The sequence below is a fragment of the Polistes canadensis genome, unplaced genomic scaffold (genome assembly GCF_001313835.1).
Source record: "Polistes canadensis isolate GaletaPanama2010 unplaced genomic scaffold, ASM131383v1 scaffold_293, whole genome shotgun sequence".
Taxonomy (NCBI): domain Eukaryota; kingdom Metazoa; phylum Arthropoda; class Insecta; order Hymenoptera; family Vespidae; genus Polistes; species Polistes canadensis.
Genome location: NW_014569840.1, coordinates 1 through 67,394, shown reverse-complemented (window position 1 = coordinate 67,394; position 67,394 = coordinate 1). Strand labels below are relative to the sequence as shown.

At 35.0% G+C, this 67,394-nt stretch overlaps 12 protein-coding genes across 20 annotated transcripts; 6 read left to right on the top strand and 6 right to left on the bottom strand.

Moving 5' to 3' along the window:
- Positions 1-2,656: 2,656 nt before the first annotated feature.
- LOC106791233 (sodium channel protein Nach-like) lies at positions 2,657-5,734 on the top strand. The gene is made up of 10 exons (XM_014756733.1): positions 2,657-3,387; positions 3,462-3,668; positions 3,732-3,897; positions 3,973-4,124; positions 4,209-4,320; positions 4,412-4,721; positions 4,801-4,855; positions 4,929-5,036; positions 5,129-5,310; positions 5,394-5,734. The coding sequence occupies exons 1-10, from the start codon at positions 3,230-3,232 to the stop codon at positions 5,561-5,563; spliced, it is 1,620 nt and encodes a 539-aa protein (XP_014612219.1). The 5' UTR covers positions 2,657-3,229; the 3' UTR covers positions 5,564-5,734.
- Positions 5,735-5,764: 30 nt separating this feature from the next.
- Positions 5,765-8,156, bottom strand: LOC106791240 (caspase-8-like). The gene is made up of 6 exons (XM_014756743.1): positions 7,456-8,156; positions 7,101-7,357; positions 6,670-6,862; positions 6,445-6,570; positions 6,227-6,370; positions 5,765-6,129 (listed from the first exon to the last, which is right to left on the bottom strand). Exons 1-6 carry the CDS (start codon positions 8,009-8,011, stop codon positions 5,927-5,929), a joined length of 1,479 nt encoding a protein of 492 aa, XP_014612229.1. The 5' UTR covers positions 8,012-8,156; the 3' UTR covers positions 5,765-5,926.
- A 139-nt stretch (positions 8,157-8,295) lies between these two features.
- LOC106791238 (digestive cysteine proteinase 1) lies at positions 8,296-11,551 on the top strand. Of its 2 annotated transcripts, XM_014756739.1 has the most exons (13): positions 8,296-8,362; positions 8,459-8,588; positions 8,680-8,761; positions 8,846-8,998; positions 9,179-9,351; positions 9,437-9,541; positions 9,614-9,773; positions 9,870-10,062; positions 10,150-10,367; positions 10,426-10,526; positions 10,595-10,726; positions 10,805-10,994; positions 11,108-11,551. In XM_014756739.1, exons 3-13 carry the CDS (start codon positions 8,722-8,724, stop codon positions 11,290-11,292), a joined length of 1,650 nt encoding a protein of 549 aa, XP_014612225.1. In that variant the 5' UTR covers positions 8,296-8,362; positions 8,459-8,588; positions 8,680-8,721; the 3' UTR covers positions 11,293-11,551. The 2 variants fall into 2 exon arrangements, with proteins under 2 accessions (XP_014612225.1, XP_014612224.1); XM_014756738.1 differs by having other exon boundaries at positions 8,360-8,588.
- Positions 11,552-12,695: 1,144 nt separating this feature from the next.
- LOC106791239 (eyes absent homolog 4) lies at positions 12,696-19,705 on the bottom strand. 2 transcript variants are annotated; one of them, XM_014756742.1, is made up of 9 exons: positions 18,906-19,705; positions 16,152-16,273; positions 15,750-15,915; positions 15,301-15,484; positions 15,075-15,210; positions 14,892-14,978; positions 14,419-14,684; positions 13,837-14,293; positions 12,696-13,740 (listed from the first exon to the last, which is right to left on the bottom strand). In XM_014756742.1, the coding sequence occupies exons 2-9, from the start codon at positions 16,261-16,263 to the stop codon at positions 13,559-13,561; spliced, it is 1,590 nt and encodes a 529-aa protein (XP_014612228.1). In that variant the 5' UTR covers positions 16,264-16,273; positions 18,906-19,705; the 3' UTR covers positions 12,696-13,558. The 2 variants fall into 2 exon arrangements, with proteins under 2 accessions (XP_014612228.1, XP_014612227.1); XM_014756741.1 differs by having other exon boundaries at positions 18,929-19,705.
- A 4,840-nt stretch (positions 19,706-24,545) lies between these two features.
- On the bottom strand, positions 24,546-27,091 carry LOC106791243 (nuclear transcription factor Y subunit gamma). 2 transcript variants are annotated; one of them, XM_014756752.1, is made up of 5 exons: positions 26,700-27,091; positions 26,332-26,464; positions 25,777-26,244; positions 25,453-25,676; positions 24,546-25,387 (listed from the first exon to the last, which is right to left on the bottom strand). In XM_014756752.1, the coding sequence occupies exons 1-4, from the start codon at positions 26,720-26,722 to the stop codon at positions 25,488-25,490; spliced, it is 813 nt and encodes a 270-aa protein (XP_014612238.1). In that variant the 5' UTR covers positions 26,723-27,091; the 3' UTR covers positions 24,546-25,387; positions 25,453-25,487. The 2 variants fall into 2 exon arrangements, with proteins under 2 accessions (XP_014612238.1, XP_014612237.1); XM_014756751.1 differs by having other exon boundaries at positions 25,503-25,676.
- A 788-nt stretch (positions 27,092-27,879) lies between these two features.
- LOC106791242 (intraflagellar transport protein 52 homolog) lies at positions 27,880-29,863 on the bottom strand. Its single transcript, XM_014756749.1, has 6 exons — positions 29,457-29,863; positions 29,163-29,380; positions 28,973-29,081; positions 28,603-28,885; positions 28,281-28,529; positions 27,880-28,195 (listed from the first exon to the last, which is right to left on the bottom strand). Exons 1-6 carry the CDS (start codon positions 29,594-29,596, stop codon positions 27,911-27,913), a joined length of 1,284 nt encoding a protein of 427 aa, XP_014612235.1. The 5' UTR covers positions 29,597-29,863; the 3' UTR covers positions 27,880-27,910.
- A 113-nt stretch (positions 29,864-29,976) lies between these two features.
- On the top strand, positions 29,977-32,488 carry LOC106791244 (TATA-box-binding protein-like). The gene is made up of 5 exons (XM_014756753.1): positions 29,977-30,404; positions 30,481-30,593; positions 30,675-30,918; positions 31,009-31,207; positions 31,279-32,488. The coding sequence occupies exons 1-5, from the start codon at positions 30,306-30,308 to the stop codon at positions 31,350-31,352; spliced, it is 729 nt and encodes a 242-aa protein (XP_014612239.1). The 5' UTR covers positions 29,977-30,305; the 3' UTR covers positions 31,353-32,488.
- LOC106791245 lies at positions 31,994-34,127 on the bottom strand. The gene is made up of 5 exons (XM_014756755.1): positions 33,947-34,127; positions 33,659-33,779; positions 33,187-33,568; positions 32,856-33,034; positions 31,994-32,797 (listed from the first exon to the last, which is right to left on the bottom strand). The coding sequence occupies exons 2-5, from the start codon at positions 33,731-33,733 to the stop codon at positions 32,726-32,728; spliced, it is 708 nt and encodes a 235-aa protein (XP_014612241.1). The 5' UTR covers positions 33,734-33,779; positions 33,947-34,127; the 3' UTR covers positions 31,994-32,725.
- A 276-nt stretch (positions 34,128-34,403) lies between these two features.
- Positions 34,404-38,951, top strand: LOC106791241. 5 transcript variants are annotated; one of them, XM_014756744.1, is made up of 3 exons: positions 34,404-35,345; positions 35,633-35,947; positions 36,129-38,951. In XM_014756744.1, the coding sequence occupies exons 2-3, from the start codon at positions 35,757-35,759 to the stop codon at positions 38,494-38,496; spliced, it is 2,559 nt and encodes an 852-aa protein (XP_014612230.1). In that variant the 5' UTR covers positions 34,404-35,345; positions 35,633-35,756; the 3' UTR covers positions 38,497-38,951. The 5 variants fall into 5 exon arrangements, with proteins under 5 accessions (XP_014612230.1, XP_014612234.1, XP_014612233.1 ...); XM_014756748.1 differs by lacking the exon at positions 34,404-35,345 and having other exon boundaries at positions 35,892-35,947; positions 36,355-38,951; XM_014756747.1 differs by lacking the exon at positions 34,404-35,345 and having other exon boundaries at positions 35,913-35,947; positions 36,071-38,951.
- Positions 38,952-39,802: 851 nt separating this feature from the next.
- LOC106791261 (vesicular glutamate transporter 1) lies at positions 39,803-46,743 on the top strand. The gene is made up of 9 exons (XM_014756779.1): positions 39,803-39,927; positions 41,610-41,756; positions 41,909-42,135; positions 42,215-42,528; positions 42,648-42,822; positions 42,933-43,225; positions 43,445-43,825; positions 43,962-44,171; positions 44,259-46,743. Exons 2-9 carry the CDS (start codon positions 41,683-41,685, stop codon positions 44,520-44,522), a joined length of 1,938 nt encoding a protein of 645 aa, XP_014612265.1. The 5' UTR covers positions 39,803-39,927; positions 41,610-41,682; the 3' UTR covers positions 44,523-46,743.
- Positions 46,744-52,343: 5,600 nt separating this feature from the next.
- On the top strand, positions 52,344-56,243 carry LOC106791237 (pancreatic lipase-related protein 2-like). The gene is made up of 7 exons (XM_014756737.1): positions 52,344-52,716; positions 53,399-53,510; positions 53,952-54,100; positions 54,190-54,444; positions 54,894-55,085; positions 55,232-55,400; positions 55,492-56,243. Exons 1-7 carry the CDS (start codon positions 52,650-52,652, stop codon positions 55,604-55,606), a joined length of 1,059 nt encoding a protein of 352 aa, XP_014612223.1. The 5' UTR covers positions 52,344-52,649; the 3' UTR covers positions 55,607-56,243.
- A 5,108-nt stretch (positions 56,244-61,351) lies between these two features.
- On the bottom strand, positions 61,352-66,645 carry LOC106791235 (synaptotagmin 1-like). Of its 2 annotated transcripts, none has more exons than XM_014756736.1 (10): positions 66,235-66,645; positions 63,850-63,998; positions 63,615-63,740; positions 62,979-63,124; positions 62,798-62,890; positions 62,481-62,675; positions 62,219-62,395; positions 61,811-62,062; positions 61,509-61,729; positions 61,352-61,366 (listed from the first exon to the last, which is right to left on the bottom strand). In XM_014756736.1, the coding sequence occupies exons 2-9, from the start codon at positions 63,992-63,994 to the stop codon at positions 61,535-61,537; spliced, it is 1,329 nt and encodes a 442-aa protein (XP_014612222.1). In that variant the 5' UTR covers positions 63,995-63,998; positions 66,235-66,645; the 3' UTR covers positions 61,352-61,366; positions 61,509-61,534. The 2 variants fall into 2 exon arrangements, with proteins under 2 accessions (XP_014612222.1, XP_014612221.1); XM_014756735.1 differs by having other exon boundaries at positions 62,798-62,896; positions 66,235-66,644.
- Between the last annotated feature and the right edge of the window lie 749 nt (positions 66,646-67,394).

Genomic DNA, 67,394 nt, shown 5'->3' with positions numbered 1-67,394 from the left:
AGGCTGACCATACGTTTGCCCTAACTACTTTCTCTTCTTTTTAACATACCTCCGAAACAAGCAAGCAAGCAAGCAAGCAAGCAGACACAAATTTTGTAAAGAAAGTCAAAAGGGATAGATCGAAATGCGCGTTCATTCTTTTTCGCAACCCTCTCTCGAGTTCTCCTTCTTCTTCTTCTTTTACCCCAATCACTATAAATACAAGCGTATCAGAATAGCGAAAAACTATCTTAGGGACGATAAAACCGTGGAAACCTTTCTCCGTAGGAGTAAACTTTCGATTCGGTTCGCGTCACTGGGCCAGCTTGAAAGTTACGATTAAAAGCATCGGAGGACCGCCCAGACCGTGTTTCGAATTCAAGGTTGCGCGAATTGCGAAGGAAAGGAAAGGAAAGAAGAAAGAACGTTTCTTTAGTTTTTCTTTTGATTGTCGTTGGAATCGAAGAAAAATCTAGAGGATACCCAATCCAGGAGGGGGATAAGTTATCGTAAATACTCGCGAACGAGTTTTAGACAAACTTCCGTTGGAGGAAAAACTCGTAGAAATACGCGATACGTTCTCGTAAATATCATCCTAACGAGGGATTCGAAAGCGGAGCTAGACCGAGTCCTATTTTCTTTCTTTCTTTCTTTCTCTTTTAGTCATCGGTAATATTTAGTCATTTATTGGAAAATATCGGTACCGATCGAAGATACCGAAAGAAACAGGACACGAGAACGATCGCTCGGAGCCCCTTCGATTAGGTATACCTCAACGATAAAACCTCCTTTGCGTGGATTAGTTCGCTCAATCAGGAAATATACTCGGAGCCCCCATAAAATCTCTCCCCGCGTGCAAACCCCTATATGCTCCGTATGTACTTCCCTTCTACTATGTGCTTCCCTTATTTTACGAATCGAATCTAACGGCGACGTGCACATGCCAAAGGATAAGACGAACCTTCTGAAAAGGAAAAACCTTTCTCGAGAGGAAAACTAAATAAAATAAGAACGATGGGGTATTATACGAAATATATTTATATGTTTTTTGCGCAACCCACATAACATATCGATAATTGAATAATTATCGAGCGTTTATAAGAAATATTATTATAGAAAACTAAGATGTAAGCATGTATAAATAAAAGGCCCGGAGCCGATGGGCTGAGAGTTAAAGATAGATCTAAACGTTTTTTCTTGAGAACGAAAAGAACGGCGGGTGTATTTTAAAGTCCGTCGACTCAATGTGCCGCGAAATACGTCGTCCCCATAATGCAATCCCCGTCATGCAATCCCCATCGCCCTCGTAATACAGATGCTATATAGATGGATACAAATCCCCGGGAAACTCTTCATATAGGTATACTATCTATAAGCTCCTCTTTCTTTCTTTTTTTTTGTTTGGCCCATCTTCTTCTTGAAAACCCGTGAAACTCTTCCTACGGGGTAGCTTTAAACAATTCCATCGAGCCCTCGCGGCTCAATTTTTTCCCAAACTTTGACAAATTGGCAGCCGCGCGTCGTTGTCCTAGTTCCGACGATAAGAACTTTTCGCCTTTTTCGATCCTGACTAAAGAAAAATAAAACAATAGAAGACGAGAACCTAGTCGAATGAACCTAGTCGAATAAACCTAGTCGAATGCTTGAAACATGGAAACGGAGAAAGTTTAACGAGCGTAAGCTCTAAACCAACCGTGCCGTAGAAGTCAATTCGATAGCAGTTAACGAATTGTTGGGGATGAATAGAAGGGGTTTGCGGTTAGCACGAGGGGCTGACAGGGTGAACGCATAATACATTGTTACCCCATCCACCGGCCTCGGTACGACCCAGCGATCAGTAATTTTCCCTATACGAGAAGGCTGGATGAACTATCTCATAATTAAAATGACCCCACTATACTCGCGTTTAAAGACTGAACTGCGAGAGGTTTCTAAAGCAACTTTTACACGAGTTTAAACTATTTTCTTAGAAATAAACGAAGCCCTCTATTTCTCTAGGATACTTAAATAATACAAGAGATACTATTTTTTAGTTAATCCTCTTATTAACTAAACACATTTAGCAATGATTTACAGTCGATTCGAATTTGTCTCCATTAACTTCTCTTCTTCTTCTTCTTCTTTTTCATCTTTTTCTTCCCCCGCGTCGCGTGCTTCCTTTAAGTGTCTCTGAGAATCGTTAGGGTGGCTGATATCAAATACCAGTCTCGCCAGTTTTTCGCCCCTTTCCAGTATTACAACCCCGGTGCGCCGATTTAAAAGCTCGTCGCCTAACGAAAGTTCCTCGGCTCGTTGAATTCGTGCCGCACCGATATCGCCCTAATATTCGATTATATAGATATGCTTTACGCACTCAGGCAAAAATAAATAAAAAAGAAAAACAAGACAAATATATACTGTATTACCCATTAAAAGTTTGTCTCGACATCGGTATACCCTAGGTCGCGCGTCTATTATAGAAGCCAATTCGCGAGGTACATTAGCATCGGGGCCCTTTAGTAAGTAGTCAGGGTAATGACGTGTGCTCGAGCACACGGTTCACGGTGTTTAACACTTTATCTATCTCCTCCAAGTTATTAATGACACTCGCTGAGTCAGACACGCCAGAACGGTGAGAAGCGGCATCTTCAAAGTTTAATATCCGAACAACCGAGTCACTCGGCCGACAGTCCTCGAGTCAACGAGAGACCCTAAGGGAAAGGGAATCTACGAAACTGAAGATGGGATACATTTCGACTTTCAATATTGGTTGCCTTCCTTGCGAGAACATTCTCATTTTGAACGAACTACCACTACTCCTCGAAAAATCGCTTAGTCCGATGGCAAACGCGTATCAAGGAGATCGTACCTATTCTTGTTCTTGCATTTGGTATTCTCATGCACGCGTTAATTGCAATAAACACGAGAGAAAAAAAGTATTATCTAATGCCAAGGTCGGCAAAAGGAAGGAAAGAAGGCGACGACGCGCTCTAGGACACGCGCGTGTTTTTCTTCCGATCGATGCCACCCTTACTTACCATTTGCATATCGAATATAATCGGTTAGGTTAAATTTATCGCGTCGACGAGGAGAATCGATGAAAAACATCGAATGAATATTTAATATCGTACGACGAGCTGGCTGACTGTCGTACGCACGACATTCTCCTTTAAATACCGTTCCGTTTACATCGACTTTTCGTTTAACGGAAGAAAACCAAATAATAACTTTTAACAACGAATAATTATTATTCGATTCGCGGACTAAAAACATGAAAAGGTTACGAAAGAAGAACGAGAAAAGAGATTCATCCGAATCGAAGAAAATATTCTGGATCGTTTTGAGGAATCAGGCACGAGAATTTTGTCTCGCGACAGGGCTTCACGGATACAAGTATGTCGCACAATCGCAGCGTTCCAAAATCGAACGGTAGGTAGTGTTTTGTTTTTCAAGACAATGCAACGATTACATTCGTATTCATAAATATAGATATTTTTGTTTAGAATTATTTGGGCCATCGTTTTGTTCGCCTCATTCTGTTGTGCAATTGTCCTGATGAAAATCGCTTGGGATTATTATGCATCTCACCCAACGCTCACGGTGATAGAAACTACTCATCGAGGTATATGGAATTATCCGTTTCCTGCTGTAACGATTTGCAATATCAATCGAATATCGTTGAATTTGACGAGAAGCTTGGTCGATATGTTGTGAGTATCCGCTACTTAGGACATACCTATGTGTTAATTCTTCCAACTTGCATTTACTCGTAGGAATCATCCGTCCAATATATCCAAGGAGTTTTTGGTTCAGGAATTCCGACTACTCTTAGAATTACTCGATCCTGGTGTGTTCGAGCAGGATGTCGCGGAAAATCTTACTCGTTTACAAAACATCCTTGATGATAATCGATTAACGATACCGGAAGTAATGGAAAAGGTTATTCGAATATTCGATGACTCTAAAGATTGTTTTGACAAAAATTAATATCCGACGAAAAAATCAAATTTCCAGGTTACGAGGAACTGTAGCGATCTATTAAAATTGTGCAAGTGGAACGACGACTCGTTCGATTGCAACAAATTCTTTATTAGGAGCTTAACCAGAGACGGTCTCTGCTGCAGCTTCAATTATGTATCTTCCTACCATACGAAAAATTCTATCGAGTATGAAAATATCTACAGACATTTTTTTTCGATCCCTTTTTTTTATTGTTGTTTTATTTAATCATAATTATTCTCTTATCGAAGTCTTCAACCGAGAAGAATACCAGCTTGCGGTTATCAAACTGGTCTCGCCGTATCGGTGAATCCTGATCCGAATGATTATTTGGCTACCTTTCTTGGATCTTTCGGTGTAAAGGTAAATGAAAATAAATCAGCTAAAGGCTTTTCGATTAAATTAATCATTATTTAATGAAACATTTGAATTCACCGATAAAACTTGTCAAAAGGTTTTAGTTCATTATCCATACGATTATCCGGACCACAATGCTAACGATAAATTGATCGATTTGAATAAACAAGCTTTCCTCAGTATTGCACCCGAAGAAACTTACGCAACGTTGGACGTTAAAGATCTCGCTATTTCCACGCGAAATTGCGTTTTCAGCGATGAAGGGGATAGGATACTTAATAATAAAAACATCGAGTACAGAAGATTAACGTCAGAAAAATATTCTTATGTAAACTGTATGGCGGAATGTCGTGCCAATACCATCAAGAAAAAGTGCGATTGCATTCCTTATTATTTTCCACCGAGTGGTAAGTATGCCCTTGCATTTCACAAACTAAATTACAAATTTCTTTGAAACATCCTTATTCTTCTCTTACACTCTTACAGAAGTCAGAGTTTGTAATTTGAAAGACGTCAAATGTTTATCGATACACAGATGTAAGTAATAATTAAAACAAAATTTCTCTCATTTATTTATCGAACAAATAGAATTGGCAAATGGTTCTCTATCGCAGCTTGGTACGATACGTCCTGGCCTGGAAAAAACATCGACGTGGAGCAAGTAAATCTGGAAAAAAACTTAAACGAGATAGACAAGAGACCCTGCGGATGTGTTCCCGATTGTACATTGTTTCGATATCCAATTGACGTTTCCCAAGGGATTCTGGATGATAACATTTCTTTCGATGGATTTCATTTCCTAAAAAAAACCAAGTAACGAACTTTCACCGAGTCGATCAAATCAACGTTTCGTATTATTCTCCCTCCCATCGTGTTATTATATTTTTAGGAAATACAAAGGATTCCAAAATCAAAGTATAATCCATGTATTCTTTAGCGATTTGGTAGCCATTCAGTATCGTCGAAGCGTTCATTATAATTGGCGTAATTTGTTCGGTAAGTCGAAAAATCCATTGCATCGATAAAATTAATAATGAATCGCATTACAATATTACAACAATCTAAATTACTCGTTTCAGCGTCTTTCGGGGGACTCTTGGGTTTGTTCGTTGGATTTAGTCTTATGTCTGGCTTCGAATTAATATATTTCTTTATTATTAGAATAATTACTGATAAATTCGTAAAAGACAATCAGGAGAATCGCGCGAAATCAAGAATCTTTGCTTGCGAAATCCAACAAAGTCACTAGAAATGATCTATATATATATATATATATCTCTCTCTCTGTTTTATGCAAAACCTTTCGCGATACTTTGCTTAATACGAGAAAGAATTTATTTTGTCGCTTACTATTGAAAGAAGCTATTTTGCGCGATAGTATACGCGATACTGTAGTAGATAATTTACGATCACGATTTCATTTTCTTTCAAATAAATATAGTCAATTATATATTTAACTTCATATCTATAATTGTTACATTAAATCTAATATCTCGCCATCTATTGTAATATTACTATATTTAGTAAATTACGCGCTTCTCGTAGATAGGAAAGTGTATCAAAATTTGTGTGTCACATTTAATTATTTATATTAAGTTATATTTTCTCGTATTCAAGGATTATTGTACCGAGGAAATTCGAAATCAGTATTCAAACGAAGCATGCGTAATTCGGGTAACTGAGCAACCAATTCGTTACCCATAATTCCACGCTTATTTTGTACCGCTTGCATAACTTTCGTAACACAATCGAAAAACGTTACTTTCCTTTCTTTTTGTTGGAGTACATCGCATAATTCTTGAATAAACCAGGAACCTAGATTGAAAATCAAAATATAAATGATTAGAAAATGATGAAAGATGTGGGAGTATATAGAGAGATTTCTTGAAAATATTCAATTTTGTACTGATACCTCGTAATTTATCGCGCACAGACACATAGCCTTGCAACGTTGACATAAAAATGCAAAAATTTTTCCGCGCCGTTATATCAGCTGTCACAGGATCATCCTCCAGTCCATCCGTTGTTAACGAATTTCCGTTAACAGGAACTTTTCCTGACACATATTACAAGGAAATACAATGAATTTTGCTTTTTATCAATTATTTTTGAATATATTTACACTCTCACCTGCTATTTTCCCTTGACAAGCTTGAATAATAACTATTTTCATTACTTCAGTAAATTCTGGACAACAAAAAGCATTTTCAATACTTTCAATGGATACTTCTGCCTCGTCGCACGTAATAATATTTCCTTAAATATAAATTTTCTTTAGTTGTATAGATATTTACAAAAGTAAACATGTAAAAACATTGAAATGCAACGTTACTCGACTATAATGACGTTATTTACCTTTGCAGCCATGACTCAATATGCATACAAATATACAGTCATAATCGGAGCCAAATAATTTCGATAGATTTCTGATATTTAAGAGCATGTCGTTTTTCTTCAAATCTTCCAAAATATGAACAGCAAATCCAAATCCTTTGAACGTTTTCGATAATTTATTAGAATCTGCATTTGTTCCATAGCGAGTTTCGTACTAAAGTTCATAACGATATAACACGAATACGATTAATTTTATGACATATTTTAACCACTTGCGGTGCAAAGAAATTCTCGGTTGCGCGTCGTGCCAGAACGTCATTTATCTTTCTGTAACAATCGCCAAACGACGTGCGTAACACGTCGCTGGCGTTCCAGTAACAAAAGCATGTTGACGTGCGTGGCACGTCTTTCCACCGCAAGTGGTTAATACTTGACGAAAAATTGCACATTACCTGCGATCCACGGAAATACATTTGATTTATAATTACGCACAATCCTTTTTTTATTTTACGTATACTTTTTTCATTATTTTCTATTTCCATTACATTGGACTTATTGAAATTTTGTATGGAACAAACATTTTCCGAAGTATCCGCGCTCGATGAATGCAAATGATGTCCGTCATACTTTGCCAAGTCTAGAGTTATTAACTCTACATCGTCAAAGGTCTTCAAATGTTTCAACAAATTTTTCAAATTTCCTTGCTTTTCTGTAGATTCATTACTTAACAATTTTATTTTATAAAATACACCAAATATTTGCGAGTTAAAAAGAAATATGCAAAAGAATATTCTGAAGAAAATTTACCTGATGAAATACAGATATATTCGATACTCATCCAATATAATAGATGTAATTCTAATTGATCCGTATCCTCCAATGTTGGTTCATACTTGACTTTATCCTCTTTAACTAGACGCAATAACATTTTTGTGTCTTCCATAGTTAAAGATTCACATAATAAGTATAAACATTTTGCAATAGGATTTAATGTTTTCGCAAATAATCTATTTTTCGGTAAGTACCTTATTTCCAAGTCTTCGAACCGTAAACCTAATTTTTTGGTAACTTCCCGATTGTTACAAATACAAATAGATTCTAACAATTTGTCCTCCCAATTTTTTTGATTGTCTTTGACAATTTCTGCGATCACAGATGTTTCGTTATTCTTAGCTTTACAATAAAGTTTATGTATTTTGGAAAATGCATTTTTATAATCGCTAACCATTAAAAATAGAATAGAAACTATATCGTCTATGTCCAAATCATTTTCTATCTTTTCTAAGATATTTAAGTTTATACTTTCTTTTGCAATATTTGCTGGTACATCTATACCAGGATTTGCATCGAATACCAATGACATAATTGATATTAATTTCCATGAATAATAAGAACAAGTAATTGTAAATAGAAAATCAAATAATGTTGACGTTACACTTTAATAATGCGTACTAAATGTCGTGTCTATGAATTAAGCGAACATCCGCTGCCTGCATAGATAGTGCAACTGCAGCTTCTACCGAAAATTCGGTCAACAGAAGGGGGCGCAACACAGCAAGATCTGGTTCTATCTATGCCACGAGCCTAAAGTCCCTATTACATATAGAACTGAAGAAGAATTTCATTTTCATTTGGGGATTTTTGATATTCGATGTGTTCGTAATATGCAAACTGATCTTTGATACTAGATATGTAATACATCTTATCAGGCAGGGTATATCAAATACATTCAATTATGAGAAATATAACAGAGGGCATTTTGCCATTGTTTTGTTTTCCTTTTCTTTTATTTTACTTTGTTTCCTTTTAGATAAGATAGTGTAAGAAAGAGACGCAGCGATTAAAGCGATTTCGTTAGCGTCACAAAGAGAAATTTCAGAGAAGCAGAAGAATAGTAACAAGTTGGAAGGAAATAAACTACGCATCTAGAAAATACATAGGTACCCTTCTTATTAATTCTTATTAAATATATAGTTATTGTGTTATATATATATATATATATATATAAAAATGTGTGTTTTTCTTTTTTAGGAATACCCCTTTGGAGAAGTATCTCTATTCTAAGCAAATACGATGATTCGAATCAAATGTGCTTTGGTCCTACTGCTTTGCAGTAAGTTTATTAGCTTCATTGTTTTATTTCTAATAGATTATGGAACTTCTTAGAGATTCTTCGAACGAATTTATGTTATTTCAGGTTTCGCTTATGCCACAAATCTCAAATCACCAACATTTAGTAATGCTTATACTGTGAAAGGTACATTGTATATTCCATATGCCGAAATACGTGAACCTTTCTATGCATGGTACGATGGAAAAAGTGGATCTAGTCGAATAGATTATTATGGAGGTAATTACTTTTGTTATATTATTCATTCGGATATAATTAATTTACGACCAATTGCGAGATTCGTCGTGCACTTGTTCTTGTCTAAATGGAGTCTAACTCGTCATTCAAAGTTCGCCATTTTTGTCCATTTTACAGCTGTTTTTACTCTCGTATGTCACATTTCCTTTTTTTGTTTTTTAGGAATAGTTAAAACTTTCCAACTTAGCGGTGAAGGATCATACGGTGCTAGTATCAAAATTGCACCTGTTACTACAGAATCTGTCATGAACGAAGAGACGTGTCTACAAGTAAATGGATCGAGTAATTTTAAAATTCATCCACAGAGTATAATTCCAGATACAACTGGAATGGAGGTAACTAATATTTCTTTCCCCTATTCTCTATTTGGCACGCGTGCAACTTATATTACTTTATTAAAAATTAATATATATCATTTAGTGTATCGGAGAGGAAGTTATAAACGGTTTGCCTTGCGAAAAATGGAGGCTCGTTGAAAACGTTGGAGATAAAAAAAATAAATATACACTATGGATACGTTATAAGGTATCAATTTATGATTCGTATCAAAAATTAGGCTATTAATATTTTCCATTATACTAATATACTATTCCACAGAAATCTCCACATCTGCCACAGAAGAAAGAACCCATACCAGTGAAATATGAAATGATTGGTTTTAACAGTTTACTTGGTTCCCATTACGATCATTACTATTTGGATTATGATTGGTACTCTTTCGATGCTCCCAGTCCGGATGTGTTCAAAGTTGCAGAAAGTATTAGTCACATTTTTCATATTTATTCGAATATTTGTTCGTCCAGAAAGAAACTAAGTTTTAATGGATTACTATAAAAATATCATATCATTTTAGATTCTACGTGCGTTAGTTTCCCTGGACCTGGAGATAATCATATATATACTTTCAATCCTATGAAAGAATTTATTCATAATTATGATGAACATGTGAATGTAGCATTTAAAAAGTTTAAGAAAACCCATCAAAAATATTACAAGAACGAAACCGAACATACTGGACGGAAGGAATTATTTCGACAGAATATGAGGTTTATATAATTTTCATTGTTGTGTTGTTTTTTTTCTTTTCGAATGAAATTCTTCTACAGTCAAATAATCTATGGGATATTTTGCAGATTCATTCATTCGATCAATCGCGCCAATTTAGGGTATCAATTGGACGTGAATCATCTGGCCGATCTGTCTGATTTGGAAATGTATGCTTTGCGTGGAAAACAATATACAAAAGGTTACAACGGCGGTGAACCATTTCCTCATGATATTGAAAAAGAAATAACCAGAGTTCCTGACAATTTAGATTGGAGATTGTATGGTGCTGTGACGCCCGTTAAAGGTAATATTATTATGAAATTGAATAGATTTAGATAATAATGCAATCGCATATATCACAGATCAATCTGTTTGCGGATCCTGTTGGAGTTTTGGTACGACCGGTGCAGTGGAAGGAGCGTATTATATGAGATATGGAAAATTAGTGCGCTTATCTCAACAGGTAAAACAATTTAGATCAAAATAGAACGTTCCTCTTTCAATCTTACAATTATTATTTTTTTTGACAAGGCGTTAATCGACTGTTCATGGGGCTTTGGTAATAACGGATGCGACGGTGGCGAAGATTTCCGATCTTATCAGTGGATAATGAAACATGGCGGAATACCTTCTGAAGATGAATATGGTGGTTATATGGGTCAGGTAAGAGTACTTTGAATAATGCGCGCGCGGAAAACACTTTAGAAATGTTTTATAAAACATTTTGCGCTATCATTTTAGGATGGATTTTGTCATATTAACAATGTTACTATGGCGGCTAAGATTTCGGGATACGTTAATGTTACATCAGGAAACGCGGATGCTTTAAAGGTAGCTCTGGCCAATCATGGTCCTATTTCTGTAGCTATCGACGCATCTCACAAGACATTTTCCTTTTATTCGCATGGTGTCTATTACGAGCCCGCTTGCGGTAAATATTCCTAATATTATTTCAATTACAATTAATTATTAGTAAAACAGTAGAATATGCAGTAGTAAATGCAATAGCATATGTCAAAATGAAATTCGCAACTCGTTATTTAGGCAATACGGAGGACAAGTTAGATCACGCTGTCTTGGCTGTTGGCTATGGTACGTTGAAAGGAAAGGCTTATTGGTTAATCAAGAATTCATGGTCTAATTACTGGGGTAACGATGGTTACATACTTATGGCGCAGCAGGATAATAATTGTGGCGTTTTAACTACCCCAACATATGTTAAAATATAACAAGGATATGTGTCTTTTATTTTCTTTTTTTTTTCCATCTTTTATAATGTGGAAAACAAATGTATCTAATGTAAATGAATAATCTTAGCTCTCTCTCTTTATGCAGTTAGTTAACTATGTATCTTAAAGGTTTATCATGATGTACAAACTTGTTTTTACATCTATTATTACAAGAATGATTTTTCGAAAGAGAAAAAATAAAAACAAAAAGAAAAAGGTTAAAAATAATAAAGTGATATTTTAAATAGAAAAATTATTTGAAAAGTAGTATCTCTATTTGTTTCTTCTCCTGTAATTTTGAAAACAAAAATAAGCACTTTATATTTGAACAAAGAAGCAATATCTAATTCATCTTTATCGGGATATATATTAGCACAAATAAATCCAAATAATCTAACATAGATTATGATATGGTAAGTGTATTAGAAGAATGACGTAAGTACAGGTAAATTAATCTGTAGCATATCTCTTTTGCTTAAGTTGCGAATGGTGATATGCGGTCATACAATAAGAAAAATGGACATATCGGAGGACTTCGATGGAAGCGTTTTAGAAAAATACGCTATAGCTATAAAAATCTTCTAACGATAATAATCTATTATTAAAACATAATTATCTTTGATTTTATAAATATTCTTATATAGACGATTCGGAGCCGATAATGATGGCTTACATCACACAACCAGCGACAAAAAAAAAAGGTAACGTGCATTAAATAACATTTTGGAACGTTGATATAATTTAGTTGTTTTTTTTTCAATTTGGTCGAGTTACTAAAACCTTTCGTTAAATTCTATTAATGAGAGAAACGTATGCGTAATTTGTTTGTGCATTGTATGTAAGAGTTAAAAGTATTCTAAAAGAAAAGTAATTATTTCAGTGTCTACGTATAACATGCGTTTATGCAATCGTAGAACTTGCAACGATACATTTGTGTTTGTTTCCTTAGATAGCGTTAAAAAAAGGAATTGCTCGTATACGTTGCATGTGTACTACGCATACGAAAGAAATGTCTATTTCGTTATTTTGCTTTCGTTTCGTCTGCCCTTTTTCATTTTGCTTTTTTACCCTCCTTCGTAAACTCTCCCGGTGATCGATAAAATGTAAAATACCGCTGTACAATGTAACTTGATTATATTTCGAATTACACTCACCCCCATCTAACGAGCTTATATTTCATGAAACTTACATTAAATTACTTTCACAGTCGTTCAATGTTTTTAACTTTGGCTAGCATTTACGCTAATCGTGTCCCAACTCTTATACTTTACTAGAATTATCTAATTAATTGTGATCACACTTGCACTTGTTTCTCGCTCGCTCGCTCTCTCTCTCTCTTTCTCTCTCTCTCTCTTCCTTTCTCTCTTCACTATAGTGTACATATATATATATATATATATTCATTAATTTGTTGTTTTTTTTTTTTTTAATAATTATTCATCTTCAATCATTTTCTAATTTCTTGCTTTTTCACGTCGATCACATTGTCAAAAACTATTTTCTATACAAAAAATAAAATTCACGTATTTATTACTTCGTTGCAACGCACGTCGGTTATCAAGCTAGTATAATATATGTATAATATAGGAAAATGATATATTCTTTTAATACTATAATGTAAATTCGAGAGATCATTAACTCGTTATTAGCGATTGTAAATGAAAAAATAAAGAAGAAACAAATAAGCTGATAGATTTGTTTAGTGTCGACAAATTAGGTAGCAAGACGAAAGAAAATAAAGGAAAATAGAAGAGGAAAGAAAGAAACTGATATACTATATACGTATATCGTACGTTTTTAAGTACACAGAAAAGATAATTGCTTATCGCTTAATTAATTAATAGGGAAGAAAAAAACAAAACGTTCAAAGATCTTGATCGATCGACTATCTGTTTTACAGGATGTTAATCATCGTACGTATACATTTTTCCATCGTATCTCGTAAATAAAACATAAGAATTATTTCATTTAAATTCCATTGAATATGACACATATGTTTATGATGATGAAATAATTGATAATTTAAAATGGAAATGTATCACGGATACTTAAAAAATACTCCCTGCCTATGTATGTAGCGTGTTACCTTTTCAATTATCTCTGCTCGTTATACTTTCACTTGTTTATTATATCACTTTTGGACCATGGACCCATTTGTTCGTTTCGTCCTTATCGTTAATTTCGTAAAGACTCGTCTTCGAAGGAAGTTCCCCTCTCGTTTTGTCTTCTATCTAATTTGCCATTGCTCATAGATCAGGGAAACACGTTAAAGGAATCCCATTTCCAAAGCATTGTAAAGTGCCTGAGTGTCCGAATGACTGTTTATTCGCCAAAAAGGAAAATTGTGCGCTCTCGCTGCCGTCTCCTCGTCGGAATCATCCCCTATGACGACGTAGGTGCATCTGCGACCGAAACGAGCCACCACTCTTCCGAAACAACTCTCTTTCCCTGAAAGAGTGATAGAGAGAAAAACAGAGAGAGAGAGAGAGAGAGAGAATGAGAGAGTTAATGAAAGGAGTGACAATGAAATATTCGCGTACCAACCTATTTTAGATGCGGAATAAATATTCTCGATAGGAAATATTCCTCCGATACCGAATAGGAGGACCTTAGAGAGGGCGGGAACGAGTTGGGTGGTGGTTACGAGAATGTTGATGCAATGGCTTCTCTTGTTGATCAAACTAAGACACTTGACGGCCGACGTGAGCCAATTATCGGTGAGAAGTTCGATCTCTGAGCGCAGCTGGACCCATTGTTCGCGTTTCGCCGTTCCGAGAAGGCCGCCAACGTTGTTGCGATAATTACAATAGATCTCCTTTATCTTGCGATAACGGAAGGCGAGCTTTCTCATCCAATCGACTCCCCCGCGTACCCCGGAGGCCAGGCATATGCCGTTGTTCGCTGAAGCACATTGAAAGCCGTCCGTTGCGAAATTATACGAGGATAGGTCTTGTCCGTTGTCGTCGGACGATACGTCGTCTATGTGTACTTGATCGCAATCCTGATAACAATAAATATTGTCAAGCAAGACATACTCTATTCGAGATCAGTAGGGAGAGGGAGAGGGAGAGGGGGAGGGAGAGGGAAAGGGAGGAGAGAACAAAAATCGGAGACCTTTCGACTGACCTCAACGTCGTTGAAGAAAAAGTGCGTGTCGGCCAAATTAAATATCATTTCCTCCATCCTGTAGGCTACCTGGGCTAGCAGGGTAGGATCTTTTCGGTGCTTCGTAGCAAATTGACCAGTGAGAAGCGAATGAAACACGACTATGGTTTCGTCGAGATCCCAAATGAATATACGATCGGGGCCGGCTTCCGTCGTGTCCGCGGAACCGATACTGTTTCCGCTTCCGCTCTGTCGCCTGCCGCGTCTGCAGGGCTTCGCTGTTGTTCCTACGGAAATTAATGAATTTCTCATCACCAACGTTTTTCAACGTTTTCCAAACTTTTTGATAATAACGATTAATACATTCAGAAATATATTTAGGAAGATATTTCTGTTGTAATATATCTAAATTGTTAAGAAAAACTTTGATCGAAAATAGCAAGGATAAAGCAGCGATATACACGACACGATCGATCCGAAATGACTCGTATTACCTTCGACGTTTGTGGTCGGGTCTCGTGCGGTCGGGTCACTCGCATCGTGAGCGCTCGTGTCCAACGCCAGTGCTGTCTTCGTCGAATCTTTTTCGTTTACATTGAAAAAAAAATATAACATTATGAGTAATAAGACGTTGTAAATCTATTGTAAACAAAAATTTACGAACAGAGTCATTTTACCAGCAAAATTAAGATTTCCTATGTTGAAAGACGCATGACTCGTGTGATAACCAGGCATCGAATAATATCCGGAATATTGGAGAGATACCCTGTCGTTTCCGTACAAACTGCTACCATAAGCGGTGTAGTCCAGCTTCTAGGAAGGAAAATATATAAATCCCTTACTTATATGATTAACATGTTATATAATTGAATTCTTTTATTTTCTATCTTGTTATTTTTTCACCTGAGAAGCCGAGGATATATTTTGTCCTACGTTAGGAAACGTCGTGGTGCCGCTATTGTAACCGGCATACGACGAATATTGCGTCATCGTGCTAGGCGTTGTGTAAGAAGTCAGATAAGAGCTTTGCAAGCTCGACGTGTTCTTGGTGGCCGTCGTCGATCCATAAGTAGGCGAATTGTATATGCTAAAAACGAATTTGTAAACGCGAATATAATGATAAGAACAATTCTATTTATTCTGTGTGTTATATATTGATCGAATTATTTTCTACAACCACCGATTAAAGTCAACTTTGACCACGGAATGCAAAACGTATTCTAAACAATGTTCAATTATTAATGTACTGAGAGAAAATTAAGCGGAACCGTGCATATAGTGTGCACAGCGTCCAGGATATAACGTAACTATCTAAAAGCTTACTATTCCATCAACGATAATCAATCGCATACCTGTTATAGTATTGATTTGCGCCATAGAGAGTACCGTAGTCAGCCTTCTCCATGGAATCCGGATATTCCTGCTCCTTTTCCTCGGCATTCTCGTCGATGTATAATTCGCTACCCGGCACGCTTTCGTTCTCTGGACAATCCTGAACTTCGTTTTTAACTTCGGTTTCTGTTCGTACGAACAAAAAACATATAACACACATCGCCAAATCATTTTTCGATTAAATGAAAATTCTTTAGACCATTTCATCCAACAATCAAACCGAGAAACTACTACTACTACCACGTAAACATTGAGTAAAACGAAAAGTAATTGGACAATTCTATATAGATTTATTGATATTTCAAATGTTAGTCTATATTTTTTGTCGAGTTCTACGCCAATGAAAAAGAAATATTGCCCACCATTGTTTGCATTGCGGGGGTGCTGTACCGAGGCCTCTGTCGAGGAAGACACACTGCCAGCATTGTCTAAAACGCCTGCTGGTTTTGTCGGGTCATTGTCTTCGGTTAACATATCACTCTACCTAAAACATCAATTGATTTCAACCATTTCCAAATTCCAAATTCTTTCTAAATACTTAAGTATAATTACGGCAAAGGCAAGAGAAGAAACCCTCTCTCTCCCCCGCCCCTATGAAGCTTGAAAAGCTATGATATATAAACGCAACACCACGAGATCTCTCGCCGGTATTCTCGGTCTCGATTCTCAATTCTACTTCAAGCTTTTTTCATTGAATTAATGAATGAAAAATCTGTGATAAATAAATAAATGACTTCGCGTTAATCTTGAAAAGATATGGCAGCTGGAATTTCAGCCCAATAATTAACTTCCGTACTCTTATTCCGATATTAAATAATAAAATCCAAATTTTTAATCGCATTTATGTTTTTCCTATTGCTATGTAAAATGAAAGATAATACGGTGAGATGAAATTTCATCCAGGATAGCATTAACATGATTTTTTTTCGTATTAAACTTTGAAGGGTTAAACGTGAAACCTGTGAATACAGCTCGTGTACACTTCTCTCTCTCTCTCTCTCTTTCTCTCTCTCTTTCTCTCTCTCTCTATCTATCTATGCCTTTCGATTATATTAGAATAAAAATAGTAATTGTAAATGGTCAAGGTCTTTCTGGACGATCTCTGGATATAGGATATAGGAAAGAGATGTCGAAGTTAGTTGGTACGGAGAACGCGTCATCAAGCCCTGCCAATTGCGTGTCGAATAAGAGGAGGTGGAGTGAAGCATGGATTGGTGGTGGTAGGCGTGCACGAGGAACACCTTTGGAGTCGGCCAATGAAATCTCTTTTCGCATCGTTTTGCATTACGTATTCTTTATGTTGCCAAGTCACACTATCTTTCTCTCTTTTTCTCAGCGTGCTCCGCCCTTGTGCGTGAGTCTACTACCTTCGACCACCTCCTCCGACCACCTCCTCCGACCACCACCCATCGCCAACTCCATCGCTGAAAGAGAGACTCTTGCGTAAGGGGGGTCTCCCTCCTCCTCCTAACTCTATCGAATGCGACCACTTCAGAAATAACGGAATCACATATCTAATCGTCCCTAATATTTCTCTTAGATCTAAAGGGACAAAGGAAAGCAATGTAAAGAAAAGAATAATAGCCGCTGATTCAGCCCAAAAGATTTGCCAGTAAGTTCGCGTTGCAAGTTTTACCAGGAACGATAAGCAAGAGAAACGAGATGAACGGAATTCCGTTTATCTAAACGAATTATCTACCGGTATGTCCACGCTTACATAGGACACAGACTTTACCAGCAAAGTGTCCGTCGTCGTCGGAAAAAGCTGCTTAGTTCGCACATACTACTATTATAATAACTGAAGATACGAACGTGTGTATACACGCGTATAAACATATACCATTCTATAGATACATATTACGTATACTTAACATTATCAAAGTTTTACTTTAATCAAGATACTTATATAATTTAATTTCACGTAGAAAATGATTCTGTATTCGCGCATGTATATTTACGATACGGATCCTTCCTATTTTAAAAAGAAAACTTAAAAATGCGTGCGACGCGACTTGCAGCTTCCTTTTTTCGGTCATGACACGCACACGTTCTCGTTCCTTCTAGTTCATTCTTCGTTTATGCGTTCGAAAGAAGGGAAAAAAGAAAAATAAAGAGAAAGAGAGAGAGAGAAAGAGAAAAAGAGAGAAAGAGAGAGAAAGAAAAATAGAATAGTTGCAGCCGGGCAAGACAAAAGATTCTCGTCCAAAAGGACCTAGGGCTTTGGTACGGGTCCTTTGGCGGACCCCTTACGAGCGTTCAAGGGATAGAGAGAAGAAATTCGAGAGACCAACCGCTTTTAAGATGTTTGCTTTTCGATGGATACGACTCGACGTGCCTACGAATGCATGCGTGCTCCTCGATATTCTCAAAAAACTTTTCTCTTTTTCCTCGATATCATCCTTGTCTTATCTTTTTTCTTTTCTCACGGCTCTATCAAACACAAGACCATAAGAATGTATTTCTTATTTTTAAAATGTAAACATATATACAACTCTGAGAAACCTTGTATTATTGTTTAATGATATTGATAATTACAAAGTCAGTTTCGTTTATTTGAAAAAAAGAAAAAAAAAGAAAAAAAACAGCGTTTCCAAATGATATTCCCCATAAAGAAGGATATAATCGATGAAATACTCTTGAAATGCTCTAAGTTTTCCTTGAAATTTGAATCTAGGATTGGGGGATTATCTTTAGCGCGAAATAACTTTTAGTAAACGCTTGCGTTCTTTGATACTGTGAACGCGTAAGACCAATTAAAATACATTACTGGTAACGAGCCGAATTAGATGCATATGTTACGCATGCTCAATTGATAATGACGGTTTTCAACAGCTGTTAGCTTGTACGCGTTAACATTTATGCATGTTCCGCGTATACCGAATACAAAATAGCAGTGCAATGTGAACAATCGAAATATTGCAATTGGTTATCAAATTAATTTATCGTTCGACTTGTGTGCACGTATCTATAAAGAAATGTTTTTCAAAAAGTTGGCGGGCCACGTGTGGATTTTGACATCGTGAGAAAAGAACAAAGAAAAATTTTCAATATCTTTCTCTTACATTATTAATAATTCATTTTATTTAAAAATTAAAACAAACTAATGAGCAACGTACCTGGCAAAAATTTGATTACGTACTTTCACGATATACCTTCTTCCCCGTTGTTATACGTATGTTTGTTTGTTTGTTTGTTTGTTTCTTCTTTTCTTCCCCCTTTATCGTCTCCTTCGCTCTAATCTTAATCTCTATTTGCTTCGTTTCTCTCTTTATTATCTCACTTTTCTCGCACTTTCCAGATCCATAGTAGCATCTCGCCCACAAAGGACTTACGTCCAGAACGACGAACCAAACACGTTTCTTCGAATAAACTTTCTTGTATTCTTTGTTCTTCTCAGTCTTCGACCGATCAACAAAAATTCAAAGGAAGTATCAATTATTAAAAGAAACGAGCACTTTTCTAATAACAAAAGGAAGGAAGGGGGGGTTGGAGCGGCGGGGGTTCAATCTTTCCACCCTATTTTACGATTCTTTTCTTTTCAAACGAAAAAAACAGATCTGACACACGCGCTATACACCACCAACGTAGCCACTTTCTTTCTTCCCCAACAGTTTATTTTTCTGTCTCTCTCTCTCTTTCTCTATCTCTCTCTCTCTCTCTCTCCCTCTCCCGTTTAATATGATTTTAAAAGGATTTTAACGAATTTTCGAAAGAACGTCGAGCAGAATTCCTGCTAACTTGGCGAACCGTGGAATAATCGAGCAGCTCACTCAGTTTGCCCTTCTTCTTCTTCTTCTTCTTTCGTTGTTCCTGTATTTTGTCTCTTTTGAAAATCTCCTATAGCCTTTTTTCCCTCTGTTTGCGTCCCTCAATGTGCGATACGCCGCAGCCTGGCGTGTTCTGAGCATGCGAAATGTCGCCTGGCCACCCCCGCCCGATGGTCACGTGGTCGTCCGACTCCCTCCATCTCCCTACTACCCCCTCTCCTATTACCCCATCTCTTTCTCATTCGGTTTAGTGAATTTCTCGCTGTTATTCGGTCCTTCGAATGCTACTTTACACGAAATTTCTTCAATATTATTTATAAATATTATTACACTTATATCCGACCTTTACGACTAATAATAATTGTTCAAATGTTGTTTGTGTGAATTTATTCGATTAATCAAACGTGTTTAACGTGTTTCCAATGTCCCTGTACGGATGCTGTGTTTTAACTGAATTACTTAGAGTTTGCATTTTTTGTAAATAAATCTATTTTGTTAATATTCATTCGCGCGTTGTCTTATCTCGCAAATTTTTAATAGAATTCGAATGAACCACAAAAGTAGAAGCGCATCCTCGTTCTTTGGCGAGATTCGATGATTCGTTTGGATCGTCACATTGTCGTGTCTCGTAAAGACAGGTTTTCTCGGGAAGGTAGGGGGAATGGTAGAGGTGTCAGCAGAAGAAAGAGAAGAGAGTATGAAAAGGAGGGAACGGAAGAAGTAATTAAAGGAGACGATCCTGGAACGATCCTGGAACGATCTTGATAACAACAAGACGCCACGTCGCGATTGGTGGAATTTGATGCATTTCGATCATTTCCTTAAGGCAATCCTTTACTTTCTATTTCTCATTTGATCGCGTAATTTTATATATATAATGTACTATTTTTTGATAAAAGACAAAACAGAGAACGAGAACGGTTTCTTGACCTTAAACCGAGAGAGAGAGAGAAGCTCATTAACCGATGAGCGACAACAGGATATGCTAAATATAATGTATGTATATGCGAATCATCTCGCGTAAATTTATTTATTGTCCTACAATTTTCATCTGCATACATTATGCATATGCACATCTGTATCTTCTTAATGTATTTTTAACAAGGAACTCTCCGCGTGTGCGACAATCGGTATTACTTGGGATCTAACGAAAATTAATTGTAAATCATGTAAAGCGCGTATTACAGACGAGCAAAGGATAATCAATGAACTCGGATCTTTGGCGTTGAACACGATAAAAATATTATTTTTTTTCTTCGTCCACACATAGAGACGAGAGGTCAAAGTTCGTAAAAGGACACGTTCCTCTTGATGGGAGGTGGTCCGCCGTCGGTGCGTCATAACGTTCGATTTCTCGGAAGTGCGAGGGAAAAAGAGAAAGAGAAGGCTCTTTTCTTTTTTCTTTTCTTCTTTTCTCTTCTCTTCTCTTCTCTTCTCTTTTATTATCGATCACGGTATACGATAAGCGAGCCTTTGAGTCGAGATACGTTAGCTTCTTTCGTTCAAATAAACTCTCGGGGCTTTCTTTTTCTCTCGCAATGCGATCTGATAATGAAATATCGAGTTATAATAATAATAATTGTTTAGTTATCCCATCGTACCCCTATCTTGTTTTGTACGACGACAATTGAGAAAAAGATAAGGAGAAATATTTGATTAAAATAAAGCCGATGAAATAAGTAACGCATATGGAATTGGGGATTTTAGTGATAATTGCATTATCATCTTTATCGTTTTTAAGCGATATTGAGCGCTATTTGAAAATAAAACTTCTCGAAAAGATAAGTAACTTGTACCTGTACTGCGTCTTTTGATTATGTTAATGAAGAGGAAGCGAAATAGGGGTAGGAACTTTGTTTCAGCGCTTCCATCACTTACACATCGCCCCCATCGTCGTCCTGGATTGCTGCTGCGTTCTCCGTTAGACGGATTCTCAAATTTCCCTGAAAACTTTACATAAAGTTTCCAAGGACGACGTGCGCTAACATATTCCTAATTTGCAATGCATATAGTTCACCACCTAACTTTGTTCTATTATGCGTTATGACGTGCTCTTACAATAGCACGACTCGACCATGGTTTTTAGGAATATCCACAAAAGTGCATTTATAATATCTGCAATTCCTGATTCACTTTTTCTCGTTATGTCGTATCATTTCAAATGTTTGCCACATATCAATGCGGCAAATAAATATTTTTCGAGTAAAACGAAGGAAAAGATTAGTCAATGGATGATTCTTTTGACTGCCACTTATCCGTCATTATGCGAAAATACTAATTCCCTTTGTCGAGTATTCGGCTATGAAGCAGCAACCCCCAACGAAAGCGGCTCGTTTTCTTGTCCCTCGGATAATTCCTATTTGTCGTGCAAAAGGGCAGCACGTGTTCGCTCTCTCTCTCTCTCTCTCTCTCCTAAAGGCGCGTCAGAAATTTTCGTATTATCGACCCGTGTCCGCGCCGTTGTCTAACTCGTCTAACTCGTACGAATGCACGTGCAAATTTGTCTGTTTGTTTGTTTGTGCGTGCAAGCGTGCGCGTGTTTTCGACTCTTAAGTTAAACTGGAATACATGATATACCAAATTTTGCCAAGATTTTTATTCTAACATAACGATAATTCGTAAATTCTCAAAAGGAAAGACAAATTCTAAGCACGTTTTTCGATAGATACACGTTTCACGCCTGTCCCAAGACAGTGTTCGAGCCCTCGAGTTGAAAGTTCCAAATCAAAAGTAACTCGTAGTGTTTCGTCCAAATGATTAGAAATTGATAGAAGAAAGCTCACGGATCCAACTCTTGTATATATTTATCATAAAATACGCGGAGGAGCACGATGTGTAAACTTAGAATAGGCAAATGCATGAACCATCGCCCCAAGTCGTCTTCCTCCTTGGTACGTCAAATGTACGACGAATGATCAAATCGATAATCTGGCGCATAACATTTATAATATTATATAATGTGGGATTTGTATTTATATACCGACTTACGTACGTATCCGAGTATTTTCGTATTATCAGCGATTTCATCATATAGGGAGGATAAAAAGAAAATAAAGAAAAATAATGTCCAATTTTTTCGCGTCACATTTCTCGATGGCATCGTATACATATATATATATATATGTGTACTTGATTGCACAAGTATCTACGTGTAAGCAGGAAAAATATTTCTACATGCAGATGCATGAAGCTCTTAGGAAGGTGAGCTCGTAGAGAACAAACTAAGTAAACGACATATCTTTCTCTCCCTCTTATATTCTTGTGTGGGAGAGCGGATTGTGGAACACATTCTCACACAAGAACACTTTGGAGAACATCGACGAGAGTAGAAGACGAGCACGAACGCGCGCGTTCGCCATGTTATACAGGGTGTCCCGGTTTTTTAAGAAACAAATACATATAATATATGTACGTATGCGAATAGATAAAAGAAAAATCGGCAAAATCCATTGATCGTTATCGCGTAGAAATGTATAAACGTTTTTTTACGACGTTCTTGTTCGTCGAGGGAGCGGATTAAAATGATTGCGTCGGTTATCGGCCTGTTAATCGCCAAACCAGTTTTTTAACTCTTCGCTTAGTTTCGTAGAAAACTATCGTCGATGTCTCGAATCGAGTCAAGTGTAAAGAAGGATCACAAACGATTTTAATAATATTCGAATAAATGGAAAGGAAGGGGAAGGAAGAAAAAGTTATGGAAATTTCAATTAGGCTAAAGTTAGAAGGCGTTACTCTAACGGGTCAATCATGTGGCGCGAACTCGTGATTTACGAGGGTCCTCGGGCCGGCCGGCCGGCTAATTTTCGGACACCCTGTGTGCAAGCATAACGCAGGCGCAGGCAGCTGTCACCTTACACCCATGCTGTAGGAGGCATGGGGCTGTACGGCGGCCATTCTCAACTTATCTCTAGGATCTTTGTAAACATGTCGTGAAATCCGAGTATCCAGGCAGTGGCGTAGGATTGTGGCCTGGTTGGAATATATCTCTTGTTATAGTGCTCTAATGTAAGAGCCTCGTCACGGCGCGTATTCCAGACGCCTCCGAGATCCTTCTCAACCCTCTTCTCCTCCTTCTTTTTAAGAGATCGCAACGTTGCGTGCGCATTTGGTTCGTATCCTTGACGACCACCGAGGACTATGCTCGGCCAACGTCACTAAATGTGTGGAGTACATCTTTGTTCCGTGCTAATAGAAGCTTCTTTTTTTTTTTTCTTTTATTCTCTTCTCTTCTACTATTTTTTTCTTTTCCGTTAGTCTGGAGGGTCAACGCCTACAATAGTAAACGCAAACCATCATTTACCTCCTCTTTTTTCTCCTTCATTTACTCCCCCATCGAACTTCCTATATTTTTGGGATTTTCCTTCTTTCCGCGATATTACAAACATTTATAGATATATGTACTTCTTATATGCGCCTTGCCTTTCTTTTTCTCACGAGATCGATCTCTTACTCCGAAAACTCTAATCTTTTCCTAACCAATGTCCTACGTACGTACGTAGTACCCAAGTTAACCGTATTTATAAATTTGTATAGATTATTATTTGATCGCCGTGCAATATTACGAGATCGTCAAAGAAAATAAGGAGTCTCAAGATTTACCAGACAAGAACCACAGTAACGTGAAACATAATACAAGTTGCACCAGCCAGTCCTAAGCTCAACCATGCGAGGCAGTCAGCGGCCAAGAAACGCGACGCACGAATCAGATTACATCTTGCGTTCGCTGCTTATCTTTATTCTTCACCTTACCTTGCTTCAATTCACCTCATTTCACTTCAGTGACAACCCTTCGAGAGACATCTTATAACGCGCTAGCGATATTCGATCGTCCTTGAAGAAATACCCAATAAAAAATTACGAACGATTCAAATCACTTAATAGATAAGCTTTTTTAATTGTTTCCACCTGGGTCGGTGGACACACCTACGACCAGGTTTGATGAGACACCAGGGTAAAAACGATAAAAGGATCTCTCTCTAAAATGTTAGGAATAATTTATAAAAGATTTTATTTTTTATCATACAATTTTATATTAATCATTTAACCTGTTAGCGGTACCCCCTTTAATTATAATTAATTCTTTGTTATAATAATACTTTTTTTTTTAATGAGTACCCTGTTGTTGGTCGTAATGATTTTCACTCTCATAACAGCTCACCTAGTATTAACACTAAATTTTAATATTAACGGCGGACCCGTCGTGACTCTTTTTAACTTTCTGGTAGAATTTCTTATAAGTTACAGTGTGCTATTTTGTGAGTCAAAAATTCTTATTGCATGAAAAAGATAGACAAATATTTTATACTATACATACACCATTAAACAACATATGACTTTTAAAAAATGAGTCATTTGATACGTTGCAGTAGAAATAGGTATACACGAAGCATCGGAATTTCTGACGTAACGACGTTTGATGTTAATTAATAATAATTAATAATAGGAAAGTTTCCTTCCGCGGATGAGATTTTTAAGATATTTATCACTTCTTTATCTTCCATATTATTACACAGCGAATAAGAAAACGCGATAATAATAGGTAAGTAGCGTAGATATCATTTTTGAAACAACAGTCGTTTGTTCCGGAAGTAACGTAAATATCTCAAAATTTTAATGCAAACAAGTAATATTACTTAAAACTATTATACGTTACTGTGTTACTCGTTGTCAGCAGCACTGGTTTGTAAGAAAACTGGTGCTTGTGCACCCTGCGCGACTTGTATGAGCTGAGGTTGAGTTTGAATGGGAGCAGTTTGAATTATGATAGGTTGATTACTACCTCCTTGAACCTGCATGCGTATCATTTGCAGTTGTTGGGGAGTCAATTGTATCTGTAAAAATTTTGAATATATGAATTGAAGAAAATAATCAAAATATAGAATATCAATAAAGTTACATTTAAGATCTCTGGTATAATAAGCTTATCTTCTTTTATAGTATAGTTACAGGTATTTGTTGAATTTCTCCAGTGGGAGTTACAATTTGTTGTACTATTTGAATTCCTCCAGTCTGAGAAGTTGGAGTTTGTTGTGTCTGTTGTAATTGGATTATTTGTTGACCCGAAGACTGTTGTGGACTCTGCACAGTAACGGTTTGAGTCGTACTCGTGTTCGATGTCTCCTGAGAAAATTATTCAAATGAAGGATAGAAATATTTATATTAACAATAATATTGCTACGTTCGCTTCGTTGTAGCATCTAATAAACACAAAAGAAATTACCTGTTCAACTGGACTACCAATGTTTATTGTTTGTATTTGCCCTGTGGAGGGTTGTACAATTTGTATAGGTTGAGTCGCCGTACCATTATTTTGTACATTTTGATTTGCCGAAGCTTGCTGCTGTGCTAATTGAAAGTAATAATGTACTTGATCCGAGTTCATAGATGTGCGGACTGTGCTTTCTGTTTGCGCTTTGCTTTGTTTAAGTTCATCTCTAGGAACAATATCAATAAGAAAATCAAACTGATCGTATTTAGTTATTGCCATTGCTATATCGTTTCTCTGAAGTGTGCGTCTTTTATTATCTTCTGTGTGTACCCACGCTCTAAGAGTTAGCTCATGAATAAAGATTTCTGCTGCTTTAGAAAAAAGCATTGGAGCCTCCGCACTTATCATTTTAACATCCCCGTCCAATTTCATTATTTTTTTTATCCTCGCCAGTGGTAGCGATTGTGTCTTTTGATCTATCTGAGAATCAAAAGAATTATATCAAAACTTACAATTAGGAATTCTGCTAGATGCATTTAATCGTTCAACTAAAACAAATTTTCTTACCGTTCTAATCTTTTTTATTTCTTCTGTAACTTTTGGCCAAAATTGTATTAAATTTTGTTGGGCTTCGGAGCTGCCAGGCGATGCAATTTGTAAATCACCATTGGAATCTCCTTCAACTTCGCTATCTTGATTACTACAAAATATGTAAAAATCAGAGTATAGTAATATGATTAAAATCTTATAGATTTTTTATTATAGGAATTCATGAATCGCACAGAAACATGCGACAAGTATATTATATTAGTATTATTTATTAGTAAAAGAATATCATTTAAATATAACCTCACACAATATTAAGCCACCATATCATATATATATATATATATATATATTGATATACATATACGTATATGTATATATATACTTACGTATTCACGAAGAACACTGACATTCTGGTTTCACTATATACACGTTTGTGGGATTAACCAAATATATATATAATGCAATTAATCTACGGAAAGATTGGCCACAAGATGCTTAATGTGAACTATCTTTCAACTGTCTTTCTGCGTAACGACCTATTTTTTCAACTGATGCTACTAGGACTCTTTGGGTTGAGGATCGACCTCTTTCTATTACGCTTAAGGCTAAAATATCTAGGACGCGTTACCAACGTTAAGTAACTCATTACATTAAAATCTAAAACAGACAACAATATTTTGGATCACTTATCAAGAAAAATGCACAACAGATGCAATGTTTATAATGCGTATGGTGCTGCCATCTTTTCTTACATTTCTTCGCATCAGATAGTTTACTACTGCTACACGAACCCGGCGCCAAAGTATTTCTCTTCATAATTATATATACATATATACATAATATATACATAATGTACCTATGAATAGTTGTATACATATGTTGTGATTTTTTAAACATCATATAAATTGTTTTTTCTTGCATTCCGTAACACAATTCGTATACTATTTATAAAATAAAAAGGATAACAGATAATATGAAGCTTTGAACGCATAGTTAGGGTCCAGCAAATCTTTAATTTGTTTAGGACAAAATTGCATAACAAATGAATTGCCTGAAAGATACACATATACATATGCATTATGCAGTCGGCAAGTTGAAGGCCGGCATAACGAAGCTATATACAAGGAGGACAATCGAGATAGGCATTTGCGTCGAATTTGTGTTGTTGAAAATGACTAATATCGAGTACGATAATTATCCACGAGGGCGGCGGTGATGTTCTTAAGTTTAGATTTAAGTACATGTGATTTTATAAATAAAAACAAATGAAATTAATAGTTTTCTTTGATGTTTTTGTTTTAATTACTGTTTTTAAAAATCAGACTTAGCGACTAGACGCGCTCTCTAGTGGCAATAGAAATCATCTTTTCATTGTGAATATTGTACCCACATTTATAACACGGCGATCGTCCTCCTTGTATGCAGACTCCATGGCCGACAGCATCGAATACCTTCATTATATCGATTGTTAATCGATATACTTATGTATGTATCTAAATATAATATTTAAAAATCTAAGTATGGGTGCGGTACCTATCAAGAAAATCCTTTTATATTACATGCAACACAAATTTTTGCTTTATTATTCGTATTTTTTTCAAGAATATTCATTTCTATCTTGCATGGTCTTATAGCTACAAATTTTTTGAAAAACATGATTCAATACTTCATTGGCCGTATGTGTATCGGAATTACTTATCCTTAATATACTTCCAAATTCTCTAATATAATGATCTAATTCAACGTCATTTGATAAATCCTTCGTCGACATATATTTATTTGTCAATTGAGATAATTTTAATAAGTCAGAGCTAAATGCTTCATCCAAGTCAAATAATTCTAATGCTGGTGGTGGTAATTCTTGAAAGCTCGGTGGAAAGACCTCGGAAGAAATACCATATTCGTTGAGAATAATTATTTTCAACGAATTCGTAAATCTCATATTAATATCTTCGTAAAATTCTTACCGATGCTTGAGTGGCTGGCAGAGGTGCCTCAAAATTAGGTGGTATTAAGCTCAATGGTTTGTGTTTTATTCCCAAAGTTTCGTATGCCTTTATAGCAGCCGGTACCATATTCAAATTAATCGAGTAAAAGTGATGCTTAAACAATTTCATATATTCTCGCGGAATGTCGATATTGTCGAGATCTTGCGTACAAACTTTTGGATTATCTGCTTGTTGTGTTATATCCGGTACAAAATTGTATTCCCAAAACTGAAATATTCGTATAAATTAAATTTAAAAAAATCTATTTCCCTCTTTGAATAATATTTTTTCATAGACTTACATCGACATCATCCGGTTGAAAATCCTTCTCAGTTGTATCGTTTGAATCGAAGAAATCAAAAATCATTTCTTGCAAGGCACTATTTTTCTCTTTCTCGATATAGGCATCCGTAAACATTCTAGCCGAGCCCAAAACGACCAATTTACCAGATTCGTTTTTACCAGAATAGTAAGCACATATAGGTCTATTCATTGGAATAGCAATCGAGCCGCTTGACAGAGCGACCATCGATGGTCGCACCACGTTCAATGTTGCACCATATGGATATAGGAAATTGATATCTCTGATTGATTAGGTCATATAGAATAAATAGATGTACAATATATAATAAATGTCGTTTGCTTTTTTTTTTTATTAAATATGGTCTTACGAATATTCATTGTGGTTCTTCAAAAACATCGATTTGTTCGACAAGCCTTGAGAAACGAGACACTCTTTCGGATGTAACGTTTGATTATAGCTCATACGTAGCACACTGTCTGAAACGTTGATATGATTAATAATTTGTTACATATTTACAATGAAAAACGAAGGCCCGTCGACCTCATATAATTTTCTACCATTGTTCACCATTATTCCGAATTCTTCTATTAAAAAATTAATGTTCGTGTTTGATTTGTTTTCGCCACCTTCACCTAGCATCACCAAAACGTTACCGCCAGCGTTGACAAAATTCCGAATCGTGTTCATTTCTATTTCAGTGAATTTATTTCTCGGCCCTGGAAGTACCAATACTTTGCCACTCGCCAGTGATTCTTCGGTGATTGTATCGTTGTTTCTACAAGAAATTACATTGGAATTGGAAAGCGAAACACACGTTTGTGCCGAAAAAATTGTCGATGAATATTATTTACTCGATCAATTTCCATTTTGGTTTTAATTTCCTTTGTAGTACTTTGAATTCCTCGTTTAATTTTCTGCCATTCTTTGATGCATCGAAAATGATAACATTCACATTATTGTCACCACTCTCACCACCAAAAATTGAACTCATCGTAATTTTTTTTGGTTTTCTTTCGAAGAGAGAGAGAGAGAAATATCAACGAACGAGATTTCAAATTGCACTAGTTCAAGATAATACGTGCTATTTTCATTTACCCTTAACATAAAACTCTGTAACCGTAACGAAACGTTACGTTGTCAATGGCAACAAATTGACATCAAAGCCTGATACATATTTTTGTATCAAAGCCTGATGCATAATTTTGTTTATAACGAATAGTTTTAAAGAGAACATCATTAAAGAGTGAAATATATATGTAGATGTGATATTTGTAATTTTTTATGATAATCACAAATGACAAACAACGCACACATGTATGTATTTTTATATTTGCCGCTTCTCGAATCAGCTGATCGATACAAATATTAGTGCTACGCATGCGTATCGAGTATTTTTTCGGTAACTGTTTGCTATGTATAATAATGATGAAATTAGAAGATTGATATTTTTGTGAAAATTATTAATAATTGTAGCTTATCGATACGAGCGCTTAGAAGTTTTTCAACATTTCATCAATCTCTCTACAATTAAAATATGGTCTAGTTTCTATTATGCTCGATGAAGTAAGTAGCGCCATCCATTGACTACTGCTGAAGCGAGTTTCAAGAATAATTTCAGGTGTAACAGTTGTAAACCGGTCAGCCACGTGTTCTAAGAAGTGCCTTTAATTAAGTCTTTAGTTTGCAAACAATAAAGAAAAATGACTGCTTCCGAGCAAGACGACAACGAGTTAAAACAACTACTGAATACTCCTGCGAGAAATATTACAGAAGATATATGCATGGCTCCGCCATTATCGGTAGGCTATAACATACAAATTTATTGAGCTGTTCATTCTATCTAAAGAATGGTTTATAAAGATAAGTTGATTACAGACTACCGTGCCACGGCCCAGTACGTCTCAAAATGTTAATCCATTGACTACCATGAATCCAATGGTACCTAATATTCCCAATAGTATTAAAGAAATTCCAGAGGCTTGTGTACAGTATGTTTCTTTGTTAGAGTATTCGTTAAAGTATTGTTATTAAATGATTATATATTTAATCTTATGCTATGTATATTGTAGAAATGTCGTTTCTACAGTTAACTTAGGTACAGAGTTAAGACTTATGTACATTAATACAAGGACTAGAAATTCAGAATATAATCCAGCAAGATTTACAGGATTAATTATGAGAATCCGTAATCCCACAACAACAGCTTTAATTTTTCGTTCTGGAAAATTAGTCTGCACTGGAGCTAGAAGCGAAGAAGATTCTTGTTTAGCAGCAAGAAAGTTTGCTAGAATTATACAAAAATTGGGCTTTCCGGTAAGACGTTGGTGATAAGCACGCGTATGCACTTTGTTTTTTTATAGAATTATATTTTAATTATATTCTTATTATACTTTTTCATTGTAGGTCAAATTTTATAATTTTAAGATACAAAATATAGTTGCTACGTGTGATCTTAAATTTCCTATTAAATTAGAAAATTTAAACCACAAGCATGGTCAGTTCTCTAGTTATGAACCAGAAATATATTCAGGTTTAATATATAGGATGGTTTTGCCAAGGGTAGTGTTACTTATATTTGTCAATGGAAAGATCGTATTAACTGGTAAGATTTAAAAGATTATATATCTTTCTATTAACTTATCTGTCAATATATCAACATACTTTATATTGCAGGTGCAAAAGATCGATCCGAATTACGAGATGCATTAATTAATATTTATCCAATATTGAAAAGTTTTAGAAAGTAGTAAGACTATATCATAATCTTTATAATTCTTATTTTTGTATCTTTTTAAACTAATATTTTTTTATAATTTATCAAAACACACTTACATATAAACGCGAAACTTCATTTATTAAAAGTATTACTTAAATATTTTGGTGTGTGCGTGCGTGCGTGCGTGGGTGTATCTTCTTGTTTTTTTTACGATCTTGACAAAAGCAAATGAACGGTATAAAGTGTAATAAAAAAGATCAAATCAATTGGAGATACAGCCAACGAACAGCTCAAATGTGATATAAGAAAGCTATCTAATCGATCGGAAAGAATAGTTTCTAAAGAATAAAAAAAATCGACGATGGTGAGTGTTCAAGTATTACTTTCTAAAAGAAATATACATCATTAATGTATATAAACAATTAGTTTAAATATTAAATAAAATGTCGAAAATAAATCGACTTTAAGTTGATTGAAAAGAGAACTCAATTTGATGAAGGAACGAGATAATAATTAATAATGAATAATTATTAATAATTAATTTAAAATCGTTAACATATTAAAAGGAATAATATTTTAACGAGGACGGACGGCTGAGCTGCAATTGTCTCGCGTGTGTGTTACATCTCGAAGAAAAAAGGATATTTTCGCAATGAGTCGAATTATCAACAATTTCTCGAACGAATTTATTCCTTTGCAAGATAAAATTATGTTTTTTATACATATGTATTCTAAATATAGATTTATTATTAAGTAAGGCATAATTCCTCGTGACTCGAGATTGTTTATATATGTATAAATCGAGAATGTATAATAAATTATTCCGCACAATTATTTCATATCCTATCAAGAGTAGTATCGTAGTGGAAACTTTGCAGCGGAGCGATATGTAAGATATCTTGTACCTAGTCAGATCATATTCGTTTTTTTTATGGAATTTAAAATAAAACTGCATGATAAATTTGTTAATAAAATGTATAGAACGAATCGTTTGAAACGAAAAAAATGTTTCTTCTTTTTACATGTAAAACCATCCGTCCCGATACAACACCTTATTTATACATACATACATACATATATCAATATATATACTTTACACATTTTTTACATCAATGAACTATACTGTTCGATTTGGTAATAGCATTTTTTCGTGTGGTCGTTTTAATGCACACATATATTTAAAAAAATTGTAATAATCTATGCAGACCAAATGAATAACTTAAGCACGTAACTTGTTTTTTCTCTATCTTCCCCTTTCTCTCTCTTTCCGACATAAGTATATATTATAATAATTTTGTTATTTAATACGTATATAATATTTTTCCATCAAGCGTAATACATAGAGTTATTAAATTTGAGTGTAGAGATACTCGATAAATAATATTTCCATATATTATTGGGTTTTTAGTAAATTACATTTATACCTTTCTTTGCAGCTATTGGTAATTTTTCTCCTTGGAAGAAAGGATTCTCTTCCTAAAAATAAAATCACGAATAAGCAAGAACATTGAATTTTAGACACTCAATGACTTACCCGAAATTCTTCGACGATCCGATCAAAATCGGAATTGGAAATACGCATACCAGGAAGCTCATTAGTATTAGATGGACAATCTGCCATGTGTTCGGTATCGCACATGCAATCCTGTGCACTTTGATAATGACGACTAAACGTTGCCGTGTTCTCAAATTCGACAAGACAGTTGTTCTCACCTGATTGAGATCAAGTATAATTTTTTCAAGTTAATTTATAAACAGCATATAAAAAAGTCATCATGACACCGCGTAAAACAAGCCACCTAATTACAGGTAGCCTATTTTAACTGGGGTGGACGTCTTAAAGAAAACAAACAAGGATCACTCACTAGTGTATCCTATTGGGCAAGGATTTGGTGGTGTGCAATAAGCAGGTAATGCATTTTCAGTTTTTTCATTATTTCCACCTTTAATTCTACCAGCACCCTGCATCCTGTGTCTATCGTTACCCCTGTAATAATCATTGACGTGCTGATGACTCCACAGAGTACTATGTCGCAGGTATTCTTGATCGCGAATACTTGGATTAGGATTAAATGTATCGACGACTTCGTAATCAGCCGGTAGATCTATCGGTATCTCTTTGGCTTTATCAAAATCATCAGGCAATCGAGAATTATCTACGTAATCAGCGTAGGAATCAACTACGTCATTTAATTTGTTTAAACTGTCCAAGACAATTTGGAGACTCGTATACCAAAGACGATCCTCCTAAAAAAATCGATAGATTGACTAATTGAAATCGATTAACTCGTTAGCGGTAGATCTATATCTATAATAATCAAGATTAAAAATATTTACCTGAATCGTAGGTTGTAAATATAGCGACGCCTGAGTAGCAGCCGCTATCGAGAGAAGTAGAAAACAATGCGGCATAGCGAGAGAGAGAGAGAAGAGAAGAGGTAATTATACTCTAAGAAAGCTGTAATGAAGAAAACGGTGTATGATAATGAAACATTGATTAATCGATATTTATTGATTAATGGTAACACGCCATATTTAATATCTTTCATCGAACAACAACAATATTTCTTAATTTATCTACGCGTGTATGCTAGAAAATAAGATAGAAGAAGTTCTTTTCATTACCAGGATGGTTGGTCCAAGTAGATGAACAGAGCAAACGAAGAGGTCCTCGACGAGATATTTTCCCCGATGGCTGCCAGTTTTCACGTCAACCGCACTCACGATATTCTCGAGAAGAGAGCGCCCTTAGTGGTCTTGCCCAGTATCAAAGTATTGATCCTTTCGATTTTACGGGAGCATCGCGAAAAGGGAATCTTCTAACTCCCACGCATTGTTCCGTTATCATGTTTTAGTCAACCCACATTCGTAAAGTCAAATTACGAGCAGATAGACTTTTTTAGCAATTCAACTAAAACGAGTATGTATTAATGCATAAACAAACAACGCCTACAACGATATTGAAATCTCTTTCTCATTTCCAACTTAGCTCTTCTATCGACAACTTTTTAATATCAGTGATCTTGGAAAAATATAGAACAAGGGGGAAAGAGGAACAGAGATTTGATAATATTTTACACACACACAGAGTAGATCATTGATTTCTATCGGTATACAAAACAAACACCCTAGGAATTATAATCAATTAGAAGAATTGCATTTTCAAGCTTATAATTGCGTTAAAGAACGTTTAGGTATGTATATATCGACAGTAATGAGAACGGAAGGGTCCTTTGATATTTCTCTTTCCCTTTTTATCAAATGAATCCCTGTTAAATGAATCTTTTATGTATACCCAAACCGAGATAAAAGAACGAAGCTTCGGAGCGAAATTTCAGCCACTATTATTGACAATGCTTAAAACTAATTACAATCTTATTAAGCTGCATAGGATAAAGAGCCATCGCTCCTTACGCCAGGTATACGTTACTAATAAATCTATAATATACATATCCACATATGTGTATATCCAAATACGTATACATATATTGTTTAATGATGTCAGCCATCGTGTAGTTATTATGCTCTATCGCGGCGTCACAAGTATTGATCCGCGCGAAGAGACTATGCGAATAAAGTATAATATATGTATATATATATATATATATATATATATATATATGTATGTATTTATGGATATAGTTGTCTCTCCGAAAAATTCCGGAAATACTAGCTCTCTATCTATCTTTTTCCATCCTTTACTCGATTCTACTTGGCTTCTTTCCGTTTTCTTTATTTCTACGTACAAGCATACCTCCTACTCTTTTTCTTTCACATTTTCAAGAGTTTCAAATTCCCCTTTCTCTTTCTCACCCCTATCGGAATCCCACTAGATGAAGGGTCTCGCGCCAATGCATCAGAGCACTTAACGTAAAACATATTAGCATATTCGGTGGACCCTGAATTTTGCTGGCACTGCAAGTCACCGAGTTAACAAAGTCAGGTGGTTCAACCGTAACTAGTTTATTATACTCACAGCACGTGTTTAATAAACCCTTGATATATTATCATGGTATCATATTAAGTATGTGTATATAAATATCGTATCTTTGTTTGTGCGAAAAATATATAGATCGAACTAATCTACATATTCTTAATCGATATTTAGACTATCGATTGAACTTGTTTATTTTCCAATGGGTAACGGTGCATACTTCGAAGCACACATCTTTATACATTTGATAAGTTTCTGAAATATTTTACAATACGTTAGATGGTTTTATCCTATGCATCAAAGATAAGATTCGCGATGATTTTGTTAAACGTTGATTAACAGTCAAGACAATCCTAAAGAATTCGATGTATTCGTAGGACTTTGCTGATTTACCGAGATGCTCGTTCTTCATGATCGAAGAAATGTTTGAACTAGCTCGTTTTCTGAATATATCCTATGGGAACGATTCGCGAAAAATAATGAGAGATTGATGCCGATGCGATGCGGGGGATCATCAAGTACACGATCAAATATTTATTCAACGATGGACTGTTCGGTTTCTTCCTCAATTCGATTATATTGAACAATAGATTGATCAAGATATGTCGCGAATTGGACGCTTTGGGTTTCGATCCGAACGTCTTTAATAATTTCAACTTGTCGAGGAGAGACTACGAGAAGGAAGATAGCGTGTAAGTAAACCAATTAATAATTCAAATTAAAGTAATAATAATGGCAATTCATAGAATATGGTAAATTACAAATGGAAATTAGAAAATAATATATTGTAGGATAAAAAATGATCATTGATATAGGTTACGATAATTATTGGTGGCATGGAATATTTAACAAAAGTTCTTCCTTCATTGACAGTTTATTAAAAAAAAGAAATAGAGGTAAAATGAGAAAAAAACAGATGGGACAAAGTAAAGAAGATCTTTGTCGCGATTTCATGATAGAAATGATCTTAGGAAGTATGATAGCATCGGTAGCATCCACCCATTCACGGCACGGAGGTGTTTGTAAAAGAGCAGCTACTTATGATTCTCCTAGCAACGAAAAAATCGATCGGACCGTAAGTATTGAATTGTCGTTGCAGACTCCAAAGAATCCACAAAACACATCGTGCAACGAGGACTCGCGTCTATTGGCAAATTCTTCCAACATGATAAAACCTTGCGAGGAAAATGAATGTAATGAAGGATGGTTCAAAGGGGCCAATTTAGGAGGAGGAGCAGCTTCTTTGTTTAAATACTCTACGTGGAATTGTCGTAGTCGTCGTCGTCGTCATCGTCGTCATCATCGTCATCGTCGTTGTCGCCCTCGTATGGTCTTGTTGAAACCAAAGATAAGAAGACGACCTCGATTAGCTTTGGCTTTTAAAGCCGACCTAATGACAAGGGAGATTTTCAGGCTCGATCCGATCTTCCATGAATCGTGTCTCTTGAATGTTTGCTTTTGTCTAAACGCCGTCAATCGAAAATTATTCAACAAAAGTACTAGTCTGGAACTACGTTTGATTTTCGACATTCGTAGAAATGACGTCAACTTCAAATTGACTGGTAGAAGAAGTCACGAGACGAGATCCTGTTTAATTTTTAACAACCACCGAGTCCGAGTACCGATGCACGAGCGTGACGACAAAGATATCATTTCCAAAACTAATAGGAGTTCACCAAAAATTCTTCTCGATGAAAGAAGAAAGCAATCGTTGGTAGAACATATAAGCGATCATTTGTCGTCGAGGTGTTTGTCCGGTCGAGCAGGAAAACGACTCGAAGAAATTTTATTCGATTGTACCACTTCTGAGGAGCGTTCTTGCCTATCTTTCAATGACACTCCGATCGCCCAATCATCGCGGATTAACATGGATTCGAGTATTTTCCAGAAGAAAAACTGTTCATCGTCAAATATTTCCAAAAACAAAGATCAAATCTTAAATTCGACTAAGGAAGTAAGAAAAGGGCAGCAGATCAGCGAGGTATCTAATATTATCAAAGACGTTTGCAGTGAAAGTTATTGCAACATAGAAACCGAAAAAATCATTCGTGTAGTTGGTAACGAAGAAAATGACAACATCATGGATAATAGTTTAACGATTAAGAAAATCTTTTCTAAAGATGAACTAAACTTTGATTGTGACTCAAAGTGTTCTTGCTGTTCCAAAGTTTCTTCTTTATTTTCCGCGGGAAGAGAAAATCAGGAGGATGCTGCATCTAATGTCAACCTGATAAACGAAGAAAAGCTTGAAGAAGCGCAAAATGCATCAATAATTGCATCCGCGATGATGGGTGTTTCATTACTCGATATTTCAGAGAAGAAAGATTATCAAGTCCCATGTCCGATGTCGAGAAAAAACAATGGTAGGGCAAATTCGACGAGCATTATTGTTCCTACCGTTAACATAGCCGTACAAATATCACGTTCGAAGAAAGAATTAAAAAAGGAGAAATTCCCTAATGACGAATCATCGAGAAAAATGAAGATCGAAATATTTTCGAAAGAAGAGTCAAAGCGTTTACTTTTAACAAATGATTGCGAGAAAAGATTTCACGAGGGAAAATATAAAAATCCTTGTTCGAGAGTTTGCACTTGTGATACTTGGACATGTTCTTATAATCGAATGCATGAAAATCTTTCGTCGAGAATACAAAATAACGTAAGCTCTAATTCGATTTTAAAGAGTTTTTGCGAATCCTTTTATCTTAGTGGCATCAGGTCTATTCGCAGACTGAAAAACGTTGTCCGTTTAAATTTACGGAGATTTATGCGTAGAGGTAATCAACGCGAGACTATTGATAAAAGATTATCCAACGAGAAGAACTTTATTTATATAAAAAGAGAATACAACGAGGAAAAGAAAGGAAGGGCAAACGATTTCAATGGTCCAATTCGCCACGATCATTATTTTCCCTACGATCTTTGCAATAGATGCTCAAAACAATGCAAGAATAATAATCTATCCATTAGTGCACGGGGATCGATTAAGAGATCTAAATCTCCTTCCCGATGCTTTTTTCAAATGAAAAGTAATTACGGAGAAGATCTTAGAAGAAAATCGAAAGAATTCAAGAGAACGATGGTCGATCTATCGAGTACAATCAGAAATGATGATAAATTTATCAACGATCTTGGCATAGATTTTCGAACAAAGTTGGAACAATACGTGGCACTTTGCAAGAATATAAAATATTCTTTAATGGGCAATAGTGAAAGGAGAGATGTTGGTCGTTTGTTATAACTGAGGAATAAATTGTAATAATCGCGCTGGGTGATTCGCGAGAAGGATCTTAAAACAGCGACAACGACAACGACGATGATAGTGAAATTCGAGTTATTCGGGTCATAGATACTGCCACTGCGAAGATAAAGAATGACAGAACTACCATTCAGAGAATAGCAGCCAGCCTCTGGAGCAGATCGATATTTCCTGGCAACCGTGGAGAGGGTGCCCACGCCACGGCCGCTTTACCCTCTGTTTGTAACAATGCGAGTCGGCTTCTAACGTCTAGCGATGGATTCGACCCGCCAAAACTCATTTTTTCTTTCTTTCAGACCTTATTTCCTTCAAATATTATTACATTCAAATGAATGTTCTCAAATAAATTGTTTATTCTATTAGAATGTAATCAAATATAATAAAGACAAATTATAAAGAAGGAATATTTGCGTTTAAGAGTTGTCAAATTGGATTAAATAGGATTTTGTTAGAATACGTTATTGTATGCGCGAGAGTTATGTATTTGTTTGTTCACGGTAACGAGCAACAACTGTTACACAATTGTTCTAACATCTTCATACTTAATCACGGCGAATATTATTTTGCATAATCACTCGGATCACTTAATCGAAAGCGAACGATATTTTAACGAGGGGTAGAAGAGGAAGTTTGGAAAAAAGAACAAGAAAATTAATTGTTAGGTATAACGCGCGAATATATAGGATAGAAAAGTTATCGCTGATAATTGAATCACTTTATCTCTCTCTCTCTCTCTCTCTCTCTCGTTCAACGTAATTCTATTAAAGATCGTTAATGATAGACAATGAAAAAAAATCTAATTACATATTGAAATGTGTTGAATAAACGAATTCGTTGACATTTAATGGCTCAACCCCCTTGTTTAAATATCGAATATAAGAAGCTAAGGAAAAAATAGAGTTCAATCGGAGTTTGATCCAAGGCACGATCGTTGAACGTCGTTAATACCGTTACTATGGTTGTTTGCGCGTGCCGTTTTGTTGTTGCAAACGGTTTTCCCATGCCAGTGTGGGGGTGGTTGAGAGAGATGGGATGGAATAAGCTCCGCCTGCCGTGGCCACGAGTGGGGTCGATGGATAAAGCCGATTGGCCAGTGATATCGATGCGTCTAGCTTGGCACCCAATGGGAATGGCCGACCTCATCGAGATGCGCTGTTTCAAATCTATTCCTCGAGGACGACGACGACAACGACGAGGACGAGGACGAGGACGAGGACGACGAAGACGACGAAGACGACGGCGGCGTCGACGGTGGCAACGGTGGTGGTGGTGGTGGTTCTGGTGGTGGTTCTGGTGGTGGTGGTGGTGGTGGTGCTGGTGGTGGCGGAGTTAAGCAACGTCGACGACGTTCTTCGTCGCGTACCCCGCATCATCCTGCTCTCTACTCGCGCCCATATCTACTTTTCATTATTGGTGAGTTTCCCTTATACTTTTTTCTTCATTTTATAATCACATTTTTGTGCTTTATTTTTTCTATTACCTAACAGAAATGACAATAATACAGATTGACGATAGTGATTAGAAATCTTGTCTCTTTTACGTGTGTTAACGCGACAAGTGAAGAGTGGAGTTTATGATCGGTGGTGGGTGGTATCTCTAGTGACGTGTTTTTTCTTTAGTGATTTTATTATTGGCAGATTCTTTATTCTGAAAAAATATCATCGATCTTTATGTTTGCCCCCCCTAAGTTTTTATCCTTTTCTTTCAGTCATTATTATATACGGGGGTAAGTGAACATTTTGAGGTACTCTGTGATAATACTATTTCCAATGGAATTGAAGTTTTATATACCAAGATTGCAGGCCTAGGACAAGACAAATGTGTTCAATTTAGGAAAAATTAGACAAGCATCGGTTATCAATATATTAACTTTAAACAATAATACCGATGATCGAATCATTTTTTCCCCGATTGGTCTTTTCGATGAAAGCAAGAAGGGGTCACGAAAGAGAAATCGATAAAACCGATCAAAGAGAGAAGAAAAGACTCGATGAAGTAGTTATCGACATGGAGGATGCTTAGTGTCCATTTAAGAGTTGAGTCAGCGTTTCCCATCAACGTCGTTCCACCCTAATTCGTTAACACGTGCTGTGCATTTAATGCCTTTTGTTCGTCACGTGCCGTTTTAATATCCGATTGTCATTTTTTCGCGTTCCTTGCCTTTTATTTCATTTTTTATCTCTTCATCTTTTGGCGCACCCTTCTAATCATCTTTCTACCTTCGTTTCCAAGATCATTTCTCGATCATTGCGTCACGTGACTTTTTCCTTTCCCCACACACCCCCACCCCTCTCTCTCTTTCTTTTTTTTTTTACCTTTTGTCAAAAACAAGACTAGCTAGGCTCGATTTGAACAAAAAGTATCCATCGATTTGGAAGGCGCGCGAGCAACCAACCCTTTACGTAATTTATCACGTGGCAATCGATACTTTATTTCTCATACATATTTATTATATACGTACACATGTCAGTACGTATTGATATTTTATAATTTTTCAATGAAATCATCAAGATTGTTATTCTATACTTATGTTTGAAATTATTTTAAAACATAGAGATCAGATGAAAATAGGACAAACGGAGTTCTAAGAATTTAAGTGAGAAATACGAGAAACGTACGGTAGGGCTGTTTTCTATTTCTCTCTCTTTCTCTCTTTCTCTCTCTCTCTCTTTTATTCGGTCCCTTCAAGATAGAGATTCCCCCGAGAGTTCGGGGATTACGGATGGAGAGACTGCCACTCCAAATAAACACCCCTACACTCCCGTACTTTTCCACCCTTATATATTTCTCTACTATAATATCGATAGATAAAAGAGATTTAATAGGAATACGCATTAAACAGGATATAATCGTTGAAAGTCCTCTTTCCGATCTGTTTTCTTCGAGTAATTATAAAACTGTCGCGTTCGTTTAATTAATCAAATATTCTGATTTTTTCATTATTCGCGACGAGAGAATGCACGTGACGACAATAAATATATTTAAATGAAAAATATCTACGGGGAATCTCCCCGCGAGGATTTGTTCAGATTTTTATTCTGCGACAACTCGTCGTATCGCAAAAACAAATGATATGTGAATTGTGGCCACTGTAGGGTGGGACTGCCGTCAAATATAACACAACGCAACAACTGGAAATAATCCTGGAGCAAGGTCAATAATTGGAAAATGTCTGGATTCGCGGCGGCGGGTCTTGTGGCCTTCGATTCCTTCAAATCTAAAGCGTCGGAAAAATTTTCTGGGTAATGTCAAATAATGTTCCTTAAGAAAAATGAATGAAATTAATCTTACAGATAATGATTGTCTTCGATGTTTATTCTTTGGGGCATTGAAATATTTGTCGAAAGAAACAAGGTAGAATTCCTTTGAAATAATAAACAAAAAATATATATAGATATAGATTTAGAAGGAGCAATGCCGGCTATGAGGAATTCGAGATGCCTCCAGAGGCAAGCAAAGACAACAGAGGTTTCGAGGATGAGCGGGGATACAGCAGACAAGCGTCTTTCGATTCACTCCCAGAACCAGCAAGACCACCATTACGACATATCGATACTTATTGCAAACCGGAATGCCCCTGTCTGTCCAAGAGATACACCATTGCCGTACTGGCTTGTTTAGGTGAATTACTCATACATTTTCTCCCACGACAGAGAAAGCTGACAGAGGAAACTTACAGAGAAAAACGATTCGATTTCAGGATTCGTTATTTCATTTGGCATGAGGTGTAACATGGGAATGGCAAAATTGGTGATGAAAAATACGACCGAGGCAGGTGAACAGATCAAATTTAATTGGACGGTCGCAACGGAAAGTGCCATGGACTCGTCCTTCTTTTGGGGTTATCTCATAACACAAGTGCCGGGTGGATTTCTAGCGTCCCTCTACCCCGCCAATAGAATATTTGGCATGGCTATCGCGATATCTTCATTCTTGAATCTTCTCGTGCCTGGTGCTCTCAAAGTCGATCCGATCGTCGATATGATCGTTCAAGCTTTGAAAGGTTTCGTCGAGGTATGATTAATTCTTCCAACTCTCTCATTAACCTACGTGTATATACCTACTCTCTAAGCCTACATATTATTAATTAGATACTTAATAAACGTACTAGGATATTTTGATTTTGTTTTCAGGGTGTTACATATCCAGCCTGCCATGGTATTTGGAAATTCTGGGCGCCACCACTCGAAAGATCACGATTGGCTACCTTGGCATTTTGTGGATCGTACGCAGCGATGGTGATAGGAATGCCGCTTTCCGGTTTATTGAGTCATTGGTTCGGCTGGACTGCATCATTTTACTTTTATGGTATATTTTGTCATTATTTTGTCATTATTTTGTCATTATTTCGTTTGAATCCGAGATCAAGTTAGCAACTTCAACTATTTCTAGGTAAAACAAGAATGTTCATATTTTAGGTATCGCCGGTTTAATTTGGTACTGTTTCTGGCTTTGGTTAGCTTTTGAGAAACCATCGAAGCATCCTTCGATTTCTACGAAAGAGCTTCGGTATATCGAGGATTCGTTAGGTCAAGGACAAACCACAGCACCGATACCTACTTTTTCAACGACGCCATGGAAAAAATTTTTCACATCGATGCCGGTCCACGCGATAATCGTCGCTAACTTTTGCCGATCCTGGAACTTTTATCTCTTGGTCCTTTTTCAAGCACGCTTCATACACGAGGCCTTCAATATCCCGCTCGTCGAAGTACCTACGAGTTATTATTAACGCTTCTTCTCAAAGTTAACAATTTCAATATTAATTCGCTCGCTTTTATTTCGAGAGAATCTTTGCGCTTATTTCATTACAAAGAGCTTACTTTATACTAACTATTGTATATCTTGTATTTGCGAATTTCTTTTCTTTCTTTTCTTTCTTTCGAACAAACGAACAAATAAACTAATGTAAGATATTATTTTCCATCAGACTGGCATGGTCGGTTCAATCCCGCATTTGATGATGACAGTTATCGTTCCGTGCGGAGGTTTATTGGCGGATTATCTTCGTAGACGTGGCATCATGTCAACGACCAACGTCAGAAAACTATTTAATTGCGGTGGATTTGGTATGGAGGCGATTTTTTTTCTGGTTGTCGCTAATGCAACCATGCACAAGAATGGCACAGCGGCGAACTTTGCTCTTATTTTCGGTGTCGCCTGCAGTGGCTTTGCCATTTCGGGCTTCAACGTTAATCATTTAGATATCGCACCGAAATATGCGAGCATTCTGATGGGAATGTCTAACGGTATCGGAACGATAGCTGGCCTTCTGGTACCATTTTTCGTCGATAACATTACGAAAAATAAGGTTAGTACAAAATTTCATATGTGCACCACGATTACAAATCAAATCCGGGTGGGGGGGGGGGGAAGATTTTCGGTTCGAGTTTCGGTTCATTAAAGTAAAACGTTCAATTCATTCCTAAAAATAATAAACGTTTTAGGCTGCCGAAGAATGGAGAAACGTCTTTATCATTGCCGCCTGCGTTCACTTTTTTGGGGTAATCTTTTACGCCATATTTTGTTCCGGAGAACTGCAACCCTGGGCCGATTCTACGGCCGAAGAACAGAAAACTTGGAATCCAATGAATGAACTTAGTCAGACAAAACCGCCAATACCACCGCCGCCGGCAACAATGCAGTCCGAATTTATTGTGAGTTATTCATTATTTAATATTAACATTAAGTTTAATTATACTTGCGCTTAATGGCATTATATATATATACACACGTTAATTCAGAAACAACCGTCCCTCGGAAATGGCACAAACCCAGCCATTACCGATGATTGGAACGATTATTCTCAATCGTCGATTACTGCCGATCATACGTACGGTCAACAACAAGAGAAGACACCTGTTATAAGTTACGGATCGACGGAAACAAATAGTAACAATCCCTTCCACTCGACGAATCCCTTTGCCACTGATTTAAACACGACTTTGGTCCAGCCACCGGTTAGAGACGATTACGCGCACGACGTTACTCAGAATCAATGGAATTGAAAGATTTATTCGCGTGAGTCGCCATTTCCTGACTAAAGAAAAAAGAAATAGGAAAGAATGGGAGTATAGTTTGAAAGTCCCAAAATTTATTCTACTCATTTATCGTTCACTGCATAATTCTTTCATAATCGCAAACGCGAATCTTATGTTAGATGAAAAAATTACTGTAACTAATATTTTTTTTTTCTTAATTATTAAGAAGTTGTGGTATACCTAAAGGGATAGGATACAGAAAACGTCGATGTTCTTTAAACAAAAACAAACAAAAAAAAGTCTTTGCGTGCGAATAGATTCAAATTTGACCATTTTATAATCAGAATGAAACTTCTTACAAGTATTTCGCTATTGCGAATACAAAAAGAAATAATTTATTAAAGTAACTGTTCGTGGGGGGGGGGAGTGTAGGGGACGGAGGGGGAGGGCAAGACAATATTATTGAAACTTTATTTAGTTTAGGAAGAATTTTGCGAAGAGTTTAAGCTGAATTTAAACTCAAGCTTAACGGGTAAGAAATATCGTTTTAATGATAAAAAGAAAGTAAGAAAAGAGAAGTAAATATCTCTTTTCGTTAACAATTATTAATGTTATCTACGTATAGGCAAACGCTTTGATATCAAAGCGAAGACAATAAGAATCTTTTTGCCGACAATAAGCTGATTTTACGACAATAATTAATAAAAAAAATATACCCTTATAGGTGTGTATGCATTAGTGATCGATTGATTGATTGATTCATTGATTACGCGAAAAAGACAAATACATAGATATATCTAATTCGGCGAAATTTGCAGGAAAAAAAAAAGCAAAAACCAAAACAAAAAAAAGAAAGTCGAAATTTTTGTCAACAGTTGCGACTAATGAGACGCAATCGTTGAAACCTTTTAGGTATTTATTCATTTTTCTCTCTATCTCTATCTCTCTTTATAAACCGACGAATGAAAATAATCGTCGTCACGTGATGGTAGAATAAATAGCAATAAATAAGAGAAAGATTCATTTTTTCATCGATATGGATATTAATTAAAACAAAAGAATCTTCTCGTCTATAATCACGCGAGAAAGTTCTCAACGCGTGTATAAAAAAGTTCGAATGAAAGAAAGTATCCGCAAGAAAGTGATAATAATATTGAAAGTAATAGCGTTATAGTAAGATTAAAAACGCAATCAAAGTACTATTTAAATTCAGATTAATATATGAAAAAAGAAATAATAAAAATTAACAAAGTGAAACGATGAAAGTAAATTAATTGAAAGTAAATTAATTGAAAGTAAAAACCGATAATGTTTAATTGTGAAATTAAGAAAAATATGTTATACATTATACATGGTTTAGATGTATTTCTATTATCTATTGATATTATATATATATATATATATATATGGATATATACATGTTTCCTTCTACGTATATAGATATACACGAGATCATAATTATAAATGTATATACGCAGGGTGTTTCCTAAGTACCTGTAATGAATTACTCGCGTAATTTTCAAAATGTAACGTTCATTCACTCTCCCAAGAGAAACAAACAAATATTTTCTTTTAATCATTTTATTTAACAACATTTTCTTATATAATTCATGTTGCAATTTTCAATTAGTATCAACATTTGTATTCCTTCTCCCCTTTTTCTTAAAATAACATAACTTGTATCGCGCCATCCGAATTTACTGCAAGTGTATTATAAAGATACATGTATATACACTTACACGCATAATTAACGTATATACGTATACCCAGCACTGTTAAGATCGTATTTGATCACAAATTAGGAATGAATAAGAATAAGTAATAGATTATGTGGATATAAAAAGAAAAGGATCATCTATTTGCATCGTTTCGCGGGGCGAATCGTAATAATTCACAATATACATATACATATATACATATATACATAAACGTATACATATACACATAGAAATACATGTGTGTTGATAAATAAGGAAAAGCGGGAGGTGTGTAAAATATCGAACAGCCTCCTTTTCGTTGCTCGAAAATCTAAAAAAAATTAGTCAATTTATGCGAGACCTTTTTAAGATGACACTTGTCTATATAGATATCCTATGTAAATCCAATGAGATGATAAATTCATATATATACACATACATACGCAGGACACACAACAACAAACACATAATATATACACGTATATGCATTGTTATTATTATTGTTATTATAATTATTATTATTATTAATTGTTCATAAGTCGTATTGGTAAAAAAAAAAAAAAAAGATTATAAACGAGGGAGTTTATAGAGACAAATAGGCGTCGTTAACAATTGTAATAATTATATCCCAAATGGGAGTAATATACATACGTATGAGCGGGTGGTAATACTCGTGTTAGAAAATCGTGTTAATTAAAATTAACCGGAGCTTTATATGACAAACGTTGCATAACCGGGATTAATGTCCTCTGATTTTACACTTTCGTTAGAATTTTGTTTTAACGCGTATGATACTGTTTTATATATTTATCCACTTTTTTCAAATGTTTTTTGTCGTAGAGATTAGAAAGATTTATAATTCGTTTTAAATCTCGTTTAAATTTAAAAGTCAAATGTGGTAGAAACATATATGTATGTTGTTAGGTATTTATATATCGGAAAATATCTCTCTCTCTCTCTCTCTCTCTCTCTCTCTCTCTTCCTCTTCCTCTCTCTCTCTCTTTTTCCAGAGAGGGAGGAGAGAGGAAAAAAGCAAATGTAGAATATGTTTGATATATATATCCGACTAATTGTGGTCGATGTAATAATTAATATCTGTATGAGATTTGCAATGTGTCGACAATAATGACGAATTTTCTAGTAATACGTTACACATGTTAATGAACAGAACAACACTTTGAGAATAGATTAGGATTTATTGTGGGATATTTGTTATTGCTACTTAGGACAATATACCGGGGCATCGGGGAAAAAAGCGAAAAAGTAAAAATGCGGTTACGACTACTCGAATCGTTCGTTTCCTGCATCTATTAAATCTTTAAGTGTTAAATTAAGTCGTCAATTTAATTTGATCAAAAACATACGTTATTTTTCGAAAAACGATTGAATGATTTTAATGAAATATTTCTATTTAATGTTATACACACATATATACGTTTGATAACTATATCAAATTATTCTACATATATATATATATATATATGTGGGGATATCATTCGCGCGTTAAATATACACTTATATAGATATACATATATATACAAACATATATGTATATGCATATCTCGCTTGGATATGACATTTTTCGATGATAGAGAGACTGTGCTGATAATATTACAATAGGAGCCACGATTACGTCGTCCCCTTTTCTCTGACAATAATATTCAATATAATATAATGCTAGATATATCTTTTCTTTTGAGATTTTTTATTCGAAAGAAAATTTGTATCAAATATCAGCTGACAATGCGATACGTTTTCCTTCCCAACACGAGATTCGCTGCTAGCTATTGTTTCATGTTAACAAATTGGTTTTGTAATTGCAAATATGTAGATGATATCGTAATCGTGGCAAGAGAAAAATTTCAGTAACATTATTTCGTTAAGAGTTGTACTATATGTAATATTCACCATTAATACATTGGAGTAGTAACCGGCCTAAAGTTTAACACGCGGTTTCATCTTTGATGAAACATGGGGCGATAGTAATGGGGATTGAGATTGAGGAAAAAAAATATAATGAATTCATTCTATAATGTAACATTGATTGTAAGAATTATTATAGGAAATATCTAGGATAAGTTCTAATGCTGTTCGAACAATAATACTGATGCATTAATATATGCATACAAATAAGTACATAGAGATAATACAAATATAGCTCGAAAAATGATAGTCAAAATGATGACGATGATAATAATTAAACGTGACAATATATTTACATTTATTATATACTATATATATTATAAATACAGAGTGTACCGATGCAGAATTCGCAATACGCTAAACTTGCAAATAATTGTTTTGCAATAATTGTATGCTTTACGAGCTTCATCGTAAACCCGACACAAGTAGGAAAGCATTTCAAATAAATTCAAATATAAATTCAAATAGAATAATAAATGTTTATTCAAAAGAGAGATACGCGTATATTTTATAAAAAGAATATGTTTCATTATATTTAATTAGAGATAAATATATAATTGTAATATACATAAGAGAGTTGACGTTAATTCATTAATTTTTTATTTTTCTGCCCTACTGTCATCGATACACTCGGTAGAAAACGCTTTATAATAATTAGCTTTACATAAACATAAGTACCTACGTATACATGATATAATAATTGTATGTACGTATATAAAAATCAATTTTTGACATATAATTCTACATATGTTATGTGTACATCACTTTGAAATCAGTAGCAAAAAAAGAGAGTGCAATAGATATTATTTTCATCTTGTGTCACGTATAAGATTGCGAACTGAGAGATTGGAAATTGATTTACATCAGATATACGATAAGTAATCAAATTAAATGGAAAATGACAGAATTTTAGTGTGAAATAAAAAAAAGAGAAATGAAATGAAAATATGGTTATATAAGTGATAAAGATCGAAGACAAAGCTAATAATATTGTCGATACTTATCAAAAATATTCAATAATAATAATAATGATGATGATGATGATGATGATAATGATAGTAATAAAATTAGTTATAGGAAGATGATAATAATTATTATACTCGTATGCCATTGTCGAAAAAGCAGGTTGCACAAGCGTTTATCTAACGATAAGTACATATAGCTGAATTTGATTATTGTTGTTATTATTATTATTATTATTACTATAATAGACAATAACGTGGACAAAATTTAAGTGCAAATAAAAGTAATACATTTTAACGACAATAAAATGACAAATGGAAAATAATTCTCTTTCGTCGTGCGATCGTCTTCTCACATTGATAAATGTTATCTTTCTTGATATATGCACATATATATGTTTATATATATGTTTATAATTCAATTGATGCTTCTTGAAAAGAACAAAATTTCTCGAGCTTTCCTGATCATCCTTTTTTCTATCTACTTTTTCTCTCCTTCCATGTTATTTCACGTACGTACATATGTATGTATATATGATGTATGTAGTTTAGGGTGAAATTTTCTGTATCTTAAAAATTCTTTTACGTTTTATTTTCACGTTTTTGTCTACCACGAATTAGACGATCGCACGCGACGAGATAGATAAGCGTATTAATTGTGATGAAATGATTATAATTGATGGCTTTCGATAGTTTGCAGTTAGTAATATGTAGTATGTATATATATATATATGTATGTATTAATTTTGTTGACGTTTTCACACGTATAACCAAAATTCTTTTGTCTGACACTGTTATTCGTCTGAACACGACACCCAAGATGGGCTTTCCGGACGGCATAGCGTTAAATTTCGGTTGATTACGAAGTAAGAAGAAAATAAAATAAAGATAAACATGCATATGTATGTAAATTCTAATAAAAAGACGTATAGATTCATGAGGAAACGTAACGCAACGCAACGCAACGCAAACGCAAACGCACACGTATATAGATAACAGTCACGATCTCTCATTGTTATGTCGTATTTCTGTTTTTTCGTGAAAGTTTAAAATTATAAGCCTCCGCGCTAGAAGCAACGAGTCTCGTCAGAAAAAAAAAAGAGAGAGAGAGAGAGAGAGAGAGCGTTTTGCATCACGCGAACCGTTTTGTCATTTCGTTTGCTTCCTGTACCGAGAAGTACTACCTAGACCGTTTCCTATGAGATTTAAACGTTGCGTTGGGTACGAATGTTCCATTCCACTCGATGATAATGTTGTATATTCGCTTGTCAGTCTGTAGCTTCTGCCATATTTTTGTATTAAATCAACATCTCGAGACAAGATTCATTTTATAATAATGAAATAATAAGAAATTTTCAATTCAATATGGAGAAATTATAATACGTCAAATATGTATATGTATAGACACAAATTTCATTTCAATTAGTAAACGAAGAAGACCGAAAAAGGTGCTTCCTATTTAATCTTTATCTACCAATGCATCTAAAATAATGCATTAACTCGTTCTAAAGAGGTTACTTAAATCTGTGTCTGTGTTTTTAAATCGATCCTAGATTCATTCTAATGTCATTAATAGCATCATTTACTTCTATTATTTCTGCGTTCCATTTAATGACAAAATCTTCAATTTTTCTCGGACAATAAATATCTCTATGTATAAATTGTTATTTAATAATACATTTAATACATTTCAATTGTTTATTATGTAGAAAGACACTTGAAGTTAGGCTAAAAAGTAGATCTTTAGCTGTTACGTTCTTAAACATTCGCAAAATTTATTCGATCGATTACTTCTGGTTAGAACCCTCCGGTACCATCTGGTTTGTTAATAATTATTATATCGACGATTATTGACAATTAAATGGATGCCGTTCTTTTTCAAATTTCTTAAGTATTCAGTTCGATAATGTTAACCCTAGAACAACTAACTGGGGTAGATATCTATACATATATATATATACTCCAAGTAAGCTTAAATTAAATGAAGATTTGATCGTTTTTCAGTACTCTTTCATTTATTAAAATCGATTTTTCAACGATTAAACTTTAGTAAAATTCAATTTGCTCTTCACCATTCTCTTTGGTATGAAAAAAAACACCGAAAAATTCATATACTTAAAAGTCTGATTATTGTTATCAGAACAGTTTTTAGGATTAGAAAAGCTTGGGGTAAATATATACCCCAGTTTGTAGTTTGAAGATTATACAAAAATAAGTTTAAAATAGTTCTAGGGTTAAAACGATGTCACGAGATTTGTTGATACAAATATTTTGTCATTTAGACAGCCGAAGATTGATAAATTCCTTTTACTTTAATTCGTTATTGCATGTCGCCATGCAAAATCATCGACGGATGTATTTACAATGCATAAATATGTAGTACGTAGCACGTAGAGATTTACGATGAACACGAGAGAGAAGATGATTAATTCTTATATATATATATATATATCTTCTTATGTATATGAATGTACGCATGTATTTGTGTGTGTGTGCGCGTGTGTGTGTGGATGCGTGCGCTCGTATGTATGTGTATATGTAAGTATACTTATGTACGTTCTACGATTCAACGTTCTAATTAGAAAAAAAAAAGAAAAGAAAAAAGAAAAGAACGTAAGAACGTTCGAGTAATCCACCAAGTTCGAAATAATAAAGAACATTTTTGCGTTTAAATTTCTCGTACGACGTTTTAAGGAGATCCCCCATTCGTTTTCTACATAGCTTCCTCTTCCTGTTCCTCTTTCCCTTTTTTAGTTGCCATTGTGGAAACGTGAAAAAAAAAAAAGTATTACATACTAATGCATATTTATGATAGTTGGTAGAAAAAGTTCAGAATTAAGGATTATTTAATTGAACGCGCGTTAAAAATAATAAATGCTAAAGGGGATACTTCACATTTTTTCGCTTCATTGAATAATACTGAAATATGACTTAAATAGAGTTTGAATAGAATTGTGATACACCAAGAAAGATTAGCCAAAAAATAGCAATTTTATTGAAATGAAAACGATCTCGTTATACGTTATTATAATTCTTATTGTTTCTCAACAATCGTCTATAAAATAAAGATTGACTCGATTGATTATTATTGTTTTGAAAACAATTGAAATGTATAATATATTTGAAATAAATTCGACTTAAAAATCGTTTAATTAAAATTGGAACAACAGGATGGATTTTTTTTGCAACGGGACGGAAGAGTACAAGAGTAAAAGAGTAAAAGAGGAGTAGGGGAAAGTGAAGTTCTCCACGTGTTTGCCGGTGGAACGCGAGCTCATTCGAGTTCGTTCCTCTGTAAGTTCCTCATTGCAGTGCTTTCGGCCACTCGGAGGCCCAGCACGCATGTTTCTTACATTTTCATCACGCATTCATCTCTCTTTCACACACAACAAAAGTTCTTGTACTTTCTAATATTTATTTTTCCCCCATATCCTTCCTTTTTCATTATCACCGAACGTGCTAGCTTAGTTTAACATTTTGCAAAAGCATTTTGTTCTTACATCTTAATAGTGTTTCGATCTTCTACGTGCCTGAATGCAATATTACGAATACGAATCAGAGGAGTGTGGGATATGGCGATCAATTTCGAGATATATCTTTTTTTTCTCGTCATCATCTGCTCAATCTTTGACCATCAACGTGAGTAAAATCAGACACTATTCATTAATTTAACTGACAACGAATGAATATACATATCTCGTTCGAGATCGATGTCAGAAACATTTTCACCAAACGGACGGACGGACAGACCATTATTATTCCTCTCAAGTTGAACGCACATTAAAAAACGCCAAAGTGAAAACTAATTTGTAAAATCGATTATTCGTGTTAACGAGTAAAACGTGAAAATTTCTCTTTTTATAAAAATGAACTTGAAAAAGATATTATATAATAATGTTATTACATTTGAATTGGGGCATTAATAGGGTAATATTTGTTAAATTTGGTTATAGCATCTTGGAATAAAACTTGGAAAATAAAACGTATGATAAAATTTAGGTTAAAAACATCTTGCAACTTGCATAATTAATTGGGATAAAAATCTTGTAAAGAAAGTAAAAAGTGGTCGATCGTAATCGCGACGGCTCGACCTTCACCCACTTGCCTCGTTTCTCTTTTTCTTTTTCATCTAACGTAATGTTAATGCAACGATCCGAGATAATCATGAAAACTATTCAAGAACGATGTAATAGTAATAGTATTAATAATAGATATGCTGTTTATTGGATATGTATTCTAACTCGTCCTTTGGATCGATCTATTATTCATGTAACGCGGATTCATGCTCTCTATCTTTTTATTTTTTTCATTTCATTCGCAGATAACGTAAGCGCACAGAATAAAACCCTGAAGGATCTCTTCAACAGTACATCGTGCGCTAAGCCACCATTCGAGTGTCCACATCCTCAAATTGAATTTTATTTGTACACGAGGTAAACTTGTTCACAACCGTTTACGCGATCAAGATTTTTCCGCGTCTTTTGAATTATTTTCTAGAGGGACCTCTTTTTTATTATACTACAATCTAATAATAATAAGCTTATATATTTTATGTACGAACGTTGCAAACGTTATTTTTTTATAACTATAAAGGAACTTTTAGTACACATACTGAAAGCCTCGAGATAAAAGATACTTCTACTCTCGGATATAAAGAGACTTTCCTTTTCAAGATCACGACCATTTCTCATCTCTCGTATCGAAAGTGGTGTGTCCTCATTTCGTTGCATACCTTTCTCTCCGACGTTTATGCATGTAGATACGAATGGGAGATTTACCATTGAGTAATATATACCTGTCTCAAATACCTTGACTATAATGAACTTTTTCACATGTATAATCGTAAATCAATTTATCGGAAAAAAAATTTGCAGAGACACGCAAAAAAATCCTTTACTCTTGGACGTCCGAAGCTTCGACTCGCTCTACTATTCCAGATTCAACAAATCAAATCCAACGAAAATCATTATTCACGGCTTTGGTGGCGGTAGAAACTTGGCACCTAGTACGGATTTAAGACGTGGTAAATAATTCATATCTTGTTGGAAAAAAAAAACAAAAAAAAAAGAAGAGGAATATGTGTATGAATTTAATGAAATTCTTCATTTCTAGCATATTTCAGTCGAGGCAATTACAATATCGTTATTGTCGATTACGGCACGTTGGTACGCGAGCCTTGTCTCTCTCAGATACAATGGGGACCGGATTTTTGTTCGCGATGTATCGCGCAATTGGTTAGGTACTTGAGGGATCATCCTCGAGGCACAAGGGTGGACAATATTCATGTTCTTGGATATAGCGTTGGTGCTCATATCGCTGGACTGATAGCCAATTATTTGCCTGAGGATAAACTCGGCAGAATAACGGGTAAATTTTCAACTTAATTTCGACCTACTTTCGATCCACTTTCGATTTATTATCGATTATTTATTACTACGTTTTTCATTTGCATATTTTTTTGCACTCCTCCGTTTATTAAGCGTTTATAGTATTACGAATATTTCTGTTAATTTTGTTCTATACACTTACGTTTCACTTTCGGTCATTTTCTGGAAATTACTTTCGAAAAAAAGAGAAAGAGAGATTGATTCACTGGAGCTTTCCTATTTGTTGGTATAAACGCGACAGCCAGCGTCAACTTTCACTGGGACTTTAATCTAGCACACTATTGTGTCGCATCATTCATTTATTCGAGAAAGTCTCATTACTAAATGATAACTTATTTAATCTGTTTGATCAGAAGTTTCGGACTCGGGGGACAAAAAAGTAATCAAAGTTGAAATTGTTTGTACTTTTGGATTTTCGATTCGATATAGGCCTAGACCCGACGATATTTTTCTACATGAACGGCAATCGTTCGATGGATTTAGACGAGACAGATGCCCATTTCGTCGACGTTATACATACCGGCGCGGGAATTTTAGGCCAATGGGGGCCGAACGGGCACGCGGATTTTTATGTCAATGGCGGATCGAGCCAACCCGGATGCGCGACCTCTTCTCTACTCCGTGAGTACGATCGCCAAACTTATTTTTCTTAATTCGCATAAAGTAATGTACAATGAATAATAATAATAATGATAATTATATCTTGAATTCTAAGGACAAGTTTTCCTTTCAATTATTTATTCAATCTAAGTTTTTCCTTCTTATAGAAACTCTCTCTTGCGACCACACCAAAGTAACGCCTTATTACATAGAATCGATCACGACGAAAAAAGGATTTTGGGCAGCACCCTGCGGCAATCTTTTCTCTTATCTGATCGGCTGGTGCAATCCACCGTTGGAGAACTACATTCTCATGGGAGAGGACGCCCCACATACGTTAGTTCATATTATATTGAAATACATTGATTAAATTCTCGATGAATAATTTATTATTATTTTGTTTCATCGATTGTGCATTCATATAAAGAGCACGAGGCATCTTCTATCTGTCAACAAACGCACACAGACCGTACGCCCGAGGACTTCCCGTAAAAAAGCAGCAACAGATAAATCGGAGGCGATCGTCTTACCGCCAGTATTAAGCTTGCTTAAGCAACTCATCAATATAATTATAGAATAACGATCAATTTATTAATTATTTCAAAGAGACTTAATGACATCTTTTATTCATGCATACTAAATTGATCGATCATGATTTTCATTCATTTTTCGACGTTTAGCAAGTAAGTAGAAAGAAAAATTATGCACGTAATCCGCGAGCCAACACTTTTATGTTGCTTAGTTTCATTATTTTTCTATTATTATTTTTCTGCGAAATGAACAATACGAATAAAATTTATCCTCATTTCTTTTTTTTACGCCTCACCAACCAACGAATACGAATTATTGCAACATTATGAAAGCCATATGAATATGTACTTATGTATTATCTAAACGACAAAGGTATTAATTTCGTTTATCTATAAGTAAGGGTATACGATTAAGCAACTTGACAAATTTACACATGTATGTATGTAAATATATATGTATGTGGGTGCTGGGAGTTTATTGGATTTCTCATAAAAAAAATTCACTTACCGTCTTATATGTCATTGTTTCTCGTTACCAGAGAACTTTTGCTCATATGATTTTATGTTAACAACAATATTTATTATATAATAATTAAGGACATAATAATAACTTCTATGGATTTACATTGTCGCGCTAAACCTTAATATGTATGTATAATATGCAATGGAATGATTACAAGTTCCCGATACAATCATCGTATCAAGCTTACTCCGTTTACGGGTTTCTTCTCTCCTCTCCACCCTCTTTTTATCTTTTCTCCTATCCGCCCTCTCACCGTCTTTACATTTCTTTTTTTTTTCTTTTTTTTTTTTTCAAGATTTTATTTTCACGAGATAATCATATATATATATATATATATATATATATATATATATATAAACGAGTTTCAACAATTTCTCTCTCTCACACACGCACACACACTCTTTCTCCTTCATTCTCTCACTCTCTCCCTTTTTCTCGCTCTACTTCGAGGAAGATATATATTTATATATAAGTTTTTTTTTTTTTTTGAGGTTATACTTCTTTTGTTTCTTTTCAAACGAAACGCTTCATAAAGAGATGCATGTCGCCACAGGATCACCATTTTATCTTCTTTCCTTTTATTATTATTATTATTATTATTAATATTATTATTATTATTATTGTTTTATTCCTTAAACGAATATGAGAAGGCGTTTAAAAGTCTACGTTGAAAAAGAAGAGAAGTTGAATCGTGTGGACAAAAATATCAAACATAGTTTCCTTAAAAGCAGGCAAACTTGTTATTTCAGTATAATAGTTTTTTTTTTTTTTTCACACTTGAGATGATCATTCGTTTAATTTAGATATTATGCAACAAGAAAACAAGCATCCTCATATCTTAAATGTAAATAACCACTGTCCTGAAAACTAATCACAAAATCAACAAACTTCACCTGCAATGCGTACTCCTCCTTCTTTTTATTCGTTTCTTTTATCTCACGGCTATAATTAGAGATATTGAAAGATTAGAATTCGCGTCAGGTGAACGGTGACATCGAAGGGTTGTGATAACGGAACGAACCATGCAATTAACAAAGAATGCGTCTAAAATTATTTTGAAAAGGAAGGAAAAACAAACGGGCTGCTGTTCATTGCATAACTAATACGTATGTCCGCGCCGTCGTTGTGAATTATAGGGGTTAACAGGTGCGTACGCTTTTATTTAAAATCGCTTTTCTCTTTTCCTTTAATTTCATATCCGACATATTACGTCGCGTATTACTAAAAAGTAATACGCACGCACGCACGCGGAAAAACCGCAATTGTGAAATTTTCTCGTGTGAGAGAGAGAGAGAGTGAAAGAGAGAGAGAGAGAGAGAGAGAGATTTTCGAAATAAAAGGGAAAGGCTGTAATGAAGATAATAATAAACTGTCACCGCGTGTGAGCCACAACTTCCGACCTACGTATACTGCACACACACTATGCTTATCGTAATTTCGAATATTACCAAAATCTAGCTTTTAAATATGTGTCAAACGTCTATGTTTCTATGCATGTATGTACGTATATATGCGTATTCGTGCAATTAAGGATCTATCAACTCGATATCCAAAGCTTATAGTAACATACTATTGCATATTATTGTTGTTGTTGTTGTTGTTATTGTTCAACTCTCTCGTACAATTGATACAAATAAAGATTAATTAAAAGAAAACATGAATTAAAACGAAGAAGAAGAAGAAGAAGAAGAAGAAATAATGGACTCTCCGAGGGAACTATTTTGTAGATCTTTTTGATATAAAATATCAATCGATGTCATCGTTCAACTCACGGACACTATTCTAACGTTGTTAAAATTACGCGAATTCGTCTTTAAAGAATTTGTTTGTTTTTTTTTTTTCATTTAGGTACAATGCTTCACAGTTAATAAGAACGAGTACTTTTTAATTTGATACGCACTAGCGAGATAATTGGTCCTTAATGAAAAATTAGATAGAACCAAACAACGGTTTTCACTTATGTTCAATTTGTTAATAAGGGGGCGGGGGGGTGGCGGCTGCAGCAGCGGAGGAGTAGCGAATTTCAATTTTGTTCTTCTATTCTCTTATTTTCTCTTTTTACATTTCTTTAATTCGTTTTTTATTCTTCCATTTTAATTCCTCTCCTCTTCCGTAATATTTTATTACGATATCGTTTTAAGACGGATATTAACAGCGATACGAGATTCTACCATAATAATTCGTAAAATATTTTCAATTATTCTCTTAAATTTTTTATAGGATATAGGTTATATTTCCCCGTCTCTCTCTCTCTCCCCCTCGCGTTCTCTTTTTTATCCAATTTTTGTCCGCATCAGGGTTGCGTCAGGGAGTCTCCACTAGTTTTTGTTTTCAAGTTTTCTCAATTATTTGACAATTGCATTCGCCCTTTTATCATCCTCGTTGCTTTCACGTCCCCGATTTAAGGGATCGAGATCATTTACGTATGACATATAGGCCCGTTTCTTATAATTTCTTGCTTTTTTTTTTTTTTTGTAAAACAATAACAACAATATCTGCAGTTGTAAACTTGTAGTATTTATATATATATATATATATATATATATATGTGCGTAATATACACACGTATGTACGTATACGTATGCGCGCCCATGATCGCGTGTACGTTTATACAACACATAGAAACGATTTACGCTCTTTTTTTTTTCTTTTTTTATCTGTAATTAATTATTTCCACATTCGTTCGCGATATACCGTTTGACATAGAAATAATAGAGAATCGTAAACGTTATCGCATATGAGTACCGCGTATGTATGAGTAAGCGAGCAAGTGAGCGAGCGCGTGTGCTACTTATATTTATGTATATCTATTACATATATATGTAGATATGTAATATAAAGGGTGTACTAGATGAGTAGGACAACCGGCTGATGCATGAGAATGATGATGCATTTGAGGTACCGTTTCCGAAAAAATCGTCTTTGAAAATGTCTCTTATTTGTTATAAAGATTTGTCTTTGTTTACTACGCTTTCGTATACAATTGCCATTTACTACGTTTTATCTTCGAGCATACAATGAACATACACATTTCTCTTACGTTTAGTGTATCGTCGCCATCTAGATAAAAAGATAATACGGCGGACGGAGCTAAAGATTTTCAAATACGATATTTTTTTTGTCAAAACGGAAACTCAAATGAGAAAAGGTAATTTTCTAGGGGAGAGAATCTCGATCGCATTTTATTCTCTTTGTCGTAAGTATTTATAGGATTGATGACGAATCTATAATGAACAATGAAACTTTTCGAGTTTAAATGGCTTTTACGAAGAAAACTTCTTTTAACAAGCTTGCTCAATTGTAATATAAGAAGAAGAAGAAGAAGAAGAAGAAGAAGAAGTGAGACAAACAAACGATCACAAAGGTTTTTTTCCCTTTGTCGAGCAAGCTTATTGTTAGACCGAGCACGGATGAAAATTTATTACATTCTTCTGAAATATACAAGCGTGGAAAAGAATAAAGAACGAACAGTCGACCATTGTTAGACGCGAGCGAATAAAGATTAAATTATTAGAGCACACGCGAACTTTCCCATTATTCATTAGGATACCTTCAATTTGTGAGAAAATTGTTAATAAATTTTTGTTTACACTGATTCTTATACATATAAAATCACACCCCACTCGGTTGTACCCACTCATTAGAGGAAACACCCTATAAGTACATATAGTACGATTATATGCGTATGTACATATATATGCGTCGTTATGTTTTTTTTATTACCAATTTTGGAAGAGAAATTTATCAAAGCAGACTCGTCGTCTTCGCTAGAGAACAATTTTTGACAAATATATATATATCATATGTTGTACTGCAATACTTATGTTCCTCCGATTTGAACGTCATCTCTTTATGTCATATTTTATACTTTTCTTTTTCTCAATTATTTTCTTTTAACATCTTTTTCTCACGATCGAAAGTTTTGTTTTTTTTTTTTGTAATTATCCCTTTTCACTTATCTTTGTTCATGCTCATAGGCGTCGAGAGGTCGACGGAAGCTTCGTTGGTTATCCTTCTAAATATGTATTATTTTCTATATTTCCTCTCTTGATTCATGTCTTTCTCTTTCTCTCTCTATTTCTTTCTTTCGCTCGTTTGATCATTCGCACATTAGCATTTCCTCTTTCTTTCTTTTTTTTTTCTTTTTTTTTTTTTTTACACGAAAAACACAAGTACCTTGTGATTATTTAACTTAATTACTTTACTCGCACTTATATGCACGTAAGCTTATTACGTCTTGTCTTTTTTTCTTCTTATTACATTTGACCATTTACTTATACTCCTTTTAGAAGAAATGTTAATACATTGGCTATGTGACGTGCACGCCATTTTTAACACACGTGCTGTACGTACATATGCGTGTATATGCAATGACTTCTTCTGTGTTTTCAGTGTTATATTATCTCACAATCGGTTCAACAAATTTTAACACGAACAATATCGATTACTTTACAAAGTGTCTCTCATCAAATCTGCGCTGGAACGTCGAAGGAAACCATGAGAATTTTTTTATACTTATGTGGATAATGTTTTTCTCTTATTATCTTTCTTATTTTAATTTTATAAAGAATTCTATTCTGGGAGGATAACTTGATAATATATATGTATGTATGTATGTGTATTATGTGGTATGCGCGGCGCGTGTATACATACATATGTATATATTATGCATATTTACGTGCGTTAGTGTATGTATATATATATACGTATATACACTTACGAAATATGTAGGTACTCTTATATTGCGAATTATTTTCTTTTTCTTTTTATTTTGTGATACACGTTTCTCATAGATTTCAAGAGAATTCGTTTGTATATTCATTCGAGAAATTATTATTCAAATGTGTTTTACATCTACATAAAGAAGTAAAAGTATATATATATATATATGTATGTATATATGCATGTATATATACAAGACACTACACTGCATGAGAACATATTGTTAATTCTAAATCTTTGGTGGTATTCATTGTTATTTAGTTTAATCATAGATCGTTTAATATCTGCTAATTGTAAGTTTTGTTTTCTTAATTCCTATCTTTTTCTGCCCGTCTATCTGCTGTTCATTTTCTTCTCTCTCTCTCTCTCTCTGTCTCTCTCTGTCTCTCTCTCTCTCTATATATATATATATATATATATAGATTTCTGTGTGTGTGTTCATTTGTTCACGTAAATTTTCTCTCTCTTTCTCTCACTTTCACATATTGTTGTTTCGTTTTACTGTTTCTTTCTCGTGCGATATATTCCTGCAAAGAAAGGTTATTGAATCAGTATATCGAAATAAAGTGATCTACGTAACATTTGTGCAAATCATTACGAGCATCGTTTATAATATTATATATTGCACATATCTTGAGTCTATCTAGGATAAACTACGATGGGCATTACCTCGATTAAATATTCATTCAACTAATTTAATCCTTCCTGTCTCCGTTCTCGGGTTCCTTGAGTGTGTGCCATTGAGCTATTGGACGCCTTGGAGATGCCAGCATGTCCGACCAATGTCTCAATTCAGTTCCACTCGCGTTGTATCCCAATACAACCTTGCCAATTGGTTCCGAAGTACCAATGCGATCATAGTCTACCACTGTCACGACCAATTGCACTTTCTGTAAAATACACGAACATATGATATGATGTATTTCTTTGATTTAATCTCTCTACAAGTAAGTAAATCATATATTTCTTACTTGGATCTGCTCGAATGGTACTTCAAAGGTGAACGATTCGTTGTAATAAGGATTAAGAGTGCACTTCTTGATGGACGTCTTTTTTTTCTTAAGTCTTTTACCATTTTGCATGAGTGCAATCTTGACGTAAGGGTCCGAGAGACCACCGACGTCCATCTTTTTAAGATTCTTAGCTTCGAGGATGACCACCGTGAGTTTACCAGCCGTTGGGACATATCTCAGGGAGAAACAAATATCGCCCAATTTGTTATCCTGCAATGAAATATATTTGTTTCTTTTAAACCATTACACGACCCTGATCTCTCGTTTCTATCTTTTGTCCAATAAAAAGGAAGAAATGAACATAGATATACGCGTGTATCTTATGCATTCTGATGTTAGATTAATGTTGATTTTCATCTGACCCACCTGACCACCCTCTCCTTCGACGCTTTGCAATTCTCGCCATTCCTCGATGGTCTGTGCGAGATCGACCTGACACAATGGTACCTTCACCTCACCGATTTGATCGTGCTTAGAAAATCTGTCAAAGTCAAAAATCGCGAATACTAAAGTTTTATTCATTGCCTCCGCGTAGGGTACATTCTGTAACGATATAAATAAGAAGACAAATAGACAATCATCGATGATAGGTGTGATACTAAATGAATCGAATTTAAATGAGACAGACCTTAAAGACGAACGTTTCTTCGAAGACAGGGCTCAGCGTCTTTCTGTGGACCTTCGTCTCGAATTTCTTTTTCTTATCGGGCAACAAGTATACCTTTACGTAAGGATCAGAAGTACCACCCATGTCTAAAGCTGGCAATTCTTCGGCCTGTATCACCGTCACTGCCAAACTATTTGAATTGAAGTCATACTCGAGCTGAAAATTCAATACTTAGAAGTCGTTTACGATGAATTATATACATATATATATATTCTTTAACAATTTGGTCTTTTGCTAAAAGAATTTGTTCGTATCTTCGATTCTATTTCCTTCTTCACCTTGTATTGAAGCTTTCCGAGCTTGACTTCGCTCTGTTTGCTTTCAGCTTCGTCTGGTTCTTCCGCGTTATCCGTGAGTTCTTCCATATCAGGCTGTACCTAAGGACATCGAAATGGATTCCACGTGTGTAGAATTTTATTTCTAATATCTACTAATAAACACGGTACACCGAATACGTACCTTATCCTTATACGTGCTTCCAAGTAACTGAACTGATTTTAAATCTACCGCTCCTTTTAGGCCCTTCTTACCATCCTTGGAACGTCTTTTGCGACAACATCTTCTTATACAGCAGAAACAAATCCCGAGGACGACTACGCCGACAGCTGAGTAACGAATACGCCATTAGAAAGGAATCATTCAATTATGTAGATTGATAGGTATTTATTTGGCAGGCAAGAAGGCAGAATTGTGTCAGGGTTGTTTCAGGGATAAGTGCATATATAAGGATGGGGGGTGGCCCACGAAGAAAGTGATTCTCCCCTTTCGAATAATAAAAGTAAAGAAAAAGAAAAACAATGGTGAATGGAAATGCATGAAATTGAATTGTAACAAGGGACGGATGGATGGATGGACGGATGGATGGATGTTCATATGCACGTACATATGCTGATACATTTGTTTTTATCTTTTTATACAATACTTTTACTCGCAAAAGCTCAAGTCGAACTATTATATATATTATGTCATTTTCATCAAGACTACGTCATCGAGATTTTTCTTTCTTTCTTTTTTTTTTTCAAAAATGAAAAAAACACAATGCGCTTTTCATATCCCATAGAGAGAAACAATAGAAATTGAAAGATTCGTGCGTACCTATTAAAATCGCGACTAAACCCCACGTTGGTATTCCCATTTCTTCGGCCAGATCTTTCGACAACGTTCCGAGTTGATCCTTCAGATTTTTCATCGTACTTTCCGTAGTGACTTCCGACTCGGTTTCTGAAAAAATATATATAAAAAAAACCGAGAAAAAAAAAAATGTGTTAATATAATGCGCGCGTAGAAATAATCCAAATAATAGAATTGGATGTATTCTTAAGGAACTAACCGCTTCTTGCTGCCTCCTCGGTACTGGTCATGGACTTCATTGTCAATTGCGGAAGGTTCGATGTTTCCTCTTGCGTTTCGACATTTCCTGAAGTAGTTGTTGCGGGTGCCACTTCCGATGACGCTTCCCTCTTAAAAGGTGGCATTATTCTGTACGATTTCAAAGCGTCCATTAACAAATGCCATTTTGTGTTTTATCGCTTACGATTTATATTTTTTTTTCTAACGGAGAGACTTTTCAAAGGAGAGACAAGAGAATACACATGTTCTCCAAATGAAATCGATCCAAAATGACTGACTGACTATAAAAACAATTCCCCAACGGGTAAACGAGTATAAATTTTAAAATTTTGTGTTTTAAGAGTGATTATTCAAATATTCGAATACGACAGGGAATATTTATTGTGCTGAATAAATTTTCCCATTTAGTTAGTAGGTCCAATTGGTTTTTTCTCCTTTCGAATCATTTTTCCCCTAATCCAGCAGGAGGACATTATCCAAGATGAGATTAAATCAAAGCTAATGTTGCAATGTTGTTTCTGTTAAGTTTTCGTACGTGCTTTAGGCAAGCAATAGCAGAATCTTACGTGTGCCATGTAACACGTATGTAAAATCGATAGAGATGCCTTTCAATAGGATTATTTAACCGCCTTGTAAACTTGTTCATAATGCTCTGAACCGCCATGAACGATAGCAAAGGTTATCCTATACACGTTTGTGATTTTTTTCTACTACCTACTACCTACCCTTAATATCTAGAAAATATTCATTGTAAATATTGAGTTTATATATAGAACATTTCTAACACCAACATTCCCGTTTTCACAGCATCCGTAATCAAATTTATGCGCATCAAATGCATTTTCATAATTACTTTGAAATTTCTCTCATTTTTCAATTGAAAATAATTTGTCTTTACACTTTGTTAAATATATTTTTCAAGTTATTTTAAAAATACATTTTCTGATTGATCTGTTTTCAAATAAAAACGTTACAATGATATTCGAATCAGATTTGTGTGAACTAACCAGAGTCCATCCCAGTATTATGTACATTTATGTTCGTAGGTATGTATGTGGCTACGTTTGTATTCGTCATGAGTGTACATACTTGGAGGAAGGTAAATCGATACCAAGCGGATAGTTATAGACTCGGGCGGTCCAGTAATATTATCACCGTACATTATTAAATGTTTTCAAAGGTTTTTTGCAAGTAGCTGAATTAACGGTGAACTCGCGTTTAATTTGACAACTTTTTGAAGAAAACGGGAGTTATGATAACTCGACAAGAAAATGAGAGTTATGATAACTCATATATTAAACAAAAATGATTAAAAAATATATTAGTTGGTTAATCAGAGCTAAAAAAGTTTACAAATTGATTTATACAGAAAAGAACGTTCATGTTATCGTCTAATGGTTATTATGCAAGCAAACAAACCGTGTAAAACTAATTGTAAACACTGTCATTTAAATCATGTTGCCTGCCCAGCTGAAAAATTATAATATGATAGTTGGAAAAAAATGATTCGACACTCTATATATTTTCTCGTTCATCAATTTGGTTTAACCAACTATCAGCCCTCTCTCTCTCTCTCTCTCTCTATCTCTTCTCCCTTTAGAAGATAATAATTATTCTTTAATATTATCGTAGTTTTATCCAAATCCTTTTCTCAAGGACGTCTCTGCCACGATCTTTACGATCCAACGCCCTTCCAACATGAATGAATATTCCACCCCCTCCCTACTCTTTTAAAAAGAAACGTTCAGAGAAGATCTTTAATAAGATCTTTAACAAGATTTTTTAAGATTTACATAACTTATATTAAAAAAACATATTATACTCTCTTTAATTCGATTATAAAATAAAAATACATTGCATATATTTGACGAAATAATCTAACGATGCGCGGGAGTAACATTAATGGAAGCCTTTCAAAATTTCAGACGCGACTTGGAAATGAATACAGAAAACTGGACAAGAAAATAAAAAAAAGATAATAGAAAGGAGTGATTTTAAGTGTTCTTCTCAGAATACACAGATTTAGACAGAGAGAGAGAGATATAATTGATCGAATTTTGCGTATATAAAGCGAATAGAAATCGGTTCTCGAATTTAGGTCGAAAAATCACGGTAAGCTGGGAGTAAGGAGAAGAGAAAGAGAGAGGGAGGGAAAGAGAGATATCGATTCCAGGGAGCGTGGCGTATCACCATTTCGATAGCCGCTTGCTTATACGAATAACCGATATACAAAAAGATATAATATATATATATATACACACATATATATACACATAGATATATTTATTAATTCCTTTATTTAAAAAAACTCAGGACATTTAAATAAAGATAAAGAAAGATCAAAAAGAAATAAAACAGTACTCACAAAATTGAATGAATTCCTTATTTAACGTCGTCAGTTTTTCGGCGAGTGCGTTGTGTTGTCCGCCAAGACAAAAATCAAGCACACCGTTGTTCTATCGTCCGGTGGAAAATAACAGACAATGTTAAAAAGAATTGAATCTATGGGATCGATTGTTCTTTACTCGATTGTATTATTTCTCCTTGTAGATCGAGAAAGAAGGACAAAACTATAGACGGTGATGCTGAAGTATAAGGAAATTGATAACTCGACACAATTATTATCGTTTCGCGATTAGAGACACATCCTTCTCGTCCACCTCGTCTTTGTCGTCGAACGCCCTTGCGACGATGGTAGAACGGTGGAAAATCTATCCGTAACACGGCTCTTCTACAAAGGAGGTAGAACGCTAGTGCGCCTGACCGATGGCAAATGCGAACATGGCCGAACCCCCGTACAACGAAATCGATAAAACACGTTAGGTTTTCCTGCGTTTTGCGCGATACCGAAAGAGGAGAGAGAAAGAGAGAGAGAGAGAGAGGGAGAGGGAGAGAGAGAGAGAGAGAAAAGAAACTTCAAGAGAGGGATGATAACGCAACACCCCTGCGCTTGCGAAATGGGAGAGACGACGGTACGCGCCCCCGTAGTTGAATATTTTTCCAAGTAAGAAGACTCGGGCTTTCTTTTAATGTTATTTCTTTTATCTATTTGTATTTTTTTCTACCAATTTTTCGCATTCTTTAGGTGATTTTATACACATATTGAATTTCTATTCTTTCCTAAACTTCTTATATTCATTTCTTTATAAATATCTCATTACTTTATTTCCTTCAAAATCTATCTATATATGTGTGTGTGTATATATATATTTATATATCTATACTTCCTACATATCTCCAATTGATTTTTATAGTTCCTTTTCTTGCGCGATAGTCACCAGAATTATCTTAAAATAGATTCACTATCTAAAGTTAGTTCAAAGCTCTACTATTGGTCGATGATAATATCTTGGAGAGACAAAGGAGTCGAGAAAATGAATTACGACGATTTATTATTATTATAATTATGTCAACGATCATTTGGATTAAATTTAATGATCTAAAAATTATATAAATAACAAACACTCTATTTGAATATAAATTAAAAAGTTGCATCTATTAGCGACCATCTTGAAAAAAATATTT

Excerpts from the sequence above, each read along its gene's own strand:
- LOC106791233 (XM_014756733.1), top strand. The coding sequence starts at position 3,230 with ATGAAAAGGTTACGAAAGAAGAACGAGAAAAGAGATTCATCCGAATCG. Across the intron at positions 4,321-4,411 it reads TTGGATCTTTCGGTGTAAAG|GTTTTAGTTCATTATCCATA; the intron begins GTAAATGAAAAT and ends ACTTGTCAAAAG. Across the intron at positions 4,856-4,928 it reads TTATCGATACACAGATGTAA|CTTGGTACGATACGTCCTGG; the intron begins GTAATAATTAAA and ends TCTCTATCGCAG.
- LOC106791240 (XM_014756743.1), bottom strand. The coding sequence starts at position 8,011 with ATGTCATTGGTATTCGATGCAAATCCTGGTATAGATGTACCAGCAAAT. Across the intron at positions 7,358-7,455 it reads ATATATCTGTATTTCATCAG|AAAAGCAAGGAAATTTGAAA; the intron begins GTAAATTTTCTT and ends ATGAATCTACAG. Across the intron at positions 6,863-7,100 it reads TGTATTTCCGTGGATCGCAG|TACGAAACTCGCTATGGAAC; the intron begins GTAATGTGCAAT and ends TATGAACTTTAG.
- LOC106791238 (XM_014756739.1), top strand. The coding sequence starts at position 8,722 with ATGATTCGAATCAAATGTGCTTTGGTCCTACTGCTTTGCA. Across the intron at positions 9,774-9,869 it reads TGTGTTCAAAGTTGCAGAAA|ATTCTACGTGCGTTAGTTTC; the intron begins GTATTAGTCACA and ends ATATCATTTTAG. Across the intron at positions 10,727-10,804 it reads ATGGTGGTTATATGGGTCAG|GATGGATTTTGTCATATTAA; the intron begins GTAAGAGTACTT and ends CTATCATTTTAG.
- LOC106791239 (XM_014756742.1), bottom strand. The coding sequence starts at position 16,263 with ATGTTAACCGAAGACAATGACCCGACAAAACCAGCAGGCGTTTTAGAC. Across the intron at positions 15,485-15,749 it reads GCAAATCAATACTATAACAG|CATATACAATTCGCCTACTT; the intron begins GTATGCGATTGA and ends ATTCGTTTTTAG. Across the intron at positions 15,211-15,300 it reads ATATATCCTCGGCTTCTCAG|AAGCTGGACTACACCGCTTA; the intron begins GTGAAAAAATAA and ends TTTCCTTCCTAG.
- LOC106791243 (XM_014756751.1), bottom strand. The coding sequence starts at position 26,722 with ATGTCAGTGTTCTTCGTGAATAC. Across the intron at positions 26,465-26,699 it reads TCAGTGTTCTTCGTGAATAC|TAATCAAGATAGCGAAGTTG; the intron begins GTAAGTATATAT and ends CATATTTTGTAG. Across the intron at positions 25,677-25,776 it reads TTGGTAGTCCAGTTGAACAG|GAGACATCGAACACGAGTAC; the intron begins GTAATTTCTTTT and ends TAATTTTCTCAG.
- LOC106791242 (XM_014756749.1), bottom strand. The coding sequence starts at position 29,596 with ATGAGTTCAATTTTTGGTGGTGAGAGTGGTGACAATAATGTGAATGTT. Across the intron at positions 28,886-28,972 it reads AAGAACCACAATGAATATTC|AGATATCAATTTCCTATATC; the intron begins GTAAGACCATAT and ends CTAATCAATCAG. Across the intron at positions 28,530-28,602 it reads TTCAACCGGATGATGTCGAT|TTTTGGGAATACAATTTTGT; the intron begins GTAAGTCTATGA and ends CGAATATTTCAG.
- LOC106791244 (XM_014756753.1), top strand. The coding sequence starts at position 30,306 with ATGACTGCTTCCGAGCAAGACGACAACGAGTTAAAACAACTACTGAAT. Across the intron at positions 30,405-30,480 it reads GCATGGCTCCGCCATTATCG|ACTACCGTGCCACGGCCCAG; the intron begins GTAGGCTATAAC and ends AGTTGATTACAG. Across the intron at positions 30,919-31,008 it reads TACAAAAATTGGGCTTTCCG|GTCAAATTTTATAATTTTAA; the intron begins GTAAGACGTTGG and ends TTTTCATTGTAG.
- LOC106791245 (XM_014756755.1), bottom strand. The coding sequence starts at position 33,733 with ATGCCGCATTGTTTTCTACTTCTCTCGATAGCGGCTGCTACTCAGGCG. Across the intron at positions 33,569-33,658 it reads ATTTACAACCTACGATTCAG|GAGGATCGTCTTTGGTATAC; the intron begins GTAAATATTTTT and ends CGATTTTTTTAG. Across the intron at positions 33,035-33,186 it reads TTGCCCAATAGGATACACTA|GTGAGAACAACTGTCTTGTC; the intron begins GTGAGTGATCCT and ends GATCTCAATCAG.
- LOC106791241 (XM_014756744.1), top strand. The coding sequence starts at position 35,757 with ATGCGGGGGATCATCAAGTACACGATCAAATATTTATTCAACGATGGA. Across the intron at positions 35,948-36,128 it reads TACGAGAAGGAAGATAGCGT|TTTATTAAAAAAAAGAAATA; the intron begins GTAAGTAAACCA and ends CTTCATTGACAG.
- LOC106791261 (XM_014756779.1), top strand. The coding sequence starts at position 41,683 with ATGTCTGGATTCGCGGCGGCGGGTCTTGTGGCCTTCGATTCCTTCAAA. Across the intron at positions 42,136-42,214 it reads TGCCGTACTGGCTTGTTTAG|GATTCGTTATTTCATTTGGC; the intron begins GTGAATTACTCA and ends ATTCGATTTCAG. Across the intron at positions 42,823-42,932 it reads TGCATCATTTTACTTTTATG|GTATCGCCGGTTTAATTTGG; the intron begins GTATATTTTGTC and ends TTCATATTTTAG.
- LOC106791237 (XM_014756737.1), top strand. The coding sequence starts at position 52,650 with ATGGCGATCAATTTCGAGATATATCTTTTTTTTCTCGTCATCATCTGC. Across the intron at positions 52,717-53,398 it reads CTCAATCTTTGACCATCAAC|ATAACGTAAGCGCACAGAAT; the intron begins GTGAGTAAAATC and ends TTTCATTCGCAG. Across the intron at positions 55,086-55,231 it reads CGCGACCTCTTCTCTACTCC|AAACTCTCTCTTGCGACCAC; the intron begins GTGAGTACGATC and ends TCCTTCTTATAG.
- LOC106791235 (XM_014756735.1), bottom strand. The coding sequence starts at position 63,994 with ATGCCACCTTTTAAGAGGGAAGCGTCATCGGAAGTGGCACCCGCAACA. Across the intron at positions 62,676-62,797 it reads TCGGAAAGCTTCAATACAAG|CTCGAGTATGACTTCAATTC; the intron begins GTGAAGAAGGAA and ends TTGAATTTTCAG. Across the intron at positions 62,063-62,218 it reads TCGAAGGAGAGGGTGGTCAG|GATAACAAATTGGGCGATAT; the intron begins GTGGGTCAGATG and ends ATTTCATTGCAG.